Below are 72,089 nucleotides of genomic sequence, written 5' to 3'. Positions count from 1 at the left end.
ATGACATAGATGTGCACCAAAGCACAAAGATCCAATAAAAAGAGACAAGGATAATAGTTTTAAGAAGCTAAATCTAAATCGTAAGTCTACTACAAGACAATGAAAGCACACATGTAGAGATTCATGAAGATCTTTCATATAGATGTTTAATACATAATTATCTTTAATCATGAACTCACATATGTCATACAAATTTTTTTGCAACAAGTATAAAATTACGATATAAAATATCAAAGAAAGAAACTACTAAGAGTTGCAAGAGAACACAAGTACCCAAGTCAATAAATCATCAATGGGCAAAAGACATAAGCAAAAACACATAAAGTCACTAAAGACTCAACAATAAAAATCTTTCAAAAATAAGTTTTAATATGAAAGGAAACAAGGTTTCTCGAAGAAGTTCACAAAATAAAATAAAGGTGGATACTCATAGTTCCACCAAAGCACCAAAAGAATATACCCAAGCCACAAAATGGGCTCAAACACCAAATCCACCCAAGGCGGTTAACACAACAATAGAAGAATAATATTTTATTGATGATACAATAATGCAAGAAACATATGATGCAGATATAAGTATTTGCATTATAAGGTATATTACAAAATATTCCCTGCTTTATGCAAATTTGCAAAAACCAACCTTGTCTTTTCTACCCTCCGTGCAGATTGGTCCTTCCATTAGAAGGGCGCTAGACTAACCATGGTCATATGACTACACTAATAGACTAGTATTCCCCGTCCTTTAAATACCTAACACTAAGCATTTGAACAGTCATTTTGATATATTTTCAAGTTATTTTTGCAAAATAAGCCCTGCCTTATTTATCATTTTGCATGTTCTTAATAGTAAACGGACAAACTGTTGATCTCGAACTCTTTGGAAAATTGTTAACAAAAAACCAACGGGGGCTCCGCTTGTCTGGCAGGAGCAGTTAGTGCTCGTCACCTTGTGCTGCATGGGGACGTTGCAAGTAGGGGTGGCAATTTCTGACACGACCCGCCAACCCAACCCGCCTCTTAGGCGGGTTCGGGTTGGGCTTAAGCCAACCCGTTTAATAAATGGGTTGACCCGCGTAATCCGTTTATTAAACAGGTCGGGTTCGGGTTGGGGGTATGCCAACCCGCCAACCCGGCTGACCCGTTTAATAAACGGGTTAGGCGGGTGGGTCAACCCGCCAACCCGACCCATCAACCCGTCAACCTGACCCGCCAACCTGCCTACCTGCCAACCCGATCCGTCAACCCGCCAACCCGACCCGCCAACCTGAAAACCCGTTTACCCGACCCAACCCATTTATTAAATGGGTTGGCGGGTCGTGTCGGGTTACCCGTTTATTAAACGGGTCGGGTTCGGGTTGAGGTATGCTGACACGCCAACCCGCCAACCCGACCCGCCAACCCTACCCGATTGCCACCCCTAGTTGCAAGTTTGAATCCCGATGGTATGGTTGTATAACTGGTAGGGATCTGCCTTATAACTTCAGCTTTCTCTGTCCAAAAAAATAAATTTGTTAACAAAAAGATGGCAGAAGATTTGACAAAAACGTTCAAGGCAAGGACTATTTTGCAATATGCCCATAAATCAGGGAATAATTTGCAAAACACACAAAAAGATATCCATTGATAGCAATGCAGATTCATCACATAGCCTTTCGTGTGGAGTCGTCTCTTATTTGTACTCAAGTGTGATATCAAAAAGGAAAAAAGAGAAGAAGAGAAGAGGAGAGGGTTGGGGTTTCAAAATCATGAGGGATGCCAAGATGCAGAGGGAAATGCCCAGGCAGCCTAACCCTAATGTTGATGTCTGCCCGCTCATGGGGACCCCTTTTCGCTTTCCAAAGGACCCCATGGGACAAGAAAATAGTGATATTTGGAAAGGGTTTGTAGGGATTTTTATTGTTGGAATTCATTTGGTCCCCTTCCCTACAAGTGATCCTCTACCCTGATCTGATTCTCATCCGATATCCTGACAGCCCATCCATTCATTCATCAATATGGCAGGCACATACACATAACACATTCAAGACTCGCCAAACCTGACCAAAATGCCGATCATCGTGACAAATATCGGCGATATTTTGAAAATATCACTAAAAAATGCGACATATTATCTCACCATTTTAAAACATCAAAATACCTCGATAATTTCAAAATATCATGATATTTTCGTTAAAATCTAAATATCACACTTTTATCTCGATATTTACGTTTTGGTAATTGCAAGATTAATAAAACAGAGATAGTTAACTGCTTCAAATTTAATTCTCTTGGGGAGAAAGACTGCGTTAAATTTAATTAAAATGCACTAACAACGTTATCATTCGGTGAATAAAATCGCATTAAACTGTTCCTTAATGCATCTCTCTCTCTCTCATTTTCAGTACTATTAAACCGTCTTCTCATCTGCCAAGAACACCAAACTAGTTTTCAAAAATGCATCTTTAGAAAGTGTTGAGAATATAGGAACAGTTTCTTAAAATTCATCTTGGAAATTAATGGCCTTAAATGTTCTTAAAATCCAACATGAAAATTAAAAGTTTTGAATTATATTACCTAAAAGTTTGAATTTTCAACAAGACCTTAAATCTGTATTATTTTTTAAAATTTTGAATTTACCTCATATTTTTTAAAACTTAATTTATTTATTTTATCCAATATTTTGGCATAAAAATACAAAATAAATACAAATTTTCAAAATCTCACGAGAAAAATCATGGCGATAAATTGTCGTTTTAAACTTTTATCACTATGATGCCGACCAGTCTTAGTCATGGTTGCACACAATATAGAGTATAGTTTGCAGGCCACCCAAATAATGGTGCTCTTTAGCTTTCTCCATTGCATGAACTCGAATGTTCACTTTAGAGTAAAAGAGCTAAGAGAGCTCAAGAAAGAAAAACGCAGAAAAAGAAGACACACACCAAACACATTGATTTAACGTGGTTCGGTGAGATCTAACTACGTCCACGAATAAGCCTCACACACTCTACATTCAACGTGTAGAGGCACCTTCATTTATAATCAATGTACAAGGTTTGGGAGATGTCCCCTCATATGCAAAAGATAAGCCTTATCAACAGGCTGTTTACACGGTTGAGCTTGTACAGAACAAGGACTCTGTGTGAAAAACTTTCTGAGTCTTGTGATAATAAGGCTTTTTAGGAGGACACTGAATCGGATTAGGAAAGTGATTCTTGGGGGGCATCACCTTCTCAAGCGAGACATTCTGTGGACCCTTCCTTTTCTTGATCATGTTGTAGACCACCAAGATTGGAACTCTTCTCAACACTTGGATCATGTTGAACTTGATTCCAGATCCGTATCTCTAACATAGAGTACAACCACCTGACTAACGTAGCCAATCTAGGCTCTACTAGTACTCCACATCTTAGTTGATCTGCATTGACTTCTCTTGCTAAATGTGAGTTTTGCGAACATAAAAATGGTGCATAACAGCGGTGCTCCTTCGTTTTTGTCCACTGTTACTTCCTTTCCTATATATATATACTGCACTTGATCTCTCCAATTTATTTAGTAAAAGCTACATACTAGATTAGAGAGAACTTTTTCTATTCATACATATAAAAAAAATCTAGAAAACAACGGTTCATATTCCATCTAAGTTCTAAATAAAAGATTCAAGTTTTGTAATTGAAATAGTTGATCTAAAACATGTTTTCTAGTGACAAACAATGGCAAACGAGTCTGCTGGATTAAGATCAAGTAGCAAAATGATGTCAGTGAGAAAAAAATGTCGATTGTGAATGGGATGTCTTAACCACTGGTACATTCGGCTGGTGATGTAAAGGGGGCAGGATCAGGCCCCGGATCCCCTCTCGTGCCCATGTTCTTCACAAGTGCAGGAAAATGATGTTTGGACCAAGGGGGTCGGAACTCGGAAGTGATTAATGAGTGGAGTTGGTGTTGGTTGCCGCCTGTAGGGTGCACTACAAGAAAAAAGGATTTTGCTGGCGCACAAATAGCACCAGAAAGAATGTGAAAGGCATCACGGTTAATGGATTTTCTGGCACAACTTTACACTGCCAGGAAAAAAATGGTGTTTGCTGGGGGGGGGGGTTTTAAAAGCCCAGTCCTAGCCCATCCCTGATTCCATATGAAATAGATTTTTATCCATTTTTGTAGCCCAGCCCTGATTGCAGCAAATAGTTTGATTTGTCCATATGAAATAGATTTTTATTAATAATTGTAGCAATTTTTTATTTTATCTCAATTTTTTTTTCGGGGGGCGCTGCCCCCGAACCCCCTACTATCACACAAAATATATATTTTTTGCTACACCCCTGTTTGCCCCCCCCCCGCCCTCACATGAATCCTAGCTACGCCACTGCTGGTGCAGTTCTGCGACGACAAAGATCTTTCGCAAAGTGTGGGTCATCTTTACTGGCGAGTTCCACGCCAGTAAAACATGTTTACTGGCGCAAGTAAGGATCTTATCCCAAAAAGGAAGGATCTTTACTGGTGCAAAATTGTGCCAGCAAAAAATCTTCATTGGCAAATTGTGCCAGCAAAAGTATATTTTTTTATTGGGTCATAGCGCAATTTTTGCGCCAGTAAAAACATTATTTTTTTTTACAGTAAGCTGGGTCGAAGAAATCATTTCTTCATGAAAGTAGCTCTAGGAGTGCTACCACGAAGACCAAGAAATTTAACCTACAGTAAGCAGGAACTAAGATGGAGCAGTACTTCGAATGCAGTACTTTGAAAAGAGTATTTCTTATCGAAAAGAGAGAGGAAAAAACAGTTCTGAATATTCCTTTTGTCGGTATCATGGATTCATTTAACCATGAAGCAACAAGGTCAAAATCTTGCAAATCTACTAAAACATGTAAGAAGAAGAGGATCACAAGCAACAAGAAGTTCAAAAGTTGTGATTCTAGTAAAACATGTAAGAAGAAGATATCTTGTAAAGTGCACATATAGATCAAACAATATTTTTTAACTGAAAAAAGCAACACTCACCGTAACTGTCTGGCAGTTCACCCTCCTCAATTTCGTCATTATCATTTTCCTGAGTATCGTTACTCTCCATGTTGACATTATCTGGATCTTTATCTGGTGCAACTCCTTCAGACAGCTGGCACTGCAGGAGGGCCACAACATCCTTTAGGTATGATTCTTGAAATTTGACATCAAGTTGGTAATTAGCCCGTTCATCACTTTGCAAGACTGTTAAGAATGATTGTGCCACCTAAAAAGACACACCAGTAGCTCAGTCATAGATCAACATTGAAACCATGTATGATCAAGAATAAGTCAATGCACTGTAAACCACCTTATATTTACACCATTGCCCAAGTTCACCAAGGGCATAATTGATTGCCCTTAACTTTTGAATCAGATTAGCAGCTCCATCACTTTCCGTTCTTTCAGAGACACCATAAACAAGCCGCAATTCTTCATTGGATCCAGCATCTCTTGCTGCCATAAATTGCCACATGCTCATCTTTCAGCTTGCAAGGATAGCTTTCTCCACAACTTTCATTTGTTTTATTTTCTCATGGAGAGACCACAAAACAGCTGCCTTGTCATACTTCACAACAACTTCGAAGGGCATTGGGACGTGCTTTTCTAGTTCCCTTCGGTCTTTTATGGTATATACAATTGAATCCAGTTTTCTTTCAAGACTGAATATTTATAGCACAATCCTCCTGGCTGAAAACTCCCGTAAGAGAACAAAACAATTCGACCAATTGAGATCATGCTTGATAAAAACACTAGAGCATTCAAAAAATAACAGATCCAACATAAAAATGAAAACTTGCAGAAGAATTGCCTTCAGGTTGACAGGGGAAGCTATCATTCTAAAAACAGGTCTCTTCTCCTTGGGTGTTGTATGATAAAACTCTGACATCACCAATGAATATGGAGTTTCTTCACAGCATGATGGCATTCATCCAATATTAGGAGATGGATGTCTTCCATTCTTATTATGTTGTGCTTGAGAATGTTCAGCAGAATTTGAGCTGTCATTACTAGTACCTGCTGTTGGAATAAGTAGTCATAGCAAAGGCAGAACGATCACACTAAAATATATAGTGAAGCAAAGAAAATGGAAAAGAATCATATCAAGAATGAAATGCCTATTTTGTTCTGAGCTTACATTCTATCCTAAGTCACAGGGACTCGGCAAAACAGGTGCCGCACCCGCGTCGACGCGACGCGGGTGCGCGTGCGGCACCGGGTGCGGTCAACGCACCCAGGGTCATTTTTGTCCACTATTTTGGCGTTAATTTTTTTTCCCCGATGAAAAGGAGGATTAGGGATTTTTTTTTTGCCTTAATCTCTCCTCTCCTCTCCCCCCGAGCTCGAGCTCTCTCCTATCGACGCCCCAACAAAATATTATTGATTCGGATTAAAATTCAAATGCTCCAAACCTGATCCAGTTACAGATTTGGATCTTTTCTTAACAGCTGCATTTAACAATAATATATGTTGGATTCGGATCCAAGATTCAACCAAATCCGATCTGTTTCCAACCCATAATTTTTTTATGAAAATGGGAAGGGAAAAAAGATGCAAAAGGGAAAGGGTTAAAGTGGGACAAAACCGGGGCGGTCTCTAGTTTGACCTTTGACTGTTCCGGCCATTGGGCACCATAGTAATTACACGCCACGCATATAAAAAGTCTTAAGCACCCTTTTCTATTTTGAATATGCCTCTCATATTCCACCCCCTTTCCGTGGAATGATCCACCCCCATTGACCTGTACAACTAGGAGGACGGAAATGCATATCCTGGAAAACCATTTATAAAACGGACACCAAGTTTTAGAAACGTGTGGGAAACACGTTTTCCACCCCAAATGAAATAGGTTTCCCATGCGTTTCTCTATCATTTTCCTTTTACACGATACATGTTTTTCATGTTTGATAAATTTTTTCTTCTTGTTGGGCTCCTCTTGTTTGGCAAGAGCAGTTAGTGCATGTCACCTTGTGTTGAGCCGTTGCAAGTTCGAATCCCAATGGTACAGTTGTGTAACTGATAGGGTATTAAAAAAGTTTTACAGTAAATAGTTTTCTTGATTATCGATATTGTAGAGATAAATGTGAGATAACGATAGACAAATATGAGATAACAACAACGTCTGTATAATCGTCTTTTTCTTTCTTTTTTGAGCAGTGTAGCATCTATATATACATGTTGTAACCGTTATACAAGTCATTCATTATAAGCTCAATAATTCAATAATATTTTTGTATTTTTTCTACTTCATTTTTCTTCATGGTATCAGAGCCAGCAGGTGACACATCGACATGATGGACACCAGAATTGAAAGCACATCAAGTTAGAACTCTGAAGAGATGGAGAGCCCATTTTTTTTTCCATCATTCAGACAATCCCGTCATGGAGCTTGTATCACAGCCATTGATCGGCAATAATTATACCATATGGTGTTGTGCCATGACTATGGTACTATCTGCGAAGAATAAATTTGGATTCGTAGATGGATCCATTGAAAAACCGACTTCTCCTCCAAAATCCATTGTCGCCTAGAAATGATGCAATAACACGGTGTTATCATGGCTACTCAACTCATTACATCATGATTTATCCTCAAGCGTCATCTACACTGAAACTACGCTAGAAGTATGAACCGAACTCTGTGAGTGATTCTCCCAATCAAATGCCCCACACATATACTAGATTCAACAAGAAATCATTAATTCCAAACAGATGCAAACTCCTGTGGCATCCTACTAAAATAAGATGAAAGGTCTATAGGATGAGATGTCCACATACATGACCATTCTGCCATGTACATGCGAAACGGCAAAGGCCATCCACGAACAACAAGATCAGGAAAGACTTATGCAATTTTTAATGGGTTTAAATGAGAGTTACAATGCCATAAGGAGCCAACTAATCTTGATGACATTGTTACCAAATATGTCTAAGGCTTTTGCACTACTCGTGCAAGAAGAAAGACAATGTGAACTCAGAATCACGTCTAATCAAGAACCTGTGACGATGATCATAAAAGGTTCTAATGCTCAAATCAATGTAGATCATATTAAAAATCAACATAATCTCATTCACCCAAAGTGTGATCAGTGCAGAAAACTCGGCCATGTAAAGGCCAAATGCTTTCACCTCCACGGTTTTTCAAATAGATCTGATGCCCCTGCTAATGTTCATCAATGGAGTCAGACTAGCGCCAGTTATGTAACTTCTGAAGTCATCAAGTCTGCCCAAAGCTCTCAACAATTTACCCAGGAACAACTTGATCAAATATTAGCTGAGATAAATCTAGATAATCTCAAACTAGCACATGCGGTCAACCTAACAGGTAATCTCGATGTTTCTTTTGTTTGCTTCATAGCGCCCAAAAACTAGATCATAGATACGGGCATGACAAACCATATTACTAATTCTTTGTCAAATTTAATGTTCCCAAAGTCCACCATTTTCTCTCTTATTGGATTGCCAAATGGATCTTCTGCGCATGCGACTCACATATGTATCTTCTGATTGACACTAAATTTTCTTCTCTCCAATGTCTTCTTTGTTTCATAATACAAATTTAATCTTATTTCTGTGAGTAAATTGATCTAAGATCTCAAATGTGACATTTTTTTTATTATGATCATTGTGTTTTTGAGGACTATCTCTCAAAGAAGAAGATTGGAGTGGGTAAGCGACGTGATGGACTTACATTTTTTAGATTGGTGATAAAATTTCCTTGAATAGTTCTTTTGATTCCAACATCTGACACTTAAGACTATCTTTCAAATAGTAGATTAAAAATTCTTATAAACAATAATAAATTGTGTGGTTGTGTTCCCCACGATCATTGCGATATATGTCACATGACCAAGCAAACTCGTCTTTCCTTCCCCAGCGAATCTATTTCCTCGTCAAAGAGTTTTCAACTAATTTATTGTGACATTTGAGGAGGATACCAAACCACCTCATTATTCGAAGCATAATATTTTTTGACCATAGTGGATGATTATTCTAGAACCACATGGGTTAACATTATGCGGCACAAATCAGAAACCATAGTTCAGATCAAAAACTTCTTTTTAATTGTTGAAAATCAATTCAACAGTAAAATTCTGAGTCTCAGATCCGACAATGAAATTGAGTTTTTTTCAAATGACATGCAAACTTTTTTAAGAAAAAAGGGTGTTGAGCACCAACATAGTTGTGTTATGACTCCCCAACAAAATGGCATGGTCTAGCGTAAGCACAAAGATCTGCTCAATGTTTCAAGAGCCTTGAGATTTCAAGTCTCTTTACCCATTAAGTTTTGGGGAGAATATGTTTTAACGGTTGCCTTCCAAACCATTAATGAGCAAAACACCTTACGAGTTACTTTATGGGAAGAACTCAACTTATGACCATTTTTGCATTTTCGGATCTTTGTGCTATGCTTATAACATATATTACTCTCATAAGTTTGATAATCGTGCACGCAAAAGAGTGTTCATAGAATACCCATATGGTGAAGTGGGATATCGTGTATATGATCTTGAAACAAAAAAGATTTTTGTAAGTCGGGATGTAAAGTTTTATGAGAACATTTTTTTTCTTTCACGATCACAACACTCTAGATGAAGGGGAGGGGAGTATCCTACCCATTTTCATATTTGAGCCTCAGTCTTATGAAATTCAAGAACTCAGTGAAAGTCTAGTCAATGAGATCCCTGACCCCATTCACCTCGATCCAAATCCTAAAACCGTTGAGCCCACTCAAGTTCATCTTCAAACATCTGAAAGAAACCGTCAACCATCACTGCATCTCAAAGACTACAGTTGCTACATGATTGCTCTGATACTCCAATCAACCGACACAAAAGAGAAGGTTCATAGCACGAATCATGAGTTGTCCAAAGTTATAAGGTATGATCGTTTTTTCAAGGGACACCATGCTTTCTTAAGTGCTATTTTTCAACATTTAGAACCCAAAACCTTTTCTCATGCCATGAAGTTTCAATATTGCCGTGATGTCATGACTGCAGAGATTAGGGCATTGGAAGATAATCACACCTGGTTGATTGTGGATTTACCCATGGGAAAACATTCAATTAGATGCAAATGGGTATACAAAATTAAATATCATTCTGATGACTCTGTTGAAAAACATAAAGCACGACTAGTGGCCAAAGGCTACACTCAAATTGAATGATTGGATTATAATGAGACTTTTGTCCCCGTCACCAAGTTGATAACTACGATGCTTGATAGTTGTTGCAACAATAAAGAATTATCATCTATATCAAATAGACGTCAATAATATTTTTTTGCACGGGGACCTTAATGAAGAGGTATATATGGACTTGCCATTAGGTTTTTCGATTCAGGGAGAGCGTAAGGTTTGCAAGTTACACAAATCATTGTACGGCCTTAAACAACCCTTTAGAAACTGGTTTGCCAAGCTTTCGCATTATCTACTTCAAGAAGGTTTTGCTCAATCTAAAGCTGATTATTATCTTTTTTCAAAGGCTACTAATGGGGCACACATTTTTGTTCTGGTCTATGTAGATGATATCATCATTGCAAGTGATGACATCGCATACATCGAGCAACTTAAATTTTATATTAATTAACAATTTCGGTTGAAGGACCTTAGACGTTTAAAATATTTTCTCGACATTGAAGTCGCAAAATCCAAAAATGATATTTTCTTATCTTAGCATAAATATGCTCTTAATATTCTCTAGGACATGGGCTTCCTTGGAGCCAAGCCAAGCCAATTTCCCATGGAATCGTACATCAAACTCAGTAATGAAGATGGCATTTTATTGGAAGACCTAGGGTCGTACAGACGTCTGGTGGGTCGGTTGTTATATCTTACTATCGCGGTCAATATTCTAAGCCAGTTCAATAGTTAGCTGCGACAACTTCATATAGACGTCGCAATCCGGATCCTTCGATACATCAAAAGTTGCCCAGAACAAGAAATTCTAATGTCTTTCACAAGCACGATCCAAGTGGTTGGTTATTGTGACTGTGACTGGGCTTCCTGCCCGATAACTCACAGGTCCATGTCTGGTTGTTGTGTCATGATTGGGGACAACCCGATTTCTTAAAAGACTAAAAAGCAATCCACCGTGTCACAATCATCGGCTGAAGCTGAGTACTTATCCATGGCCTTAGCATATTACGAACTCATATGGATCAAGTACCTGCTGATGGACTTTGGCATTAATCACTCTCAACCCATGACACTTTATTGCGATAACCAAGCAGCACTTCATGTTGCCGCAAATTCGGTTTATCACGAGCACACTAAACATATCGAGATTGATTGTCACCTCATGCGGAAGAAAATTCAGAGTGGCCTAATTTAAACACTTTTTGTTCCCACACACTCCTAGTATGCAGATCTTTTCACCAAGGCGCTCGGCACCGATCACTTCTCTCATCTTAAAACCAAGTTGGGCATCCTCAATCCGCACGCTCCAATTTGAGGGAGAGTAAAAGAGTTTTACGGTATCGTCATCTAAAGAGTTTTACATGACAATGGTATTGTCATCTGAAGATAAAGCTTATCTCAGCTATCTTGTGAAGATAACTTTCTTATCTCGATAATCAGGTTGATCGGTCCAATGTAAAGATAGACATCAATAATCAAGGAAACAATTTCATTTATTATCGATATTCTAGAGACAACTGTGAGATAACGATAGACAAATATGAGATAACAACAACGTCTGGATAATCATCTTTTTCTTCCTTTCCTAAGCAGTTTGTAGCATCTATATATATATACTTGTTGTAACCATTATATGAGTCATTCATTATAAGCTCAATAATTCAATAATATTTTTATATTTTTTCTACTTTATTTTCTTTCAGGTATGCCTAACCCGTCAAAAAAAAAGAAATTTTCTTCTCATTAAGGGTGCATTTGTTTGTCACGAAAAGTGAGCTATTTTTCATGAAAACACATCGACAAGCGTGCATTTTCTCAGAGTCTATAGTGACAACACAAACAACAGAATCCATCATTTCTGTAGAAAACCCTCGACGAGTGTGCTAAAATACACGTTGAATGCGAGTTTAGTGCGAAAATGATTCTCATGAGGGGTTCAATTCCATTTCCGGGGCAGACGTTTTCAGGGAAAGGAGTGCCCCCCTTAATTTTTTTATTAGTTTTTCAGTTTTTTCCCAATTCCTTTTTCTCTTTTCCCCTTCACATGTACCTAAAAAACCTCACTTCTACCGTTTTCCAACTTTGAAGTGCAAATGAATCGGGTTTGATTGGATATCCTACCTGATTCAACCAAACACTTTATTTTTGGAGAGATCCTAAACCTATGATTTGGATGTACATTCTATTTTGGATTTAGTTAATTGGAGCATTTTCAGATTGGATTTCTATGGGTATTTTTATATTATATCTGTGTTTGGATTCGGATTAAAACCCACATATTTGCATTCTTTTACATGTAAAAACTTCTTTCTATTATTTTTTTGAATTTTAGCATTATGACATAGATTTGGGATCCAAATTCAACCTTACCTCATCATATATCATTTGGATCCAAATCACAAGCAACACGCCAGCGCCATCAGCATAAACTCAAACCCCTAATGACACCAAAAAAATATTTCGCACCTTTGAGATTAACGCAAAATTAAGTACATCAAAAGTTTGGTGGTGGCGTGTAAAGTTCCAGATCCTTGTTCGAGAAGTATTGCCTAGTTTACTCTGGATTATCCAACATGCCCTTCATTTCACACAACTGGCACCACGTGCATGACGAGCCTTGATCTTTAAGTGTTTCATTGCACTAATTGCTTCTTATCAAGGCGGGATGACCGTTCTATCTCTGCATTTCCGACATTCCATATCACTGGAGTGGCATAATCGTCCATTCCTCCCTATAAAAAACTGAACCACACCACCCTGAGAGAGAAGTTTGGTGGAGGTGGTGGGAGAGGATCACCTAAAGAAGAGAGAGAGAGAGAGAGAGGAGTTGACCAAAGAAAGACGTGGTGGTGGTGGTGGAATTAGTGTGAATGGGACAGGCGGCATCGAGCGCCGGAATATCCTGGCCGGATTCGGCCAACCGGCGGTCTATCAGAAAGCCAGAAGATCCAACTTCGGCGAAGGGGGGAACGGACGCCGGGCACTCCGGCGAGGAAGGGCCCCGGGACTACACCTCCGACCTGCCGGACGAGTGCCTGGCGTGCGTCTTCCACACGCTTTCGTCCGGTGACCGGAAGCGGTGCTCGCTCGTCTGCCATCGGTGGCTCCGGGTCGAGGGCCAGAGCCGCCAGCGCCTCTCCCTCGACGCCCGCTCCGAGCTCCGCCCCTTCGTACCCGCCCTCTTCTCTCGCTTTGACTTCGTCTCCAAGCTCTCCCTCAAGTGCGACCGCCGGGGCGTCAGCATCGACGACGAAGCCCTCGTCCTCATCGCCGTTCGCTGCCGGAATCTCACCCGCCTGAAGCTCCGGGCCTGCCGGGAGCTAACGGACTCCGGCATGGAGTCCTTCTCCAGGAATTGCCCCACCCTGAAGAAGGTATCCTGCGGGTCCTGCACTTTCGGCGCCAAGGGGATGAAGGCCCTCGTCGACCACTGCCCCGCCCTCGAGGAGCTCTCCGTGAAGCGCCTCCGCGGCCTCACGGACGGTGGTGCCGATGACGCGATCGGCCCTGGATCGGCCGCCTCCGGCCTGCGCCACGTCTGCCTCAAGGAACTCTACAACGGGCAGTGCTTCGTCCCCCTGATCGCCGGATCGAAGAAGCTGCGGACGCTCAAGCTCTTCAGGAACTCGGGCGATTGGGATCCCGCCCTCGAGTCTATCGTCGCCGGAGCGACGGGGTTGACGGAGATCCACCTCGAGCGGCTGCAGGTGAGCGACCGCGGGCTGAAGGCGGTGGCCAAATTGGAGGAGCTCGAGGTCCTGCACCTGGTGAAGACGCCGGAGTGCACTAATGCCAGCCTAATTGTGGTCGCCGACCACTGCAAGCTCCTTCGGAAGCTCCACATTGATGGGTGGAAGACGAATCGAATCGGGGACGAAGGGCTGATTGCTGTCGCCAAGAAATGCCAGAATTTGCAGGAACTTGTGCTCATAGGGGTGAATCCGACGGCTAAGAGTTTGGGGGTGTTGGGGAGCAATTGCTTGAATCTGGAGAGATTGGCTCTGTGCGGGAGCGATACCTTCGGCGATCCGGAACTCCGCTGCATCGCAGTGAAGTGCGTGTCGTTGAAGAAGCTGTGCATCAAGGGCTGCCCTGTTTCAGACCAGGGGATGGAGGCACTCGCTGGTGGGTTCCCCAATTTGGTGAAGGTGAAGGTGAAGAAATGCAGGATGGTTACTGCTGAGGGTGGGGAGTGGTTGAGGGCTAGCAGGGGGACGGTTTCAGTGATTCTGGATGTGGATGGCGGCGAAGAGATTCAGGAAGCGAGCACAAGCGATGGCGGCGGAGGTGCGGCACAGGAGAACGGTGAGCAACCGGCGCCGGTTGTGCCCAAAATGACCCCTGGAAGCAACCACAGAGGAGGAGGGCCGAAATCAAGGTTGGGGTTCTCCGTTGGCCGGAGTTTCGTAGCTTTCACATTAAGAAGATGGTCTAGTCCTCATAGCAACACGTCGTAGCGGAAGAAAAATGAGAAGAGAATCTGATTTTAGTGATTAAGGCTACCAGGTATGTTTGTAAACCATCTGTTTGTTGATGTTTGAAAGTGTGGTGCTTGCTTGTTTTTCCTCTAGGCATAGATTGGAATGGGAAATCGGCAATGGCCTTGTACTTCATTTATTCTTATCGCATTCTCATATAAACAAGTGTAATTTTTCTTTTTTGTTTACTGGAAGTGAATGAATACCGATAGGCTTCTCCTTTTGTGAGTGTTGCATCAGATTGCTTGTTGATGGTGAGAGTTGTAGAATGGAATGGGATGGTGCTTGTTGATTCTCGGTATGTTGTACCTAGAATACGCTTGTATGTTGGTTGTGACCTTGTGGTTTTATCAATCAAGCTTAAATCATAACGTCTACATTTCAGTTGAGAAACGAAGAAGGTTGAAGCAATTTATAGTAGGTGCCCAACATCCCTCATTCTAACCACCTAGTCTGTTCACAAGCAGCTATTTTAGATTTGGTAAATTCATATTCATAGATGCTCTCATGTTTCTGTTGGTGGCATGGGATTTTATGCCTTTGGTTTTGCTTTTAGTATTCCTCTTTTCCAACACACTGATTGGTCTGAGTTTAATCTTCTATAGTTTTATGGTATCTTGGTCTTGGGATTAGGTATCAGAGGATCAAATGGATGGAAAGGGGGTCACTAGGCATTGGACTATTCAAACTACAAGATATATTTGTGCCAAATTTGGGTGTTCTCATTCACTTGCTACTATTTTCTTTGCATCTCCTAGGCGCTTGTAGGAAACACTTCTAAAAACTTCTTGGATGTATTGCAGAGATGACGCATGGGCACTTGTAAATTATGTATCTAAGCTGGAATTTGCTTAATCACTACCAAGTCATGAAGAAATGGATCAAATGTTAATCAATTCAAGGGAACGACTAATATGGTATGACATTTGATGCGAAAGCATTAGCTGTTGAATGAATCTGGCCTACCACAGTTATGCCTTTAAGTGGTGCAGCTGGATTGCATAAAGTAACAAGCATGTATCTTCTTCTCTTATGCAGCCCCTTTTCTTTTTTCCATTAGCTGGCTTATATCTGCAGCAGTATATGGGAAATGTTTTGCTTTTGTGTCAACTGTTTCTGCCTACTATGTTTAGTTATCTAATCAAGCTGGTACTTACCTGGAACACCATGACATCTAATGATATAATTGGTTTGTAAACATTTCTAATGTCCTTCCTGGAGCTCAAATTCACATCAAGCATACCTGGATTTGAATTTGGTTGCCTGGTTCAGTGAGTTTTTCACAACTTACTTTATCAGTTTCTTAAGAGCAAAGTTCATCTTGATCCAATCATATGCAAAACCAGCCACCTTTTTTAAACTAAATGAGTCTTGTTTTGGATTATAGTCAGACAGGCTGGCAGCTGTTTGATGAATGGATGAATGCCCACAAGTCAGTTCCTATCAAATACCAGTGACAAAAGGAAGCAGATCAGGTCATGCTGAACATGAGCGTTTTTGCTCATGCCGACATCGTGGCCGTCTATTTGCATTTTGGATGAATGCCACGTGGTTTTGTTGACTTTTTAGATTTTTAAAATGCAAATCGGATGGCCACGATGTCGGCATGAGCAAAAACGCTCATGTTCAGCATTACCTGATCTGCATCATGCTCGTTTGAAATTATAACAAAATATATGCTATACGTCATCATGGATGGGAACCGCTGGTGCCAAGATTATCATATAAATAACAATTGACTTTTTTAGAATTTTTAGAACCGTTTGATCCTATGGATTTGATCTTGGTATAAAGCACTTGTGTTGTGGTGTCACCCCCAAAAATTGAGCCAATTTTATTTTTAATAGAGTACACAGCAAAAAAATCAAACAGTAATTCTTTTAAAAAAATATTTTAGAATCTTTTGCAAATAATTTCTAACACAATGGAAGGAATTATAAGATTGCTGGATCTAACATTAAAAGTCTAAAACCATGATTTTTAAGTGTCTTTGGACAAATTTCATTGTATGAATGTGATCTCCATGATCAAAATCCTAAGAACCAACTCTTATAGCAAAATTTTTTATGTATAAATAAGATTTTTAGGATCTATTAAACTTTAAAATTTTCATACTCTTGCTTTTTGGCACATTTTAAAATCTTATTTTCACATCCAAAAAAATTTGCTACAAGAGCTGGTTCTTAGGTTTTTTTTACCATGAGCATAGCATTGGTAGTCAGATTTGTCAAAAAAAAACTTCTAAAAGTAATTTTTGACAGTGGTATGAAAGGTTTGTACCTTCTTCTGGTTAGATTCTAGCATGCACGCAAGCATATTGCCCATCATCTAGGATACCTTGAAAACCGTAACATTTTTAGGCTTTACAAAGTCCTATGGGATTTGTGTGCAGTTAAGAAGCTGACGACCCAGCCATCATGGCACAATCTTTTTTATGCCATGCATCCATATATATTGTATAACTATAAACGTAGGTATATCATACTTAAAAATTAAACAAGATTATTGGAGCCTTATTGAGCCTCAGTTGAGAGCTCGGGCTCAGTTCGTTCAAATATGCCTCTCAAGGTTTGATTCTATGATGATGACAGTTTGGTTGGTCAATAGACAAAAGCACGTCAAACAAGGCAACGTTCAACGTGGCATTTGGGTCGGCCCGTCCAAACCAAAGCAGTTGCTTCTTCTGATATCAAACTAATATCTACGAAGTATGCCAAAGTCTTGCCCGAGGATTTTGACATGTTCAGATCGACTCGGTCTCCAATTGACTTGTGCCAAACGTTTTTGAGTCGTGCAGGATGGGAGGGAAGACTTGTATATTTGGGTCCATCTGATCCGGTTGTGCTTCTCTGAACTTTCCAGCATTACTACATGAAGGGGTATCCGGAAACTTTGAACAGTTCAACAAGTAGAGGTCCAAGCAAATGGAAATGGTTATACCCGTATAATATATGCCAGATCTTGAAATAGGTACAACCATAGTAACAAAATATTTATTTATCTTTATTAACACAAAGAAACCACTGTCAGGATCGTAGACTTAGCCACGCTGGCTTTGCCTGCCGTGCTTACTGTCATTGTCCTGGCAGTGTAAAACTACGTAGGCTTGACCCTTGCTCTCAGAGAATCTCCAAGCTTCGGCTTGCACAAGGGGTGATGCTCATGGGATTTGAACCTAAACCACCTGCTGTCCTAGGTCTCATCGCACTACACCAAACCCCTTTGGGGCTAGTGACAAAACATTTCAAACGGGAAAAACAATGGAAGTGAAATTCTCGTGAGAAATTGAAAATTTTCATATTTCTTGCATTTTTATCAGAAGAATATTAAAAACAAAAAAGTAAAAAGTGGAATGCATAATAGTTGGAATAAAAAGGTCAAAAAAACAGTGAAAGCAGAAACTTTTTTTTTTATGACGAGTGAAAGCAGAAACTTAAATCTGTGTATTTGACCAATTGCAGGAAGGAGCGGGACATCCAACTCTGATTTTGGTCATTCCCATTTGCTTAGAGGATAAGAAAAAAAAATGGGAAAATTCCGTTTAGGCTACATGCCAACCTTTGGTGTATAATTTGAAAAGAGTCAAATAAGGACCTTACGTCAATTATCTATTAATTATTATCTTGGAGAACGTGATTCTTTTTTGGTTTCTTGTGTTGTCCTTTTGAAACTTGAAAAGCACTCATTCATCCTCATTGAAAAAAAAAGTGAAAAGATTGAACTCCTATCGACGAAAGTCACTGTTGTAATTTGGCTTGTAATTTAATTTGAGTTAAAGGACATTTATAAATACAGACCCTTATTTAAAAGTTTTCAGGAAAACAAAGGCCCACATTTGGAATTAAGGGGAAAAAGTTATCCCTATATGAAATTTTTCCAAAAACAATATGCTGGCTTCCGATGACTTGGCCTCAGAAGTCAGACCGGTTCAGGTCAGGTGCGTCAGGGCAAACGTAAACAAAATGTCGACGATATTTGAGTCGTGTATGCTTTTATCACAGTCCCTATGAACATGTGAAAAGTCGGAACCAAAATAACTTGTCTACAACGCACCTACTGTCAAGGTCACCTTTAAGACAGAACACTAATGGAAGAATTTTACACGCGGCAGCAAAGAAAAGTTTCACTTTGTCACCGACATGACTCCACTGCCATGCAACCATCCCTTTTGCTTACTTTTTTACTTTCTCTATTTTTAGAACAAGGTTTTCCCTCTATAGCTATAACATATGCCACTGAAATATGAGAACTAGAGTGAACAAAAATTTTAGTGATTTTTTTTGTTTTTGTTTTTTTTAACTGACCTAATGGATGCGAGCCACATGGTTTTAAATGGGCAACTCTTGAATCATCCGAGTGCGATGCATAAACAGGTTTTTAAATTTAATTTTTAATAATTTAAAATTTGATGGCTCAGAATGTTTGTAAATATTCAAGCATCCAAAAAATCATAGTTTTTTGTCAAAAAAACATGATCCAACCATCGATTCTGAGCAAATTAACCTTGCTGAACACTTCTTCAGGGTCAGATTTATAAAAAAAGGTTGAAACTGCCTACTTTTCACTGTATTTCCTATATTTTTAGATTTCATATTCTAGTGGCCCTATGTGCGTGTGTGCACTGGCAGGCGTGTGTGCACTGGCAGGCATGTGTGCGTTAGCAAATCCTTGAGGTCCCTCCACCCATCAGGAGTACACCCAACTTTGACCTTGCTGCAAAGGACACCCCCTATGAGTTTTGAATTCATGACTTCCAGTCAACTTGGTGACTTTTACAAGTCACTCCCACCAAATGAGCAGAGCTCTTGGGATCTTGGTCAATCGGTTTTGTAACAAAACCATACACTTACACGTTTGGAAGCAATAAAAAGTCTCATAGAAAAAAAAAATTGACTGAGAATTTTTTCTAAATAAAAATTGTTCACTTGTTTGTGTAGCATGAGAAAAATAAAATAGAAAATGTTAGAAAAATGAGAGAGGAGGAGGGGGATTGGTGCCGGTCCAGAAAAGCCAACATTATATTGGTCCAAAATCTGACCGCCTCTCAATACAGGTCCCTTGCCTCAATCTGATCACATTGGTCCAAAATCTTGAAATAGTTCTCAAAGACGAGAGGTATCACAAGCTCTATTTTCAACATCCTCTCACCAAAGTACCCACCACCCAATTTCCCATTTACACCAATGTTCTTGTTGTCACCGGTTTTGTGCCTACTACCTTCACCATTTTCAATCCCATCGTTCTTTTCCACACCTTTCTTCATTATGTAGAAGGTTTCTTCTCTCACGATGAGATTGTAGAGGGCACCCATCCAAGAGATGGAGTTCATCCAGCCAAAATCTTCATTGGATCATTAAGAGTGTGTTAAATGAAAATTTTCCTTTTGTAGGAGGATACATTCCTCCACTCCCCACCCCCCCCCCCCCCCACCCACCCACCCCCACACCACACACACACACATCAGGTGGAGTAATGTTTCCTATAAAAAATGTACTTTTTAGAAAAACCCTCTCAGAGAAAAAATCACTCATTTGGAACGGCTGGAAAATTGTACATTTTTCCTTCCTACCTTCACTTTTCCTACATCTTTCTCACTTCCAAATGTGTCCTTAAGAACTCCACCAAACTTTATTCCTGAAGGACGAGTTCCTCTTGGCATTTACGGATGGGAACTCCACCAAGGTGATCACTTTAAGTTTTTTGAATCTCCATATTGCAATAAACTGAAGAGTTTTACGCATTCAAAGCAAGAAAGAGAAAGCATACAGTTCCATATTCATCAAATGCATTGAGTAAACTTTGATCCATACAAACTAGAGATTGCATAATGATGTAATTCTGATAAAGATGGTTAGTCACCTTTTCTTTCTGAAAAGGATTTCATGATACTGAAAGAATCCGATCAACTGGATGGTGGCATACCTCAAGGATGCTTGGTGGCAACTGAGGATCTCCAACACTAGATCTTGCAAGGGTGCAATGAACAATGATAGACAGAAAAATGATCATCTCTGCTTAAATTAAACTGCGCCAAGTATTACTGCATGTCAATGTCTAGAAGAATACACCTCCACGGCTTCACATGTCTTTCTTCTCCTTTTTAACAGCTGGCTTTCCGTACACAAGTATCTGACTCACTAATGTTCCGTTCATCACGATACTAATCACTGATCCCATGATCACTTGATCGGGTTAAGGACATAACTGTTCGCCTCTTAATATGGCAATAAAATGCCAAACAGATGCTATATTGAACATATTAATATGGGATGCAGATTCAACAGACCATTTTTCAGATTGGCATTTCCGGTATATAGTATTAGCCCAATTATTAAACAATATACATTGAACCAGATTAGCATGGAAGGATTTCCTCTTAAAGTATGACATGAAACTGAGCAAGGCAAACCTGTCTAATAAAAGAAATGCCAACCAGTAAAAATGATATCGGCAGCAGAATTGGCATGGTTAGTCAGGAAGAAAATGGAGTAATGGACCTAACAGGATCAAAAGAAAGCCCTTAACTATGCTAAGTGAAGGGTAATGCAGCAAACAACATGAAAACCGATGAAATTGCTCCCCAACACATACATCCATGGACACATAAAGGGATCCTAGTAAAAGAAGCAATACCAAAGGGATCCTGGTAAAAGAGACAACAGATGCACAACTAAGATAAACCAAGAAAGTCCCTACGGGATCACCCACATACATGCCCTCAGGCTCGTGGATAGGGAGGTCTCCCCTACCCCAAGTTTCAGTCTATGTTTGGGTGCCCCCTTCAGCAAGCTCTGTGTTAAGATTAATGTAATATAAGTATATATATATATATTGTTTAATATATATATTATGTATATATTGTAATAATATATATAATATATATGAAAGTCAAGTCAAAGCTAGTTTGACTTGCTCTAGCTGTTGGGAGCTCTCTCTCATTCTTTAATGAGAGAGGACTTCCCCTCTCCATTTCACTTCTTCTCTTCTCTCTACTTTTCTCTATAAATATGGGTGGGTGGGTGCCTTTGTAAGGTGAGAGAGTGATAGGTAGTTTTAGATATTTTTTAGTATTCTTGAGTACATTTTGTAGTGAGGTTTTTATGTATTTATGTATTTTATTGTTCATTATGAATGAAATCATTTATTTACCAAACTTGTATTAGTTTGTATCGTGTTAGTATTCAAATGTATTTTGATTCGACGTTTGGATTATGATTTGGAATGTCTTGGGTTCCACACCATTTCATGACATGGTATCAGAGCAAAGTATCTTGATCTTGGTATCATGTTCGTGTTTGTGCTTCGAAAGAAAGGTATTTTGTTTGTCTTTTGATATATGTTTTTGTGTAAGCATGTTTACATGAAATATATGTTTTGATTATGAATATGTATATGTTTTGAAAAATGTCGTCATGAAAATTATATTTTACAAGAGTGGTTTTCTTTAAAATCTTAAATACTATGTTTATATGTTTCTCATGTTGCTTGCAAAATACTATTTTTTTGTTGTATTTATTTTGTTTTATCGTAATGATCATCGGTGCCCTTAAGCATGTGTCAAAGCATGATTATTAAGTATATTATGTGAATTTTATGTTAAAAATGTGTTTTTTGAGAAATTTAGATTCTTGTATAATGTATATCTTGAGTCATCATAATTTTAATTCTTTGGTAATACCATGAATATCTTGTATGCTCTCATATCGACATGCTTATGTCCTATATTTTTATGTGGCTTCAATGATTGACTTTAAGACATTGCTCTCATTGTGCTAAATTAATTCTTTGACAAACATCCTCGACTGATTATGCTTGAGAATGATCTTGGATATTTTTATATAACTTGTGTTCATTTCTCTTTGTCATTCGTATTACAAATGACTTTTGCATTGGATGCTTAGTTCACATATACTTGAATGCATTTTGTATGTCATAATATTAACTTGTTTTCTCCTTAGGGATTGTATGTTGCCCCTTAGAAGGATTATATTTGATGTATTGTGAGTGATATTTAGTAATTAGTATTAAAATTCATAGCTTCTGTATAGCCTACGTGGCTATAAGTTATTAGATTATCTTATTGCTTTGAGTATTCATGATTAGTGATAATTATGTACGTTTTTGGGTTATAAATAGTTCTTCGGAAAACTCTATTAATGTTACATGTCATTATTGTCTTATAGTAGACTTATGATTTAAATCTAAAAGGCATCTTTTTAGATCATATATATTGTTCTTGTCTTCTCTTTGAGAGTTATTGGATCATTTGCATGTGATGTATCTTAGTGCACTTATTCCTTGATTGGTGGATTAATGAATTCACTTTTGAAGAATTGCTTATATTAAGCATGATTCTTTTTTGCTTATTAAAGATTGTAAAAATTGTTATGGGATATATTGTTGGGCATATGATTGCACTATATTCATTCTAAGATTTCATCTTCTTTATTGGATTTTTTATTTGAAACTTTGTCTTTTCAAATAGGTTCCTTTTATGAACTCACCCATTTGGAAAATGATTTATGTGAGTATTTATTGTCTTCTTATGGCATTTGTTGTGTCCATCACAGAATTTTATATGATGCATGATTTTTCTTGGCCTTGTTATTTTTTATTCTGAGATATTGTTGGGGTGAGTTGTGGGTATCTTGTTTCATGTCAGTTTAGATTGTCAACTTATGGTTTGGTTCTAACTTACACTTGTTTGATCCCTAGATCTGAGTATGTTGTATTTCTCATTTGTTATTTGGTCATTGTTATTATGGATGATTGTAACTCTGTTTATTTGTGATGGCTATCTATTTTTTAAACTATGGTGTTTCGAAATATGGTTAAAATTGATAATTTTATTGATAACATTAATGTGTTTTCATTACAGGTTCTCTTACATTTTGTGTTTCCTCCTATTGTGCCTCTTATCTAAGTATCATTATATATAGACAAGAGATGTTTATTCACACATTCGTGTGTGATTTTAGCTCATTGTTGGCATTATACTCTTGATCTAGTCGTTGATACAGTTGTTTTTAAGTGTCATTATATGTAGACAAGAGACATTTATCAGTGTGATGAGGTATGTGCGCCCATTGAAATTGATGTTGCTTATAAGAGATTTTGAATTATCAGTGTGATGAGGTATGTGCACCTGTTGAAACTGATGTTGTTTACAGTTTTACAATCATGTGTAAGGTGAATTATGTAAGCCTTTTGTGGATTGTAGTTGTTTTGTATTGTCAGAGGGCCCTGTATTGCCTGTGCATGGTCACAAAGATGATTGTTGCTGACATTTGTGATTGATCTTTTAATTTGTATCGTCAAGGAGCCCTGTATTGCCTGTGCATGATCACAAAGATGATTGTTGTTGACATTTGTAATTGTGTTCTTGTTCTAGTAGTTGATACGCTTAAACTTTGAGGTTTGAAGGTTTAGTGAGGTGATTGTTTGTGACGGTCAAACTAGTGTTTTAATTTGCAACATTCATTATGATGTATGAGATTTTTAATCTCTTCGTAATTTTTCTAAACTCATTTACTCCTGTATAAGAAATGGTTGTTGAAATATTTTTATGCATTGTATATGTCTTAGTTGCATGAGTTATTCCATGATTAATTATTTTGCATAATTTGCATAAATTTAATTAATGGGTTTCTAAGCATTTCATTAGTAAAATATTTTGTGTTGTATTGTGTACACCCATAGTGGCTATTGTAAGCATCTGGTTGTTCTTGAGATTAATCTCACTTTGTATTACTTTTTGGTAAAACTGGTGCTTGGGCATTCCTATTGTATTTGTGTGGATTTTCATTGGGATCCCTTTTTTTGCTTATTTCCAAGCATGTATTCTTGAAAGATTGTTTATTGTTATTGGTCCATATGTGACTTCTTCATTGGTTTTAAATTATTGCATGGTTCATTCATATATGCATTAGTTGTTGGTTTAAATATTGTTTCTAATTGATCTATGCTTATTTATATCTATTTCTTTATAGTATTAATAATGAAGAAAATTTATGATTGTTATACATTAATGTCTTTTGTGATAGATATATATGTGCATAATTTTCATAAAATAACTTTATCATTGTTTGCATCTCTCTTAATATTATTCTATTATGGTCGAGTTTGTTAATAACTATCATATTTGTAATTAAAGACTGTTTAAAATCAATTCTTTCAATAATTTTGAAAATTGTTAAATTGACTTACTTTGTACGTATCTTATATTTGTGTGCTTGGCCACCTTCTCTCCATATATATATATATATATATATATATATATATATATATATATAAGTATAGTTATTTTTTATTAGATTGCTCTTGTTTTGCTCTCTTTACAGGTTTTTCAAATATTGGTGTTATGGATAATTCTAAAGACATTTTGAAAATATCAAGAATTGATGATATTGAAGATCATTTATGTAATGGAGCATATGATTGAGTACCCCTTGAAGAGGCACCAAATGGAAGAACTTGACGAAGACTATTAAGACATTTTGTGTAATGGGTTTCTTCTTTTGTAATTTTAAATTTACAGTGAGACACTATAAGTTTGAGGGAGGGTGTTAAGATTAATGCAATATAAGTATATATATATATGTATATGTATATGTATATGTATATGTATATGTATATGTATATGTATACATATATATATATATATATATATTGTTTAATATATATATTATGTATATATTATAATAATATATATGGGAGTCAAGTCAAAGCTAGTTTAACTTGCTCCCAACAGCTAGAACTCTAGCCTTTGGGAGCTCTCTCTCGTTCTTTAATGAGAGAGGACTTCACCTCTCCATTCAACTTCACTTCTCTCATCTACTTTTCTCTATAAATATGGGTGGGTGTGTGCCTTTGTAAGGTGAGAGAGTGATGGGTAGTTCTAGATATTTTTTAGTATTCTTGAGTGCATTTTGTAGTGAGGTTTTTATGTATTTTATTATTCATTATGAATGAAATCATTTATTTACAAAACTTGCATTAGCTTGTATCTTGTTAGTATTCAAATGTATTTTGATTCGGCATTTGGAATGTCTTGGGTTTTGTGCCATTTCGTGATACCTTCGGGGTCAAGGAGGGCACCACAAAGTTTTACGCCACTGGGATGGTGACCATAGGTAAGGCATGCTAAGACCAACACAACCAAGTCTCCAATCCTGGGTGCAGTTTATTTGTCTAATTAAAATAAATAAATAAATAAATAAACCAAGAAAAACAACTATACTAACATGATTTACTCTCTCTATATATATAGGAAAACCCGTATCTTTGAACGGGTTTTCCTTCAAACTTGTTCAAACGTGCGGTGTAACGTCGGGTGTTCTTTTTTTCAAAAAAAGATGATTTAGCCATGATTTTGTACTGCTGCTAAATCTCTGTTTTCCACCCAGAGATTTGGTGACAGTAAAGACCGCCGTTAAATCTCCTGAGCACAAAAAAAAATGACACAGCGTCGCCGTTTGATCGCGTGTGATCAATGGCGACGGTTTGTCCAAACTATCTTTAAACACAAAGTGTTTGAAGATACGAGTTACTATATATATACACACACAATGAGAAATGGCATGAGGCGAGCAAGAGTTAGGTAATTCTCCTTATGATGTAGAATTCTACACCATCGGAGGCATTGTTAAAATTGTAATATCATAGCTAATCTCATATGTAATATACCACTATCATATGTAATCTTATATGTTTAGTTTACTTTATCTTTTTAGTTTAGTTAGCTTTTCTTTTTAGTTTAGTTAACTTTTTTTCTTTTCAGTTTTGGACATGTAATAGGCTTTATGCCTTTTTGATTAAGTCAAAAAGCATAAAGCATCATTTCTTACTTTTTGGACATAAAATAGGCTTTATGCCTTTTTGACTTAGTAAAAAAGCATAAAGCAATAAGAGAGTCGTTGGACTCCCAACAGCTCTAAATAGAGCCGTTGGGAGCCCAACAACTCTCTCTCCCTCTTTTTTATTACTTGTATAAATGTGGGGTCTCACCCCATTATAAAGGTATCTTTTTGTTTGGGTTATATCCCACTTGAATGAAATTATATTTGCATTTTTTCTTGGGTGGTGTTTTGAGTGAGCTTTGCTTATGAACCTTTATGGTTCTTGTGGGAGATCTTTTGTGAGAATCATTTGAGGATTCGGATTATGGGTTGCATCTTCTTACATGGTATCAAAGCCGTTGGTTGAAGAGATCAAGCTAAGTTCTTTTGGTGTATCGGGAAGCATGCCATTCAAGATTTTGAAAGGAAGTAAAGTTCCTTTGAAGTTGTGATCGTGTGAAAGTTTGGAGGAATACTTGTACTCACCGTTTGTGGTAGAGTATCCTCATCTTTATTTCCTTTTTCTTGCATTTGATCTCTTTTTTCTCCTCTTTATTTCTTTCTTTCCAAAAATTGTAAAATGGATGACAATGATAATGTCACCATTAAGCCCATCAAACTCAACGATTCCAATTATGTCACATGGGCTTCAATCATGAAGCATCTTATATGGGGAAAAAGATTTTGGGGATTAGTAGATGGAATCGACGTGGAACCTACGCTAATCCTTACAAAAGATGAAGGAGAAAAAGAAATATCTCTCACGGAGGTAGAAAGAATTAAAGCCATCTCCACTTACGAAAAAAATTGGAAGAAATGGAGAATGGGACATGCCAAGATCATGTCTTGGCTCATAACAAGTGTCGACATAAAGAAATGCTCAAGCCTTGCAAAGTTTGAACATGCAAATGATGCATGGGATTACCTTAAGAGAATGTATTCTCTTAAAGATATTGCACATGTGTGCAATCTACAAATCAAAGTTAGAAATATGGTTCAAGGAGACAAGAGTCTTAGAAAATACTACAATGGCTTGTCGGAATTATGTGAAGAGTTAGCTCTTCTTGAACCAAAGTGGCATTGCCCACAAGATATAGAACTCCGCCAAAATCAAATAAATGCGAAACATTTTTTTCAATTTATTAGTGGATTAAGATCGGAGTTTAAATCCACCAAGTCTATTCTTCTCCACCGTAGAAATGTGCCTTCAATAGAAGACGCAATAGAAGAACTAAGTATGGAAGAAAATAGACTCAAAAGTAGAATTACCAAGTGTGATGATGACTCTGTTTTAGCCGTGTCAAAACCAGGAAATTATGTTAGAACTTACAAACCCCCTAACTATGGAAGGAGAAATGATGAAAGACAAGGGAATGACTTTGAGAAAAGAAAAATCATTTGTTATTATTGTCGGGAACCAGGACATGTGAAAATTCACTGTCCAAAATTAAAGAGACCTTATGAGAAAAAGGTTGCCTCAGTCGGACCTCCACAAGAGTCAAATGAATCTTCTATTGGAAGTATGTCCTTAGCACAATTGGTGAAAGCGCTTCAACCTCTACTCAAGGGAGCATCTTCATCTACTGGAGCCGCAGTCTCTTCAGTTAACACTTTCGATCCAGGTAAATCTCTAATGGCTTCTTGACTCAGGTGCTTCTTTTTACATGACTCCAAATATTAATATGTTATCTGAATGTCAACTCAAAAGGGTCAAATGTTTTTACTGCTGATGGAACATCATTAGAAATCAAAGGGATAAGAAATTTTGAAAATATTTCTCAAAACTCAAAAAAGTTTTTTATTCCACAAATTAGGTATATTCCCAAATTAAACCTCAATCTCTTGTCTGTTTCCCAATTATCTGACCATGGATATAACGTTTCTTTATCCTCTCGTGGTTGTCGAGTGCATGATCACCAGTCAGGGAAGCTGATTGAGGAAGATCATAGAGAAGGAGGCCTATACTACATGGATTTTTTGAAAATTCTCAAGAATACTTTATGTTGTAATGTTCAAAAAATAGACTTGGATCAATGGCATAGGAGACTTGGTCATCCTAGCATATCCAAGATTCATTTTCTTCCAAATATGGATTTTTTTTGTAATTATGAGACATTTAAGTGTGAAAAATGTATTCTTGGAAAAATGAAGAGATTACCCTTTCAAGAAAGAAATTTTGTCTCTACTCGACCTCTTGAGTTAGTACATTCGGATGTGTGGGGTCCTGCACCTGTCATATCAGAAGGAGGTTCTTCGTACTATGTTTTTTTCATAGATAACTTTACAAGGCATACTTGGATTTATTTTCTCAAATATAAATCCGAAGTATTTTTTCATTTTCAAATATTTCATAATCTGGTCAAGAACCAATTTAAAAATGATATTTCAATTTTTCGCACTGATTCAGGGGGAGGATATATCAAAAGAATTTTACGATTATTTAAATTTACATGGCATTACACATCAAACATCATGCCCATATACTCCACAGCAAAATGGTTTAGCAGAAAGAAAACATAGACATATTATAAAAACAACAAGAACTCTACTCATTACTCATCAAGTACCAAAAAACTTTTGGGCCGAAGCTACTCTAACTGCAGTATATCTCATTAATAAAATGCCATCATCTTTGCTAAACAAAATATCACTTGTGGAAAAACTTTTCAAACAAATTCCAGATTATTCAAGATTAAGGGTATTTGGTTGCAAATGTTTTGTTTTTTCTAACAAGAATGACAAACTTTCCCCTCGTGCTATTCTATGTGTGTTTCTTAGTTATGAAAACCATAAAAAAGGTTATAGATGCCTTGATCTCAAAACTAAAAAGTTATACGTATCACGAAATGTATCGTTCTTACAAAATGAGAGTTCTTTTGAAATTAAAATTTTTAGAGAAGTAGATGAATACTCTTTCTTATTGGACTTAGTTCCAAAGATTAATGAAGGTGAAGTTGATCAAGAAGATCAAAATGATATTGTAAGCACCAAACCATCTCATAATAACCCAGACTGCATTCAATATTTCAGACGAGGTAATCTAGAGCAACTTTGTGCTCTAGAAAAATATTCTAAAGCAAAGGATCAAATAGAAACAAGAAAATCTTCTAGGGTGTCAAAAGTGCCCGAAAATTTTGTATCCTATGAGTCTTTTCCCCCAAAACATCAAGCATATATTGACTTATTATATTCCTACATAGAACCTTCTAATCATGATTCAACAAAAGAACAATCAGAATGGGTCGAAGCCATGACAGCCGAGTTAAATGCCTTAGAAAAGGCAAATACGTTGACTGTTTAAGATATTTCACTAGGAAAAAAGCTCATAGGATGTCGATTGGTATACAAAGTTAAAACCAAGAGTGATGACACTCTTTAAAGGTTTAAAGCCCGACTAGTTGCCAAAGGCTATTCTCAAGAGTATGGAATAGATTACGAAGAGACTTTTGCACCAGTCGCTAGAATGACCACCGTAAGAACCTTAATAGCTCTTGCCTCGATAAAGAAATGGCATATTTTTCAGATGGATGTCAAAAATGCATTTCTCAATGGGAGCCTAGCTGAAGAAGTGTATATGGAACCACCACCTGGTATTAAGATTCCTCAAGGAAAAGCCCTTCGTTTACATAAAGCTTTATATGGTCTTAAGCAAGCCCCAAAGGCTTGGTATGATAAATTCAGTCAGGTTATGCTTGATTTTGGTTTTCAATTTTATCTTACTGACACAACTTTGTTTATTAAGAAATCTAATGCAGGTATTATTCTTCTTCTTTTCTATGTGGACGACATGATCATCACTGTAAGTGATAAACATGGAGTTCACAATATCAAAAAATTTCTCAAAGACAACTTTGAAATGAGTGATTTAGGATTTTTAAAATTTTTTCTTGGTATCGAAGTAGCTTATTCTCCTAGAGGTTATTTACTAACTCAATCCAAATTTGCTCTTGATATTACTGACAGGCCAGAAATCACAGATGAAAAACATGTTGACACGCCTGAAGTTGTGAATATTAAAATGAAAATTGACGATGGAGAACCGCTTGAGAACCCAACACCTTACAGACAACTTGTTGTGGCATTATCTTGTAATGAAATGGTGGTCTTCAACAAATGCACAAATAACTCACAAACAAGTGTCTATTGGAGACACTACAAGCATGACCCTTGAAAGGGTATAAAAGGAAGAACACTTGAAAAATAAATAATACTTTATTCATGAACAAAATGCTTAAGAAGCATGGTGATTTACATTGAAGGGGTTCACTGTAATGAAGTACCAAATGAAAAGAGCAACGTCTCCAAGCGAAAGCACGGAAGCACGCACATACACAAGATGCCACTAAAGGGCAAAATAAACCACAAAAGTGGTTAAGCACAAAAAGAAGATAAAAAATATATCTCACTTCATAGAATGCTTCAAGAGAAGCTTAGCAAATACATGGGGTTGAGCCCCTTATTTATACACAGCAAGGGACCCAAGGAGGGGCTCCCATAGAGTCGTTGGAGCCCCTCCAACGGTCATATTTATGACTGTTGGAGGGGTCCAACGACTCTATGTGGACCCCTCTCAAGTGAATAAAAACAAAAAAGAAAAAAAAGGAAAAAGAATAAAGGAAAAAGAATAAAGGAAAAAGAAAAGGAGAAAAGCATATCAAAGATATGCGTGTATAGGGTGAAATTACAGAAATACCCCTATCGGGTTCTACAAAATAAATATATATATTTATATATATAGATAGACACATAGACATATATATATTATATATATGTGTATGTGTCGTAATCTATGTATATATATATATAGATAGATATATAGATATACATCATATTTTAACACCCCCCCTCAAACACATGGTGAGATCACCGAGAGTTTGCTAAGGAGGAAGTAGAAGCGAGGCGAAGGCAAAGCTTTGGTGAAGAAGTCTGCCAACTGATATTCAGTAGGAACATATGGAAGTTGAATGGTGCCTCGTAAAAACTTGTCTCGAACATAATGACAGTCCATCTCAATATGCTTCGTTCGTTCGTGAAAAGTGTGATTGCTAGCGATATAAATGGAGCTCTTGTTGTCACAGCATAGCTTTGAGGGAGTTGAGAATGAGACACCCATATCTTTAAGTAAGCTTCTTAACCATATAATCTCAGTTGTGGTAGTGGCCATCGCCCGATATTCGGCTTCAGTAGATGAGAGAGAAATTTTACGCTGCTTTTTACACCTCCAGGAGATAAGTGACTCCCCAAGAAACACACAATAACCTGTGGTCGAAATACGATCATCGGGGTTACCCCCCCAATCAGAGTCAGTATACGCAAGTAAAGTAAGAGGTGAAGAAGAAGATAAGAATACTCCCTTAGTTATGGAATCTTTTAGATATCTGATAATCCTCATTACTGCTGCCATGTGAGTGGTGGTAGGAGCAGTCTGAAATTGGCTTGCACTATGAACAACATGGGAAATGTCAGGCCTGGTAATAGATAAATATGTTAAGGATCCAATCAATTGACGATAAGGCGTGGGATCTGCTAAAGGAGTGCCATCATTGGCTCTCATCTTGGCATTGATCACTTCTGGAGTCTCCACCCTTTTGTCATCTGTTAGCCCAAACCTAGCAATAATATCAGAGGCAAGCTTCATCTGAGATAGGACATACCCCTTGGGGGAGTATGCAACTTCAATTCCTAAGAAATACCTCAAAAAACCCAGATCAGACATATCAAAATTTTTCTTAAGAATATTTTTAATAAGATCAATACCTTTCTTATCATTACCTGTGATAATCATATCATCAACATATAATAACAAAATGGTTATGTATTCATTAGAGGATTTAACAAACAAAGCAGTATCAGTGTAACATGAGGAGAAACCATTATCAAGAACTACTTTGCTAAAAAGATCATACCAAGCTTTTGGCGCTTGTTTTAACCCATAAAGAGCTTTGTTTAATTTTAGAATATTGTCTTTCCCAATTTCAAGACCCGGCGGAGGATCCATAAGAACTTCTTCACATAAAGTTCCATTTAAGAAAGCATTTTTAACATTAAGTTGGTATATAGGCCATTGTTTGATGGATGCTAAGGCAATTAAGGTTCGTACACTAGTCATTCTGGCCACGAGAGCAAAGGTTTCTTCATAATCAATCTCATATTCTTGGGCATAGCCTTTTTCTACCAAACGAGCTTTGTATCTTTCAAGAGACCCATCACATTTAGTTTTGACTTTATATACCCATCTACACCCAATTGCCTTCTTCCCTAAAGGTTGAGGAATAATGCTCCAGGTTTGGGCCTTGTTAAGAGCCTCTAATTCGATTTTCATAGCTTCAATCCAATGTGGGTGATCTTTAGCTTCCTTAAAAGAGGAAGGTTCGTGATATGAATGTATTAACATAAGACAAGTCCTATAATTCGGAGAAAAAGATTCATAGGACACAAACTTTTGTGGTGGCCTACAGGTACGAGAAGATCTCCTAGGTAGATTGTTGTCAGTAGATTCTTCTAAAGAAAAGTCTTGAGAGTATCTGTCAATAGCAGGTTGATGTTCATTTCCTATCCGCCGGGTATAGACATTTATATCATTAAGGTTTTCATTTTGGGAGGTATTATCATGTTGTTGTATATCATTATAATGTGAAATCCCATCACAACTAGTATCACAAGAAATAGCCTCAGGAGACTCAATTCTAGGAGCTAAGTCAAATAGAAAAGAATAATCGATGTCTTCCTTAGATGTGTGGATATCGAAACCATTTTGTTCTTCAATAAAGTTTACATTTCTCGACACATATAATTTATTGTTTCGAATATCATAACATCTATAGCCTTTTTTATTCTCACCATAGCCAATGAACACACATTCAATAGCTTTAGGTGACAACTTATCTTGTCCTAGACTAAGTACAAAACATTTGCATCCAAAGATTCTTAGTCTATTAAAATCGGGAGTAATTTTAAATAATTTTTCAAAGGGCGAAACATTTTTCAAAGAGGAAGAGGGCATACGATTCACAAGATATGTTGCGGTAAGAAGAGCTTCGGCCCAAAAGTTTTTAGGAACACATTTAGACACAAGAAGAGTTCTTGTGGTTTCAATTAAATGCCTATGTTTCCTTTCCGCAAGACCATTTTGTTGCGGAGTTTTAGGACAAGATCGTTGGTGCAAAATTCCATTTGTTTTAAAATAATTTTGGAAGTCTTTAGACATGTATTCTCCTCCGGAGTCGGATCTAAAAATGGCTATATTGTGTTGGAATTGGTTTTGAACAAGAGCGTGAAACTCTTTAAAAATGGTGAAGACATCGGATTTATTCTTGATAATATAAACCCATGTGTATCTAGTAAAATCATCAATAAAAGAAACATAGTAAGAGAAGCCTCCTTTGGACATAACGGGTGCCGGTCCCCATACATCGGAATGCACAAGTTCAAAAGGCCTTTTTGACACAAAATTGCTATGAGAATATGGAAGAGAGTGAATTTTCCCAAGAATACAATCATTGCATGTAAAAGTATTTGTATTACAAATTTTTTTCAAAAATGGAAAAAGGTACAATTTAGAAATAATAGGGTGCCCAAGTCTCCTATGCCAAGTCTCAATATCTTTGGATTGAACATGATTACAAAATGATTTGGATGGCAAAGACAAAAAATCCATATAGTAAAGGTCCCCTCTTCTATGGCCTTGCCCAATCCGCTTCCCGGACCGGAGATCCTGCACATAGCTATGGGTTGGTGAAAAGGAGACATTATATTCAAAATCGGTAATTTGAGAGACGGAGAAAAGATTTAGATTAAGTTTTGGGATGATTCGGATTTTGGGAACAAAAAATTCTTTGTTTTGGTCATAAATTTTCTCAAGGTTTCCAATACCCTCAATATTTAAAGAAGTTCCATCGGCGGTGGATACATATGATTTAAATTTATTGAGACTTGGTTTTGACAAAAGTGATGCATTTGGAGTCATATGGAAAGAGGCACCCGAATCAAGAATCCAAGAAGACATACCTGGGAATGAAGAAATGGCGGCACCGGAAGTGGAAGGTGAGGATGATGATGTAGAGGCGTTCATCTTCATAAATTGTTGAAGAGTTTCGGTTAGATGAGCGATGGAATCCTTTATGTCACCATCCTTCTTTGAATCTTCATTGATGATTGGAGGAGTTTCTCCCACGGAAGCTACCTTCTTCTTGAATTTAGGGCAATCGGGACGAATATGGCCCGGTTCATTACAATTATGACAAATGATTTTCCTTCCTCCACCATTATTCTTCCAAAAATGTGGTGGTTTATATGATCTTACATTGTTGCCGGGTCTAGACACGGCATGTACTTCATCAACATCCATTTTCAAGGTCAAACGGGTTTCTTCTTGACATAAATCGGCCAAAATATCGCTTAGAGGAGTAGAGGCTCTATGAAGTAGAGATCCTCTAAGTTGTTCAAATTCGGGACGAAGCCCATGAATAAATTGAAAGAACCTCTCTTTTTCCATTTGCTCTTGTCTCATAGCAATAGCACTTCCTTCCCATTGCGGTTCGAGAAGGACAAGTTCATCCCATAAAGAGGATAGGGCACTATAATAGTCCCTAATGCTCATATCACCTTGCTTGGTAGCTCTTACCTTTTCTTGAAGAAAAAAGTGCCTAGCAAGGTCTCTTTGAGTGTACATACCTTTCATGAAAAACCATGCTTCATTAGCCTTCTTGAATTTTGCAAGATTTGCACAAATCTTCAATTCGACGTTATTCATGAACCATGCCAAGATTTTAGCATGTTCACTTTCCCAATCTTCCATTTTAGAAGAGTAATCAAGAATAGCCTTTTCTTTTTCTTCTTCATTCAAGGCTTTTTCTTCACCTCCTTCAAATTTAGTTAACGTTAGTTGTGGTTCCGGAATGGTTCCACATACATAACCCCAAAGCCTTTTACCCTTGAGATTATTCTCCATAGCGGCCGCCCACATGCGATAATTGGTCCCATCCAATTTGAATGAGAGATCGATTTTTGCATCTTTGTTGGCCATTAGAAGAAAAATTTATAAGACAAGAGAGTGGAGAGGTATTACTTGTCAATGGAGGATCCAATGAAGTCTTCTTAGCCAAGGCTCTGATACCATGTAATGAAGTGCCAAATGAAAAGAGCAACGTCTCCAAGCGAAAGCACGGAAGCACGCACATACACAAGATGCCACTAAAGGGCAAAATAAACCACAAAAGTGGTTAAGCACAAAAAGAAGATAAAAAAATATATCTCACTTCATAGAATGCTTCAAGAGAAGCTTAGCAAATACATGGGGCTGAGCCCCTTATTTATACACAGCAAGGGACCCAAGGAGGGGCTCCCATAGAGTCGTTGGAGCCCCTCCAACGGTCATATTTATGACCGTTGGAGGGGTCCAACGACTCTATGTGGACCCCTCTCAAGTGAATAAAAACAAAAAAGAAAAAAAGCAAAAAAAAGGAAAAAGAATAAAGGAAAAAGAAAAGGAGAAAAGCATATCAAAGATATGCGTGTACAGGGTGAAATTACAGAAATACCCCTATCGGGTTTTACAAAATAAATATATATATATTTATATATATAGATAGACACATAGACATATATATATTATATATATGTGTATGTGTCGTAATCTATGCATATAGATATATATATATATATAGATATACATCATATTTTAACATTCACCCCTATATATACAAAAAAGTGGAAGAGAGAGGAGAGCTCATTTTGAGCTCTCCAAAAGAGACGTTGGATTCCAACGTCTCTTAATATAGTTGTTGGGCTACAGTCCAACAACATTTATTATTATAGCTGTTGGACTATAGTCCAACAACATTTATTATAGTTGTTGGACTACAGTCCAACAACTATTTGCACAGTCAAGTTCCTGTTGGAACTTGACTGGATCAAATAGCTAGTTTCTATTGAACTAGATGCTAAAAAAGAAAATAAATAAAAAGAAAAAAAGAAAATAATAAAAGAAAATATAATAATATTAAATAATATATATATATTATAGTTTACATTTTAACACTCCCCCTCAAACTTACGGTACAATGAGCGAAAGTTTGTCTAAGAGGAAGTGAAATCTGGGAGCAGCGAGAGGCTTGGTGAAGAAGTCTGCTAATTGATATTCTGATGTAACATATGGCAGATCAATGGTTCCATGTAAGTATTCCTCTCTGACATAGTGACAGTTCATCTCAATGTGTTTAATGCGCTCATGGAATGTCCGGTTGCTTGCAATATAGATCGCACTTTTGTTGTCACAGCACATCTTTGAAGCTTGCGTTGCTTTAGCTCTCATATCCGCTAGCAATCGTCTGAGCCAAACAACCGCCATAGTGATGGTTGTCATGGCTCTGTATTTAGCTTCGGTGGAGGAAAGAGAGACTTTCTGCTGCTTCTTGCACCTCCACGAAATTAAGGTTTCACCTAGGAACACACAAAAACCAGTAGTTGAGTGTCTATTATTGGGATCATCTCCCTAGTCAGCATCAGTATATGCAATTAAATTTAATGAAGATGAAGCAGACAAGAAGAGTCCTCGTGAAAGAGAGGATTTTAAGTATCTAATAATACGCAAAATCGCTCTCATGTGCACGGAGGTGGGAGCATGCTGAAACTGACTGACTGTATGAACCGCATGAGTTATATCTGGCCTAGTAATTGAAAGATAAGAAAGAGCTCCTACAAGCTGTCTATAAGGAGTAGGATCATCAAGAAGTTCTCCATCATCAATTTTCATTTTAACATTGACAACTTCTGGAGTGTCTACTTTTTTATCATCTGTAATTCCAGACCTGGAAACGATATCAAGAGCAAATTTAGATTGAGATATCAAATACCCCCGAGGGGAATAAGCAACTTCAATGCCTAAAAAATATCTTAATAAACCTAAGTCAGTCATTTCAAAGTGAGTTTTAAGAAGAGATTTGATATTTGCAACTCCCTGTTTGTCGCCTCCGGTGATGATCATATCGTCCACATAGAGAAGAAGAATAATGATGCCTGCATCAGATTTCTTAACAAACAAAGCAGTGTCAGTTAAACAAGGTTGAAAACCAATATCAAGCATAACATGACTAAATCAGTCATACCAGGCTTTTGGAGCCTGTTTAAGACCATAAAGAACTTTTTCTAGACGAAGAGCTTTACCCTTAGGGATACTAATACCAGGTGGGGCTTCCGTGTATACTTCTTTAACGAGATTCTCATTCAGAAAAGCATTTTTGACATCTAATTGAAAGATAGGCCATGTTCTAATGGAGGCCAAGGCTATTAAAGTTCTAACAGTGGTCATACGGGCCACAGGAGCAAATGTTTCTTCATAATCGATGTCATACTCTTGGGCATATCCTTTGCTACTAAACGGGCCTTATATCTTTCCAGGGTCCCATCACTTTTGGTTTTGACTTTGTATACCCACCTACAACCTATAGGTTTCTTACCCGGAGGGATATCTTGTATCGTCCAAGTATTGGCCTTTTCTAGTGCATCCAATTCTATTTTCATGGCTTCTATTCATTCTATATGATTTTTTGCTTGAGAATAAGATAATGGTTCAACATATGATTGTATTAACGTAATGGCGGACCTATACGTGGGTGAAAAAGATTCATAAGACACAAATTTTTTTGGAGGTTTAGAGATTCTAGACGTTCTTCTAGGTGAGACTTCAGAGTATTTTTGTAATGCACATGGAAGATTTTGCTCTCTACGTCTTGAATATTGTAGACTTACATCCCTATGGATTTGCTCTTCATTATCATCATTTTCAACAACAATAGGACTTTGATCATTGTCAAGGTCACATCCAACATCACATTCATTGGATTTTGAAGTTGGATCAATTAAAAACGAGTATTCAGTGACATCCTTGGATTTTTCAAATTCAAAGAAGCTTTCTTTTTCCAAAAAAGATACATTTCTTGACACATATAATTTGTCATTTTGAAAATCAAAACACCTGTAGCCTTTTTGATTATCAGCATATCCTAAAAAGGCACATGGGATTGCACGAGGAGAGAGTTTGTCATTTCTGTTGGTGAAAACAAAACATTTGCATCCAAAGACTCTTAATCTAGAATAATCTGGAGTTAAATTAACAAGCTTTTCTATTGGAGTTGTATTCTTTAATGAGGAATATGGCATCCTATTAATGAGGTAGGTGGCAGTTAGGACCGCTTCAGCCCAAAAACTTTTTGGAACTTGATTTGCAATTAGCAATGTCCTAGTAGTTTTCATAATGTGCCGATGTTTGCGTTCGGCTAGGCCATTCTGTTGTGGAGTGTGTGGACATGATCTTTGATGTGTAATACCATGTAAATTGAGATAGTCTTTGAATTCGTTGGACATAAATTCTCCCCCTGAATCAGTGCGAAAAACAGAAATATCATTTTGAAACTTATTTTTAACCATTTTATGAAATATTTGGAAGTTAGCAAAGACATCATATTTATGTTTAAAAAAATAAATCCAAGTATGTCTAGAAAAGTCATCAACAAAAATGACATAATATGTATAACCACCTTTGGAAATAACTGGTACGGGGCCCCAAACATCCGAATGTATTAACTCAAGTGGTTGTGAGGAAACAAAAGTTCTACTAAGAAATGGTAACCTTTTCATTTTGCCAAGAATGCAGTCTTTACAAGAAAAATTTTCAGAATTACAAAAAATTTCTAAACTTGGAAAATATTGAATTTTAGACATATGAGGATGGCCAAGCCTTTTGTGCCATAAATCCAATTCTAATTTCTGAATATTATAACAAAATGCATTCTTGGGTAATTCCAAAAAGTCCATATAATAAAGTCCTTCTCTATGGCCTTCCCCAATCAGCTTCCCTGACTGGCGATCCTGTACCCAACAACCATGAGAAGAGAAGGAGATATTACATCCATAATCAGATATTTGTGAGACAGATAAGAGATTCAAATTAAGTTTAGGGATATATCTAACTTCTGGGATAAAAAATCTTTTGGATTTTTGAAGATTTTCAAAACATCCTATTCCTTTTACTTCAAGAGATGTGCCATCGACTGTAAAAACCTTTGACACACTTGAGTTATTTTTAAGACATTCGGATAGACTATTAACATTTGGGGTCATATGAAAAGAAGCACCAGAATCTAAAAGCCAAGGAAAGTTACCTGAACCGGAGAAAGATGCAACTGCCGCTCCAGTTGAGGCTTCGGTTGAGGAGGATACCCCTTTGAGAAGAGGTTGAAGGATTTCCATCAGTTGAGCCATAGACACAGGTGCATCTTGATCTTTTGACTCAGATTCAACAGATGCAACTCTTTTTTCTTCTCTTCTTTTTAACTTTGGACATTGAGGCCTATAGTGCCCCGGTTCATGACAATGATGACAAATAACTTTTCTTTTATCAAAGTCGCCGTTTTGCCTTCCAAAATGAGGCGGCTTGTAAGTACGAGTATGATTCCCCGGTCTAGATACAGCTAAAACGGAGTCATCATCAACTTTTGGAGTACTTTTTCTAAGTCTATTTTCCTCCATAGTGAGCTCTTCTAGAGTATCAACAATAGAAGGAATTTTTCCACGATGTAAAAGGGCCGATTTGGTGGATTCAAACTCCGGCCTTAGACCATTCACAAATTGATAGAAATGTTCCATATCGAGTTGCTTTTGGCGAAGCTCGATGTCTTCGGCACAATGCCATTTGGGCTCAAGAAGAGCCAACTCTTCCCAAAGTTCGGACAACTCATTATAATATTCTCGAATAGTTTTATCTTTTTGAGTCATTGTCCGAACTTTATCTTGTAAATTGCATACATGTGCAATATCTTTAAGGGAATACATGTTTTTGAGGTATTCCCAAGCCTTATCGGCATGCTCAAACTTAGCTAGACTAGAGCATTTTTTAATGTCTATGCTATTGATGAGCCATGACATAATTTTTGCATGCCCTATCCTCCATTCTTTCCATTTCTTTTCATAAGTGGCTAACGCCTTACTCTTCTCTTCTTCCGTTAGAGGAACCTCTTTATCACCCTCTTTCTTGGTAAGAGATAGTTTAGGTTCCAAATCGGAACCATCCACTATACCCCATAAACCTTTTCCCCAAATGTGGTGCTTCATAATCGAAGCCCACATTACATAGTTAGTATCATTTAGCTTCATAGGAATGATGGTGATCTTATCATTGTCATCCATCTTTTACAAGGGTAAGAGAGGAATAAATAGGAGGAGAGAGAGAGAGAAAAATAAAAAGAAAAGAAAAAGAGTAGACAAAGGAATAAGAGAGGATACAAAACCAAAATTTTTTGTAGCACAAGTTCGTCTTTCTTCAAACAAATCTTCTTGAGCTAAGAACAAGGTGATGAAACACCTTTTGAAAATGTGGCACGGAAATCGAGGCGAAAGCACTTCAAGATCTAAGGATGTCGTAGCTCTGATACCATGTAATGAAATGGTGGTCTTCAACAAATGCACAAATAACTCACAAACAAGTGTCTATTGGAGACACTACAAGCATGACCCTTGAAAGGGTATAAAAGGAAGAACACTTGAAAAATAAATAATACTTTATTCATGAACAAAATGCTTAAGAAGCATGGTGATTTACATTGAAGGGGTTCACCCCTATATATACAAAAAAGTGGAAGAGAGAGGAGAGCTCATTTTGAGCTCTCCAAAAGAGACGTTGCATTCCAACGTCTCTTAATATAGCTGTTGGACTACAGTCCAACAACATTTATTATTATAGTTGTTGGACTATAGTCCAACAACATTTATTATAGTTGTTGGACTACAGTCCAACAGCCATTTGCACAGTCAAGATCAAATATCTAGTTTCTATTGAACTAGATGCTAAAAAAGAAAATAAATAAAAATAGAAAAAAAAATAATAAAAGAAAATATAATAATATTAAATAATATATATATATTACAGTTTACATTTTAACATATCTTACCTCTCCATCACAAGACCTGATATTGCGCATGGTGTCCACACAACAAGTCAATTCCAGCATGCTCCTACCACTGTCCATATGGGAGTTGTGTTACACATTATTAGATATCTTAAAACTTTCATCTTTCGAGGACTTTTCTTGTCTGCTTCTTCCTCATTAGAATTAACTGCTTATACTGATGCAGATTGGAGATGTGACCCTAAAGATCGACACTCAACTACTGGACTTTGTGTGTTTTTAGGAGAATTATTGAATTCTTGGAGGTGCAAGAAGCAACAAAAGGTCTCACTTTCGTCAACTGAAGCCGAGTACAGAGTCATGGCTACAACCACCATGAAAGTAGTCTGGTTAAGGCGATTGCTTCAAGATATGGGTATTATGAGTACGGGAGCATCACAACTATGCTGCGACAATAAAAGTTCTATTTACATTGCTAGCAACCAAATATTCCATGAAAGGACTAAGCATATCGAGATGTATTGTCACTACGTACGAGAAGAATTTCTACACAGCACCATTGATCTTCCATATGTCTCATCAGAATATCAGCTGCCAGACTTCTTTACTAAACCTCTCACTGCTCCCCGATTTCATTTTCTCTTAGACAAACTTTCGGTTGTTCAACCGTAAGTTTGAGGGAGAGTATTAAAATTATAATCTCATAACTAATCTCATATGTAATATACCACTATCATATGTAATCTTATTTGTTTAGTTTAGTTTATCTGTTTAGTTTAGTTAGCTTTTCTTTTTAGTTTAGTTAGCTTTTTTTCTTTTCGTTTTTGGACATGTAATAGGCTTTATGCCTTTTTGACTAAGTCAAAAAGCATAAAGCATCATTTCTTACTTTTTGGACATATAATAGGCTTTATGCCTTTTTGACTTAGTCAAAAAGCATAAAGCAATAAGAGAGTCCTTGGACTCCCAACAGCTCTAAATAGAGTTGTTGGGAGCCCAACGACTCTCTCTCCCTCATTTTTATTACCTGTATAAATGTGGGGTCTCACCCCATTGTAAAGGTATCTTTTTGTATGGGTTATATCCCACTTGAATGAAATTATATTTGCATTCTTTCTTGGGTGGTGTTTTTATGAATCTTATTGATTCTTGTGAGTGAGTGAGCTTATGAACCTTTATGGTTCTTGTGGGAGATCTTTTGTGAGAATCATTTGAGGATTCAGATTGTGGGTTGCATCTTCTTACCGGCATTACCTCAGCCAAGATGGAGTTTCTTTGATTTTCGCAGTTCTTGAATGCGGCTGGCATGCAAAGTGGGTGTCGTTTTTGCAGGAATACACCTTCCTACTTAAGCATAAGTTCAGAACACAGAATCGGGTGGCTAACGCCCTCTGTCGGGCCTTTAACACTCTATACCGCTTCAACCATGATATATATAATATTATATATATATAGAGAGAGAGAGAGAGAGAGCAAAAATATATGCACACGTAATATAAACCAAGAAAAAGAACTATATTAGAGAATGATTTACTATATAGGTATATAGGTATATATGTATACATATATATGGAATAATACCATATAAAATACGCATATATGCAAGATGTGTAAGAAAAGGTTTGCACATTGTCCAGAATGCTTACAAGAATAATGCCTAATGAATAGATGAAGAGCCCCTTATTCTTATCCATAAGAATTCAGAATACATTCAAAATTCATCAGAAGTTATATTACAAGGCTAGCAAGAGAATGATTGAACACCACACCAAGAGTTTAACAATAACAAGAACCAGCCAGAATTTGTCAGGAAGGCCATTCCTATTAACACAACTTATAGAACACATCAAAAGAATAAAAAATCTACACAATTTTTATGGACTGTTATAAGACTTACAATAGACTCTTGAGGTGATTCATCTAAGATTGATAACAATGAAGGGCATTCCAAACAGATGTACTGAGTCCATCCTAAAAGCATACTCACAACATTAAAAAGTGTAAAATCATGTATGTGGAAACAATTTAACTAATTAGAATTGTATCAAAGTTTTGCCATGGGCTTAACCAAGCCTTATAGGTGATATTGTGATTAGTTATTTACACCAGAGAAATACAAATATTTAAAATTGAATCAGTGACAGATTCCCCAAAAATCAGCTCAAAAATATGCAAAACAAGAACAAGACAGTACAAGCAAACATATATGATATCAAGGTTGAAGTAGATCTTGTGCTGTTGAAATGAAATAAACAATGTAACAACAGAAAAATTAGGATAGGATTAATGTAGTAAGACAAGTTTTTAGAATGGTCTACCCATGACTAGCATATGCATTTATGACACAATAGGTGTTTTTAAAACAATGCTAAGGCACAAAGAATTGTGCCATACTAGATTATTGGAAAACAAAATCCATAAAGAAGATAAACTCAGTATCTCTAGGATGTGTTTCAAATGGATGCCTAAAAGAATTATATACTATATGAAGCTCAGGGGTAGCCATACACAATAGCACAATTCTTTTGGGTAATACTCTCACGCCCAAAATCTAGTTTTGTAATCAGAATCAGATTCATAAACACAACTGGATGGGAGCATGCTTCCATGAATTATACACTTGCAAGCAACTAAAAAGTACTTTTTATCTGATTTCTTAGGTCTAAACATAAAAATCTCAATAAAGCTCAAGATCAGACTTGTTTTAAGAAAAAAGAGTTATATGTAGCAACTCAAATGAAAGGTGTAAGCACTATAATCCTATAATTTTATATAGAATCTAAAATAAACATATGAAATTTACACATGAATAAAACATATTTATAAGGACAAGATAATAGATGGATAGATATGTAGACATAATGATTTAATATATAATTATTTTCAAAGTCATTAATTTCAAACACAAACACAAGTTCATGAACGTGATGCTCAAAAATACAGGCATTACAAGCCCTCTGAAAACCAGAAAGCAATCAAGAAGGCCTAGTTTCAAGCACAAAGTAGAATAGACGCATTAAGATTTATATCCTACATCTTAAGCCATGCAGTACCTGTTCAAATGTATCTCTCTTTATGTAAATATTTACATATATATATATAAAGAGAGATACATATACATATATATATCACGTATATATGTATATGTATCTATCTATATATATATATGTAAATATATATGTTTCTTTTTTGTAAAACCCGCAAGGGTATTTTAGTCATTTCTCTTCATTTTGCGCATATTCATAATTATGAATATGTTGTAATTCTTTTTGCTTTTTTACTTTTCTTCTTTTCTTTTTTCTTTTCCCTTTTTCGTCTTTATTCTTTTTGTTGACTCAAAGTCAACCTTGGAGGGCTCAACACTAGCTGTTGAGCCTCTCCAACGGTTAGAATTCTAACCGTTGGAAGGGCTCCAACAGCTAGTGGAGCCCCTCCAAGGCTCCTTTTCCTCTTATAAATAGGGGAGTTCCCCCTTTGTAATCTTCACTTCTTGGAGCTTTTGTTCTCCATTCTTCTCAATAAAATTCTTTATATTAGGTATGCCTTTGTGCATTTGAGTTTCTTTATTGCACCTTTGTGTACATTTGTTCCAAGTGTTCTTGTGCATTTGTGCACATTGGTGTTGTGCTTATCGCACACTTTATCTCTTTTTTGAGATATTTTCACATGGTATCAGAGCTAGGCTTAAAGGAAAAGAAGATCGTGCTCTTTTCTCTCTTCATTGGAGTACCTCGAAAAGTGTGCCATTAAGTTGTGGTGGTTGGAGTGAAGACTCGGCTCTTCATTTTATATTTTAGAAGCTTCCTACATCAAGAAGGGACTCATTTCGCATTGTGGTATGCATTTATTTCTCTTTGTATCCTCTCTAATGGGCGAAAAGGATTCTCACTTCTCTCTTGGCTTCAAATTGAATGAAACGAATTATCATGTATGGGCCGGGAATATGGAGGCCCATATAAAAGGTAAGGGTCTTTGGGGATATGTTCAAGGAACTATTCCCGAACCCGAACCAAAAATTACTACCCTTGAGAGAGGGGAGATCAAGGTTCTTGAGGGAGAAGAAAGAGAAAAGGCTTTTGAAGATTACAATAAAAAGCATGAAGAGTGGGAAATGAAAAATTACAAAATACTCTCATGGTTCTTCTCTTCGGTTGAGACCAAAATTAATGCCAACATTCTAAAGTTCAAAAAGGCATATCAAGTATGAGAATATCTTGAAAGAATGTATACCTCAAGAGATTTATCCCATAAATACTATCTCCAAAAGAAGGCTTTAACCCTTCAACAAGGAGAAATGTCCGTTAGAGAGTATTTCGCCGAGTTATCCACTATTTGGGATAAGCTTGCCCTCCAAGAACCTAAATGGAGTGGTGAGGCTATTGAATTGAGGGCCAAACAATTAGAAGAGGATCATTTCTTTAACTTTTTAAATGAGCTTAGACCCGAGTTTGAACAAACTAGATCCTCTCTCTTGTCTTCTTTCTCTTCTCCTCCATTGGAAGATGTGCTTACCAAATTAAGTGGAGAAGAAACTAGATTGGGAATGAATAAAACCAATCTAAGTGTGTTGGCCGTTCCCTCTAAAGATGAGGATGAGGGTGCTTATGCCGTCTCAAGACCGGGGAATAATGTTAAAACCTATAAACCCCCTCATTTTAACAAAAATCAAGGAAGAAGAGAAAATGGTGGGCATTATGGAAGAAGAGATTATAGTAAGATCATATGCCATTTTTGCAAAGAACCGGGTCACATTAAACCGGTATGCCCTAAATGGAAGAAGATGGTGGCTATGTCTACTACTTTCCAATCAACCAAGGAGGAAGGTCGATCAACTTCCAACCATGCTACCTTGTCTCTCAATCAAATCATGAAAGCTCTTCAACCTCTCCTCAAGGGATCCGTTTTCGGAGCCGCCATGACCACCTTCTCTCCTCCCGGTAAGATTCTTTGGCTCTTAGACTCGGGTGCCTCCTTTCATATGACTCCAAATGTTTTTGCACTTTCTAAATATTCAAAAAATTTGTCACCCTCTTTTGTCTCTACCGCGGATGGGGCTTCTCTTGAAATAAAAGGAATTGGTGATTTTGAAAGACAAGGTTTTTCTATCCCTAAAATTAGATTTATACCAAAACTAAATTTAAATTTGCTTTCCGTCTCTCAACTATCGGATCATGGGTGTGATATCAAATTCTCATCAAATAAATGTTGGATACAGAATCGCCGGTCCGGGAAGTTGATTGGGGAAGGCTCTAGGAAGAGAGATCTTTATCTCATGGAATTTCTTCAAATTCCAAAAACCTTTTTTTGTAATGTTGCCCAACATAAAGATATAAATGTTTGGCATAAATGCCTTGGGCATCCAAATATTGTCAAGCTTTCTTATTTACATTTTGCTAAAACTTTATGTAAAGACAATTTCAATTGTAATGATTGTATTCTTGGTAAAATGAGAAGCTTACCTTTTGGACAAAGAACTATGTTTTCAACTAAGCCTTTTGAAATTGTGCATTCGGATGTTTGGGGACCGGCACCCGTTGTGTCTAAGGGAGGTTTTTCGTATTATGTTATTTATGTGGATGATTTCTCAAGGTATAGTTAGATATACTTCCTCAAACATAAACATGAGGTTTTTTCTACTTTTAAGGTTTTTCACATGTTAATACAAAATCAATTCAATAGTAAATTACAAATTCTTAGAACCGATTCCGGGGGAGAATATCTCTCAAATGATTTCAAAAGTTATATTGAAAATAATGGGATTGTTCATCAAAGGTCTTGTCCCAAAACTCCTCAACAAAATGGGTTGGCCGAACGAAAACATAGACACATAATTGAAACTACAAGAACTTTGCTAATTTCTCAAAAAATTCCAAAAAGATTTTGGGCCGAAGCGGCTCTTGCATCGGTTTATCTCATCAACCGACTTCCATCCAAAAACTTGAATCAAATATCTCCATATGAAATCTTGTATAAAAAAGAACCCGATTACAATAGGTTAAGAATTTTTGGTTGTAAATGTTTTGTTCTCACTGATAAGAATGATAAATTATCTCCCAAAGCTATTCCTTGTGCGTTTTTAGGATATTCGGAAACCCAAAAAGGTTTTAGGTGTTATGATATTAAGAATGATAAACTATATGTTTCAAGAAATGTAACCTTTTTAGAAAACATAAGTGGTTTTGAAGAACACAAAACTCATGAAGATAATGCCGATTATTCTTTTTTGTTTGAACTTTTATCTAGAAATGAAGATTTTTTTAGCGATGATGAATTAAATGAGAATGAGGATATAAGTGAAAGTATTCCTCAAACCATTCATGATGAAGAAGAAATGATAAATGAACCAATTACCTATACACATAGAGATAAAAGCACTTTTAGAAGTGCAATATAGAAATATAGTGACCTTAGTGAATCTTCCAACAACTCTCGAAGAACTGAAAGATCTAGGAAAAATCCTTCTAGATTTATATCCTATGAGTCTTTTTCTCCAAAGCATAGGGAATGTCTTAGTGTCATTCACTCATATCAAAAACCTAGAAATTTTAAAGAAGCTAAGGAAATGATAGAGTGGAGGGATGCCATGGACAACGAACTTAGAGCCCTCAACAAAGCCAAAACGTGGGTTTTTCAACGTCTCCCAGAAGGAAAGAAAACAATAGGATGTAGATGGGTTTTTAAAATCAAAACCAAGAGTGATGGCACTCTCGAAAGATATAAAGCCCATCTTGTCGCAAAAGGATATAGTCAAGAATACGGCATCGATTACGAAGAAACCTTTGCTCCTGTTGCACGAATGGTTACTGTAAGGTGTTTGATCACCATTGCATCTATTAAAAAATGGAATATTTACTAAATGGATGTTAAAAATGCATTTCTAAATGGGGACCTTAATGAAGAAGTCTACATGGATGCTCCTCCTGGTATGAACGTACCAAAGGGGAAAGTCCTTCGTTTGCAAAAAACGCTTTATGGTTTAAAACAAGCCCCTAAGGCTTGGTATGATCGATTTAATGATGTAATGGTTCAAAATGGTTTTTTCTCATGCTACACTGACACTGCTCTGTTCGTCAAAAGGTCTGATGCAGGAATTGTGATTTTACTATTGTATGTTGATGATATGTTGATAACAGGTAGTGACATAAAGGGCATCAGAAACATTAAAACCACTTTAAAAGAAAAGTTTGAAATGTCAGACCTGGGGTATCTGACTTACTTTCTTGGTATCGAGGTAGCCTACTCTCATAGAGGCTATTTTTTGTCTCAAACTAAACTTGCCTGTGAGATTCTTGACAGATCAGGTATTACTGATGATAAAACTATTCTTGTGGGATCTCTAATGTATCTTAGCATCACAAGGTCGGACATCTCTCATGTCGTGCATACTGCAAGCCAATTTCAGCATGCTCCTACATCCGTTCTTATGAGTGCCGTTCTCCGAGTTGTCAGATACATAAAGGAAACTTTAAACAAGGGAGTTTTCCTTTCCTCATCTTCTGAGTTAAATTTAATTGCATATACTGACTCTGATTGGGGAGGTGACCCAAATAATCGTCACTCCACTACAGGCTTTTGCATTTTTTTAGGTGAATCCCTGATCTCATGGAGATGTAAGAAACAACAAAAGGTGTCTCTATCATCCACCGAAGCAGAATATCGAGCCATGGCGTCTACAACTATGGAGATTGTCTGGATTCATCAGTTGTTGCAAGACATGGGGATTACAATTCAAGAATCCACAAAGTTATGTTGTGATAATAAGAGTGCAATCTATATTGCTAAGAATCACACATTTCATGAGAGGACAAAGCATATTGAGATGGACTGTCATTATGTCCGAGAGGCATATCTACAAAAAGTCATTGATCTTCCTTATGTAACGTCAGAATATCAGTTGGCAGATTTCTTCACCAAGGCGCTTTGCTCTCCAAGATTCAACTTTCTCCTTAGCAAACTTTCGGTCATTGTGCCCTAAGTTTGAGGGAGGGTGTTAAAATGTATCTCTCTTTATGTAAATATTTACATATATATATAAAGAGAGATACATATACATATATGCATCACATATATATGTATATGTATCTATCTATATATATATATGTTTCTTTTTTGTAAAACCCGCAAGGGTATTTTAGTCATTTCTCTTTATTTTGCGCATATTCATAATTATAAATATGTTGTAATTCTTTTTGCTTTTTTACTTTTCTTCTTTTCTTTTTTCTTTTCCCTTTTTTGTCTTTATTCTTTTTGTTGACTCAAAGTCAACCTTGGAGGGCTCAACACTAGCTGTTGAGCCTCTCCAACGGTTAGAATTCTAACCGTTGGAGGGGCTCCAACAGCTAGTGGAGCCCCTCCAAGGCTCCTTTTCCTCTTATAAATAGGGGAGTTCCCCCTTTGTAATCTTCACTTCTTGGAGCTTTTGTTCTCCATTCTTCTCAATAAAATTCTTTATATTTTGTATGCCTTTGTGCATTTGAGTTTCTTTATTGTACCTTTGTGTACATTTGTTCTAAGTGTTCTTGTGCATTTGTGCACATTGGTGGTGTTGTGCTTATCGCACACTTTATCTCTTTTTTGAGATATTTTCACAGTACCTTGATAGGCATCTTTTAGCAAGGGCGTGTAATAATGAGCCAAATGGGTGAGCTTTAAGTACAACCTGGCGTTAAGGGGGAGCTTTGAATGAAGGAATGGATAATCGGTGTCCATTTATCCACATTTTTTGGGGATAAATAGTCTTCAACGTACAAAAAAACACGAACAAGTTTTGCCATGTTTGATTGTAACGTGGGCAAGATGATGAAATCAAGATAAAGAGTCCCGGGTGATTATTTATCCCAATTATCAAACACCCCCTAAGACAAATAGTTTTCCAACACCTATCTCATAATGAGTCTTCCTTGAGAGCCCCAGTGAGAATATCTCTTGTAGTGATTTTTTCCAGCATAAAGTGCTGACTGTTAAATCCTACATATACATATTTATGTATATAGTATAGTATATACGTATATCTATATTTTTATATACATATTGTATGTATATATATTTATATTATAAATATATATTATATATAACATATATGGGACCAAGTCAAACTTGTTGACTTGTTCCCAATGGCTAGAAAACGGATAGAATTCTAGCCGTTGGAAGGTACCTCTCTTCCTTCTTGTGCTCTCTCTCTCTCCATCACTTTTAGCTCTCTCTTCTTCCTCTATTGTGTATAAATAGGGGTGTTTTCCCCTTTGTAATGTATGCCTTTTGCACACTTGATTCATTGAATAAAATATATTTTTTATATTGTGTGTCTTATTGTGTGTATCCCTTTTGTAGGATTTGTGAGTATGTTCCTTGAGAACACTTTTGTGGTTCCCTTCGTGGGATTTGTGAGTGTATTCCTTAGAGAACATTTTTTTTGGTTATCCACCCAAGTTGGAGTTGATGGTCTCTTGGTTCGTAATTGAAGACTCTTTGAATCTTTACATGGTATCAGAGCTTGGCTCTTTTTTAATTCTCATTCAAGTGTTATTGATTGAGACATTGGTGGAGTATTCGTGAGATCGTGATTGTACAAGTGCTTGTAGATTGTGATCGTGCATCATTAGAGGATTCAAGTGATTGCATGATATCGGTGGAGTACTTGTATTCTTTTATTTGTTTTCTCTTCCTTCTCTTTATTTCTCTTTCTACACTTTTCTTGTAAAATAGATGACAATGAAAATGTCACCATTAAACTCGTGAAACTCAATGATTTTAACTATATAACATGGGCTTCTATTATGAAGCACCTAGAAGCACCTTATTTGGGGAAAAGGGTTATGGGAACTAGTAGATGGGTCTTATCTGGAACCCAAGCTAGTTCTCACCAAGGTAAGAAAGAGGTTTCACTAACCGAAAGTGAAAAGACCAAAGTCATTACCAACTATGAGAAAAGTGAAAATAATGGATAATGCGTCATGTCAAGATTATGTCTTGGCTTATCAGTAGTGTGAATGTTAAAAAATGCTCTAGTCTAAACAAATTTGAACATGCAAACAAGGCTTGGAAGCATCTCAAGAGAATGAATCTCTTAAAGATATTGCACAAGTGTGTAATGTGTAAAATAGAGTTTGGACTATGACCCAAGGTGAAAAAAGTATTAGAGAATACCTTAATGACTTGTTCGAACTTTGGGAAGAATTGGCTCTTTTAAAGCCAAAATAGCATTGCCTCCGAAGATATTGAGCTCCGCCAAAAACAAATAGATGCAGAATACTTTTATCAATTTATCAACGGTTTAAGACCGAAATTTGAAGCAATTAAGTTTATTCTTCTTCATAGAGGAAAAGTTTCCTCTATTAAAGACATTGTGAAGGAGTTGAGTATGAAAGAAAATAGGTTGAAAAAGTGTGTCACAAGAAATGAAGATGACTCGGTCTTGGCCGTCTCTAGACCGAGAAATTATGTTCGTGTATATAAATCATCCCATTGTAGAAGACAAGGAAATGACTATAATAGAAAAAATTATTTGTTATTATTGCCAAGAACCGGGACACACTAAGCCCCAATATCCTAAGCTAAAAGGGACATTTGAAAAAAAAGTTGCTTTGGTTGGCTCTCTACAAGAGTCAATTGACATTTTCGCATCCCAAGAATCATCTATTGAATGCATGTCTCTAGCTCAACTAGTAGAAGCTCTTCAACCTCTTCTCAAGAAAGCATCTTCTTCAACTGGAATTGTTGTTTCATCTTTATCCAACCCTGGTAAATTTTACTGGCTTTCGATTTCGGTGCATCGTTCCACATAACCCCAAACCATGATATATTATCCGAATATTATAACAATTCACGTGTGTCATGTTTTTACGGCCGATGGTACATCTCTTTAAATTGAAAGAATAGAAAATTTTGAAAAGAATTTTTCAAAATAAAAAAGTTTTTTTATTCCAAAGATCTGACACATTCCTAAATTAAACCTAAATCTCTTATCCGTATTTCAAATATATGATTATGGTTGTAACATTTCTTTCTATTCAAATTAATGTTTGGTTCAAGATCGTCAGTCTGGGAAGTTGATTGGGCAAGGCCATAGAGAAATAGAGCTATACTATATGGATTTTTTAGAAATACTCAAAGATGTTTTTTATTGTAATGTCCAAAAATTAGATTTGAATGTATGGCATAAAAGATTAGGACATCCAAATGTATCAAAAATCTAATATTTTCTAAATTTGAAAAAAAAATAATCTTAAAAATTTCTCTTGTGAAGACTGTGTTCTTTGAAAAATAAAGAGATTATCATTCAATGATAGAAATATTATTTCATCTAGACCACTTGAGTTAGTTCATTCGGATGTTTGGGGTCTAGCATCCGTATTATCTAAAGGTGGATATGCATATTATGTCATATTTATGGATGACTTTACTAGACACTTGGATATACTTCTTTAAACATAAATCTGAAGATTTTTTTCATTTTCAAAATTTTCATAAGTTGGTTAAAAATCGGTTTGAAAACGAAATTTTTATACTTCATATTGATTCAGAGGGGCAATTATCTTAAACTTCATAGCATCACACATCAAAGATTTTGTCATCACACACCACAAAAAAATGGTTTAGTAGAACGAATACATAGGCACATCATTGAAACTTCAAGAATGTTGATTATTGCTAGTCATGTGCCTAAGATTTTTTGGGCAAAAGTTGTCTTAACAATTGTTTATCTTATAAACAAAATGTCATCATCCTCTTTACAAAATATTTCACCTATTGAAAAACTTCTTAAACTCTCTCCTGACTATGCTAGACTACAAATCTTTGGTTGTAAATGTTTTGTATTAACCAACAAAAATGACAAGTTTTCACCTAGAACTATTCCTAGTGCCTTTTTTGGGTATGCCGACAACCAAAAGGGATTTCGGTGTTATGATCCTAAAACTGAAAAATTATATATTTCTAAAAATATAACTTTTTTAGAAAAAAAATTTGTTAAAGACTCCCGAACTGGATATAAGTTATGTCCTTTTAGCAGCATGTCATCGCTACAGATCACGTCATGGTGGAAAGTGCGATATGATAACATAATATCCGAATTTGACATGCTGTTGAAGCTCCCTTATGTTTTTTTTAGACATACAGGCAGCTCTGATCCATAACTTAAATATGAATATATGTACTGTACAACAATGGCAATAGTGCACGCATGGATTAGAAGAGAAAGAAGCTGCTAAATTAAAGATATGTCATGCAATTAAAATCCCAGAAGACAACACTAATAGAAAAAGCTTATATATAGATAGTCACTAGAATATGAGAACTAGAAATATGGGCATTTCCATCACTTTTTTTGCAAATCCAACCATGTGGATGTGCTTGGCATGGTGAATTTGCTAGGAATCAACCATTGTATCGTGTATTTTCGATGAAAAAATGTGATTTTTGAATGCTTGAATATTTATGAAGATTATGACCCATTGATTTTAAAGCCTTAAAAAACCTCGTTTATGCATCAAAATCGGATGATTCAAGAGCGGGTTCTTATAAAACCAAGCATGTAGATCACATCCGTAAGGTAGGATTCAAGAGAAAATAACAAAAAACCATGAAAGTCACTGTTCACACATTAGTTCTCATATTCTAGTGACTATATATATATATATATATATAGAGAGAGAGAGAGAGAGGTGGTACAACAACAATTATTATATATTTCACTCAAAGATATAAAAGGAACCCAAAGGATACTGCTTGTCGGAGCATTCTCCTGGATGCTGGTAAACACTCTCACTGCAGAAGATCAGAGAAATCCATGAAATCTATAAGGATGACTTCCAAGCATGTAACCACATGCTGAAAACGACAGGAGTGTAAAATTTACCATTGAACACTTACCTGCAGACCCACCAAAATTCATGAAGTTTGTGGGGAGACTAAGCTCTCCGGTATTCTTGTTCTGTTTAAGAGAAATATATTAGAAAGCTATCTTTTTACATAAACTATGATAAATTTTTTAAAGAAAAGGGCCATGTTTTCCATTTATTTTTCTACATAGAGCTAATATGTCACATTACTCTAGAGAAAGAAGATATCAACAAATCCATGTCATATAGGTTTTTTAAGAGAGTTTTTCTAATAGAAAAATAAATCTCCGAAAAAATGTAGCAAACACATTCTTTTTTGCAATGATTTACTATTTCTAATATATTACAGAAATTTCATGCAGAAAAAGAAACCACAATTTTGACGCCAAGTTCTTTTCAAGAATATGAAATCAACCTTTGAGAAAAATCAAGAGTAAGGCGCAAAAAGGATAGCCATCATTCCTTCAACAAGAGGGTTGATGCATGCAGGTGATGACACAATACAAGGCATAAAAGTAGGAGGGCAAAATGAGTCAAGCTTCTTATGAGAGCTCAGGCTCGGCACCTTAAAACTCAGCCCCAGCTCCCTGGTTTACATAAGCAGGACAAGCCCAAGACTAGCTTTAGGATCGATTTATGTACAGCCCAGCCTATTCAAAGTATACAAGAATGACCATAATTACTTTTTTCAAGGGCCTTCAACTCACCTTATAGTTTTCCCATATTTGTGGGATACGAGCAAATAAAAAAATTGCATGCTGAGAGGCCTGTAAAAAAAATGAAAAACAGCATTAAAAGTTAATGCAAGTTGGTGCATGAATCTGGAAAAGCATTCCTTTAATATAAGAAAAATCCAAAGTATTAATTGTTAATAGCTTGTTAGGTATCAACAAACAACTGAACAAGATTATACTCACATAAAGGACTTCAAAGAGAGCTGGATGAATCTGCCCAGCTAATATGGTTGGTGCTATAGCACAATATCTGGAAGAAGACTAAGGAAACTTAACTGAAAGGATCATTAGCTGACACCAAATTAATGGATTAATGGTTACAAATAAAAATTTTGACACAACTCCTAAAGTAACATTTCTCCATGAGATTAGGATACAATGATGCCTTGATCCAAGTTTTAGCTCCCAATGGTTGTGAATAATGATATATTATAGTCACTAAAACAATAGCTGTGTCAGGAAAACAAACAGAGATTTGATCAGAATCTGAAAATCCAATGTCTTTCCTTTGAACCTATGAAGAAAATATCTTTCATTAGGGGAAAATAGCACATTAAAAATAACTTTTGGTGCTTTTTTTTTTAAGAACATACCTTGAAGCAAGAGAAAAACTAATTCCCCATAGGCAGAAAATGGAAGTCCTTTGTGCAGACAATATGCCAAAGCAACAGTAAATCCAACAACCTCAAGCTCAAAGGATACAACACTGAGGCCGCTCACACTTTTATGCTTCAAAATTACGTATATCTGCATTATAACATAATTACATGAACATCAAGTGAACTGAAACGAAATTAAAAGGTCATGAAACTGATCCTAACTTGGACAAAATCAATAAACTGAAATATTGAAACTAGTTAGTATAATATTAAGCCATCACTATTCTACATGCTAAAGTGACAAAAAAAATCGTCTTGCTCTGTAAGTTGTACAACATTCATGTGGAACCTCGGATGTGGCAACAGGGCACATGTTCTCCATTATCAGTATATCCATCAAAATTCTAATATGCACAGGTTATGACCACATTACTTAAGGTCACATGTAGAAATTGAAGACTGCATGTAATGGAAATGATTCCAAGGTTTTCAAGATTATCAGCAATGATACATATAAACATTGATACAGGGTTAAATAGTATGAGATAGCTTCTAGGAGTTTGCTCTTGCTTCATTGGAGTAGTGTATGCATTGTTTTGACTCGAACGAGATTGTTTCCATTTTTTGTTCAACAATGTATGCAATGGGCATGGATTATCCATCCAAGTGACCGATAGATCGTGACTTCTAATGATAGTATCGGTCCAATGCTTCCATATGAAAAAGGTCATGCTCGCAAATTCTCCAAAATAGATTGATGCAAAAATTAAGATTCGGGACGTTGCAACTCTATTCGAAACCACCAGGCGTCCTTCTAACGATTCAGTACTGATGGGCCTGGGAAACTCTGGCGTTTTCGCCTCTTCAAGCATGTCTAAATGTTTGTTCAGGTGCTCAGAAGAGCACCCGTTCATGTCCACGATCAATTCAAACGAAAAGCGTCGCTATTCTGCCGTGATAGAAGCATCAATTCACCCTCATTCCGGAATTGGGTAGAAATGAAATCCGGTTCAATCGATCTTTTCCCTCGTCTCAGATACAAAAATTTTGATGGAATCGGATTCCAATTCGTCAAATCTATAACACAGTGTACGGGAAGAGAAAAAGGAAAACAGGAAATAGTAAAAGAATCGATCGAAAGCGACCAAACTTCCGCGAAGATGCAACAAAAGAAAAGGAAAAGAACAAAGAAAAAAAAAGATCGAGGGAAAATAAATAGTTCAATCTCCACTTTCTTTAGAAATAAACTAATCGACGCGCAAAAACAATCCCCAATTCCGCCCCTAATTAACAGAACGGGTGCCCTAGGGGTGTTTGGATTCAGGGAATTCCGCGGAATTAGAATCCAATTCCACAAAATTCCCCTTCGTGGCTGAAAATGGCCAAAGGATTTGCTGAAGCTGGATTCCCAATTCCACTAAACTCCATGAATCTAAACAAAGAAAACGCTTCGCCATCGTCTGCACTCGACGAAGATCGGAATCGAGATGGAGTCCTGATCGGATCGTGAGACAAGATGAGAGCAATTTGAGAAGAATTCGGGAATGCGCGCGCGAGATCGAGGATGGGGAAGAGTAACCTGAGGCAGTTTGACGGTGGTGGAGGCGGCGACGATGCAGTAGCCGAGGATCTTGGCGATGAGAGGCATGAAGCAATCCTTCTCCGGGATCTCTCCTTCCCTAAGCGAGCTCAGTACGCAGGTGAAGTTCATTCCGAGGATTTCCAACTCCATCGTTTGCCGATCGCCGGGAAAAGCTTTTCCTACGCGGGAGACTGCGCGAGACGGCCATCGTCTCCGTCTTCCCTTTTTAACAGGCAGCGAATTCGAAGCGGAATCTGGATCCGAACTAGATTCGACGTGGTAAGGTTGACTGCGAATCCAAACTTTCGCTAAAAAAAATATATAAAAACAAAGGGTTGAAAACAAGGATTTGGAATATTAACAAATTTTCAAATGGATCAGATTAAAGTACCAATGAAGATCTGAATCCGAATAGTTGTGCAAGCATGAACTACATTCATCAATCAAGATCTGAATCTGAATTGCTTGTTTTAAGATCCATATCCAGGAATAATGTTTCAGAACTACATTTTAACCCATGTTCTCGTTCTCTTCAAACCATAGTTCACATATTAGGCATACCACTTCAAGATACTGGTATGAAACTCATTTTAGAAACCATAAAAAGAAGTATCAAGTGTTTAAGAAACTCATCCCATTTATTTGAGAAACAGGAGAAACCACCCCCAAGATCAGAAACCTAGCTGCGTTGGCTTTGCCTGTCGCACTTACAATCACTGTCTTGGCAACATAAAACTCTTTGGGCTTACCCCTTGCCTCAAGGGAGTCGACCCACACTTTGGCTTGCGTAAGGGGTGACGCCCATAGGATTTGAACATAGACTGCCTGCCTAGTGGCGTAGGCCCCATCCCACTATGCCAAACCCCTTTGGGTAATTCATTTCTATTAGCATTTTTGTATGCAAACAACAATTTTATTTTATAAAAAACATTATTCTTAATAAGATTTCTAATATTATAATTTATAAAAGATTTATTATAAAATAATTAATTGATTTACATATTATGTTTAACTATTTTAATTTGTAGGTATCATCATAAAAATATACCCTTCATATCAACTTTTTAGAAACCTCATACCCATTCTTTTAAAATTTGCATTAACATTTATTAGAAACTCATATGACTATTTTAGATATCGTATCAACATGTGTTTGAAATAAAAAAATGTACTCGCGACTTTTTAAGCTCTCATGTACATGTACCAGTAGCTCGTATCCATACTCGTTTATGGCAACTATGCTTCAAACACTTGAAAATTTTATCTCACAATCTATGAGTAATTCAGGTCTAGGCAAGATCCAAATAGCTAAATGAACAGATTTGGTTTGTGGAATATGTAAGGTGATGGATTTCGAAACGTGGTGTGCGCAGTGAGGGCGAGCTCTAAGTGATACTGGAGAAGGGAATTTGGTTGTGATTAATGACCATTTTAGGAGGGATTTCCTTGATGCAACTATCGAGCTCTCTCTCTTTAGCAGAGGCAAGGGTTGAGTCTACTTATGCTCTCCTAGGTAGCCGTTAGCCGGCCATAATTGTTCTATTGAATTCCTAAATATGTTGGGAATCCAATGTGTTGTAGGGCTCACCACTATCTCAATGGTTTTAACTCAATGACGCACTATGCAAGTGGGTTATTGGATTACTTGTCAACTACTCTGGATCATTGGATTTAATACCTAGATCCATAATTCAGATCCACTACCTAAATCTAATTCTGGATCCAACATATGAGTTTCATGTGTAAGACCCAGTAGCCACACTAGATCCATACTAGGATCCAACATCTCTCACTTGGCCATATGGGGCGAACTCCCACATTGTATCATAACTGGTGCATTATGTATCACACTCCTTTCACATAACTATATGGGTTTTGCCATGACATCATAAGGTTTTATATACAATACTTGAATTTATCTTTTATGTATATCTCTATCATGAGGTTATTCACAAACTAGGTTGTTTTCCATTATGTCATAATTTTTATCATAACTCTTAATGTGCAACAATTTATTTTAAGTATTCATATCCATGTAGTCTATAGTTTTAAAGAAAAGTGAATACATCATAATGTGGAGGTCTCACATAGTCATGGGTTCTTGTGGCTCCTTTATGACTATACCATAGGATATCATCATGTTCATATGTACACTAGTGAAGTACTATGGAATTTATTGATTCATGAATTCATGATTTGTCAAACATAGCAAATACTCTCACTTTTCAAATTTTAACCATAGTTTATACTCTCACTATCCATGTGCATTATCACATGTTGATCACTACATAATCATTTTAGAACAGTATATCCATATCCAAATAGTCATAAATATGATTGACTAACACCATGTTGCATTTCATGCATAATCTTCTAAATCTTCAAAATATCCCTTTATACATTCATACAAGCATACCATAGGGAGCATTATATATGATGATTATTTATCACTTTATACAAATAAATTGCTATATATGCATGTGCAAAAATTATAATTCAGCTCTTACTATTCCAATGCATTATATTTAAGCAATATTTGCATTAAGTCATGACATCATTAGGTTTTACATACATTAGTTAAATTTTTTCTTTATGATATATCATTATCATGAGAATATTCATACACTAGGTTGATTTTTCATCATAAAGTAAAGCATAAATCTTCATATCTAAATCCAATTTAGACATACACCAGATCCCTATTCAATGAAAGTTATCTCATTACCATTTGAATATGCCAAATATGCTAAGCCAATTTCAAAGCTTTAATCAAACCACAAGTTTGTGAAGATATCAGTTCAGATCCATTACCAAATCCACTCAAGATCTAAATCCAATCCATTAGATTTGTATAAGACCATATTCAAATCTGACTTTAGATGTTCTCATCAATTTCAACATGATCCATATTAGAATTCAAATGGATCTCATGCAAAATAAAATCATAGATCATAAAGAATTTGACCATAATCCAAATCCATATCTTTTTATTCTAAATTCAAATGGATCCAGACCACATACCCAGTATTATACTTATATGGATCTAGCCATGTTAAATCAGAACTCATAAGAAATATGTCATTATTAGGTCCAAAAATCTGACCTGATACTATCCAGATCCAACATAAAACCTGGATCAAATATAGATCCATACAATATATCTAACAATATATATATTTTTAGATTTGTTTCTAGATTAAATAAGCATTCATATCACATATCCAGGCATTATACTTATTTGGTTCCAATCATAAATCTTGGATCAAATCTAGATCCATATCCTATATACAATAATTATTCTTATCCAGATCCATCATAAACTGGATATCTCATATCCAAGAATTAAACTATCTGGATCCAATATTAGATATGTTCAATAAGCGACTATCCATACATCAAACAATAAATGGGTATATATCATACTATTAGCTTTGAGTCAAAACTTATTCCAAGTTGGATCTTCATGTTGAGTTATTTGCTCAACATCTAAATAACCTCAAAATACTCACAAAATGTCTCGTTCAAGTATGCCCAATGATGTTTTCTTGATCCATAACTTATTAACTGGATATATTTATATTCATTGAAGTTAAACAAGGTCCAATAGCATTGCCTAGATCTATACTCATTCAATTGGATCTATAGTCAATCAATTTGATCTTATTCTTATTTTGATTTATCCAGATCCATACAGATTCAACAAGAACCATAATATTTTACTGGATCAAACCAAGGTCTATGTCACCTTACTAGATCCAAATATTTGATCTAATACCGATCAGATCTAATCTTGACCCAAACATTAGATCTAATGGATCCTAGTCAAATTACACTTGATCCATATAAAACTGGATAAAAAAAAGACATACTGGATCGAAATCTAACATGATCCAAAACATGAAAAAAATATTAAAGCATATAAAAAATAATATGCAAACACAACATTTAAGGATCCAAGTCAGATGCATGTTAAAAACCAACATCTCTCATATCAAGGTAGAGATCTAAAGCAGATTATAACTTTAATATCATGTATTTTTATACTTAGTCATATTTAGAGGTTTCTGAAAACTTGTCTAAGTGTTGAATTAAAGTCAATAAATGCTCGATATTAGGAATATGATATTTGAGTCTGGGCTTGGCCCAAGTTTCATTAACAAGACCTAAACGAGTCAACCGAAATGTGATAAAAATTCTAAGCCCAACGATATTTTATTTTTCTAAATTCGAGCTAAGGTTGGCCCGAAAATCATATTTTTTTAAAAAAAGGCCCACCTTGATGGGCCAGGTCTGGATTGGGATCAAATCCAATCCATATGGTCCAAATTAATATGGTTCTAAACTCAGTCCAAGGCCCATATTAAGTAAAATCCGATCCTGCTTAAAATCCAAATAGATTTTGGATATGAATTGGATCTTGGATCTGGATCTAGATCCAATGAAATTAAAGTTTTAAAATCAGAATAAAGGTTTAATTTGAAGATATTTAATGTTAAAAAGACTCCCAAAGGGATAAGGCACCCTTTGAAAGGTTCTAGATATTTAATTATTAATAATTAATTCCAAATTTCAGAAGTTACCTTATGATGGGTCTCTAGAAGAGTCTACTATAACCATAAGATAAGGAGAGTAAAAAAAAAGTAAGAAAACTTTAAAAGAAGGTAAGTACTAAAAGAGGTTTGAAAAAGTAAAAAAAAAGAAGAGAAAAGTTGAAGAAAAGTAAGAAAAATGGGATTGGAGATAGAGTTCAAACTCTATCTCCAGCCCCCCATATGAGAAACCCTAGAGGGGCGTCACCCTCTAGGGGCTCTCTCTATTTAAACAAAAGAAAAATAATCTTGAATAAGAGAGAGAGAGAGAGATTGGAGTGGAGTGGAGAGGGAAGCTTCATCAACATCTTCTACGTTCTTTAAAGAGTAACCCACAACAATGAAAAAGGTATAAGTTCGTTTGTTCGATTCGAATAGAGAAAAAAGAGCCTAAATCTGATTTAAGCAATATTTTCTAAAGGAAATCATGAATATGGATCGGTTTTCCATATTCGAATTAGGGAAAACCAATATATTCTTGGTGGTTTAATTTTATTTCATATATATATCTAGACAGATCTGTCCCATAAGATAAACGGTCAGATCTGACCATTTCAACTCTGTCCCATCGTGTTGGTTGTCCAATCTGGATAGATCTGTCTATTGCAATGGTGGACAAATCTGGAAAAGGGTTGTGAAACACAAAAATGAATGAGTACTTATTTGATTTTTTTCGTTTCTGCATGTTATTACTTAGACTAATGTTGTGTTTTATTTTTTTTAGAACATTATCAATGTACATCATGTTGTGCTTCATTTTCTTTTAACACATATTATACCCTAAAGTATGCCCTGGGTCATTTCAAAGTTTTGTGTATTTTACTATGGTCGTTATTGTTTAAAAGAAAAATATTTTTTTGGGGGTCGGTATGAAGCCTGCCAAGCCCAACCGATTTGGGTTCGGTTGGGCAGGCATAGGGATCTGCCAGGCCCAGCTCATCTGGGTTCGGCTGGGTAGTCATGTGGCCTGCCATGCCCAGTCGACCTGGGTTCGGATGCGCAAGCATGTGTTCTACCAGGCCCAACCTACTTGGGTTTGGTTGAGCATAGTTCAAATAAATAAATAAATGTTATATATTTGTTATGTGTTCACAAAAAGATTGAAACTGAGTTATGTTTCTGACTGAGACCGAACCGGGCACCGTTCAGTTCCAGCTGACCCAGTCGGCCAGGCAGAATAGTGTATTGTTCAGTCCTCGCCGATTAGTTCGGCTGGGGGGCTGAACCTCAGATACAAAAAATAATAATAATATAAAATATTTTTGGGGCAGGACAGTGTTGTCCGATCCCAGCTAACACAGTCGATTGGGGTAGAACAACATGTTGTCTAGTTCCAACAGACTGTTTCGGCTGAGGCTAGGTATCTGTCAAAACAGCAAATAAAATATATATGTTAGCTACATATCCGAACGAAGAGAAAAAGAAGGTTCAAATAAAATATGAATATAGAAGCACCTGTCAAGAATACCAATGGACACATGTTGATTTCTCGCAGATTACATGTTCAAATTCCTCCTGGTTGCATATTTAAATATTTTTTACAGGTCAAATATTTGGATTGTGCATATCAAATGGTCAGATTTAGGCATGATTAAAATTATGTTTTGTTTGTACCGCTATCGAGTTTACATGTGTTACATATGCTAGAGTTTTGAATGTTCAAATGTATATATGCCTTGCATGCTAGTAGCCAAAGTGCTTAATATATTATATGTTCTGTCATGCTTGTTGACATATGACCAGAATACATGTATTATATAAGTTAGTCATGCATACTTTTGCTTGCATAATCATGTGTCACTATGTGCCATAATGGTTACAAGACTTACTGTCATACAAGACACCACATTTGTGCAGAATCATGATATAAATATGCATAAATTATGATGGTTGAACTTTTAGAAGTAGCTGATGAAACATTATTATAGGCATGTGCAAATTTGAATAAAATGCATAAGACAAATGTGTGAAAACAAGATGTGTATTTCTAAGCCTATATTCATATGACTATGAAATTGTTTAACATGTGCGTTCTTACTTTGTGTGAATGTATATGCATTTGTGAGCATGTTGAATGGTTGCATAAAATACATGTTCACCATGGCTTTTGCATTAGATGCATCGGTGGTCGAAAGTGAACCACTATGAGTTGTGTGGGCCACGAGCAGGTGTTGCTCCATGTTTAATTTTATGCATCGCAAAAATTATTTTGATATTATTTGAATTAAATTGTACTATTTCATATTATAACGGACTGAGGTTCCGTGATGAGTTTCACATATTGATCTGTGAAACAAACGTTATTGTGTTTTGCATGTTGATTTGCAAAACAAGTGTTGTGAATCAAATCATTCTTAAGATAAAAAGAGAAAACAATGTAATTAATGTGTTTTCTGGATATCCCTTCCTTAGTGTGGGAACCCTATATTGCAGTTTTAGAAAACTGTAAGGATACTAAAACTTCGTGGGAGTTTGTGCCCATGAACCCAACTAGGTGGTTCACCTCCCGGCCACAGATTTAGAAAGAATTCACCACTTTGCCTGGTGGTGGCGTGTAGATACAACTGTTGTTATTGGAATACCAAGAAAGTAGCATTAGCGGATGTTGATTTCTCTAATGTTCCAACATTATATGTTGATTTCTAATGTTCTGATGGATGATGTTGATTTCTGATATCGATCAAGGGCTAAATATGAAACCTAATAATAAAATACAAATTATATGTTAAGCTATAACTGGGAACCTAACTTAAACTTGAAAATTTATTGTGCCCATTTTTTAGTATCCATGGGTTTTAATGAAAGTACAATTAAAATTGTGTATATTTAATAGAAACATGTATACAAAAGAAAACTCTGATAATAACTTAATAAGTTATTCATGCATGTGCATTGATTTCATGCATATTTACTGCTTTACATTAGATCATGCATCTTTACTACTTCCTTGCATGTGATATATTGTGTTATATGATTATTGCTCATAAATGCATGAATGATTGTTTAAATTATGTGCTAGTGTTATATTTCCTCTAAAATATTGTTTGAATCTAATTTATATTCTTTTTACTTATTTGATTCATTAGAGGAATTGATATACAAAATCTATGATTCTGACACCCTATATTTTATATTTTTCATAGCCTTTGATGAGTGATGAGACAAACTACTACTGTGACCTACGGGGACTACAGGATTACTGGACATTCTACTTGGGACATAGCAGCTCTATATTTTGTTTCTTCTTGTCTTTATTTTGCTTATTGTCACTAAACTTTTTTGATTGATAAATAAAGTTGTTTTGAGTTTGGATAATGGTGGTGTAAGCTCCCTTGTGGTTGTGGTTGTGTTTATAACTGTAAGACTCTAGGGTCTCTAAGATTGTTTTCACAATTATTAAAAAAAAAATCACTTTTCAACGGGTATGAGTTAGAGTCGTTACAACTTTGGTATCAGAGCACACCATAAGATCTTACATTTGAACCATTTTCATGTATAAAATTCCCTTTTTGGTAGTTGAGTCTTGTCCAAGAATATCAGTAAGTCATGTCTTGTACTCCAGAGCGATCTTTATCACTAGTAAGGCTATTTGATACTTTTTTAGAATGTTTGAATTTCTTGTGATGGCATATAAAAATAGCTTAACTTGAATTCTTTTTTGGTGTACATTAGAAATTTTGATATGATTATATTACTATGATTGTGTTAAGATCAATCCTAAGAGGGTAGGATCGATCAGAGTATGACCTTGTAAAAATTTCATGTTTAGATGTATTACGATACACGAGCCTTGACTTCTGTTGCTCTTGTTAACTGATAGGAGCAAAGGGACTTCATGTTGAATGCTCTCAACACTTTGACAAAGACCATGACCATAGATGTCCAGGTGTAGGCGGGGCAGGCAGCGCAGGCACCCATGTGTGTCCATCCTGCCGAGGAAACTCCGACCTCCGGTGCTGTCACTTATGAGAAATTCCTAAAGTTGGATCCGCCAACTTTTTCTGGAAAGGCCGATGCAAAGACTGCTAAGAGTTGGGATGAGGAGACAGAAAGAGCTTTCCATGTCTTACTTGTGCCTGAGGACAGGAAGATAGACTTTGGCACGTACGCGTTGAAGGGCGACGCCAATAAGTGGTGAGACACCCTGCGACAAGTGAAGTATGGTAGAGTGGATGTCATTCCCTAGGAGGTTTTTAAGGAGGAGTTCGTGGATGCATATTTCTTCGCCTATGCACGGGAACACGTGTAGCAGCAGTTCCTTGTGTTAGCTCAGGGGAACATGAGTTTGGTGGACTACACCACCAAATTCAGGAGCTAAGAGCGTTATTGTCCAAACCTCTTTGTTGATGACAAGTCGAGGGCAACTAAGTATGTTCGTGGACTAAAAGATAGACTATAAGTTTGTGTGATGATGAGTTGTCTTACCACTTTTAGTGATGCTATCGAGTCTGCATCCATCCTGAATGAAGAGTGGAAGAGGTACAAGAGTGGATCACAAAAGAAGGGCAACAATAGAGACAACAATACTGACAGGACAAGAAAGAACTCACCTGCAGCAACAAGGCACATGGGGGGCAAGAGGCAGAGGACTCATCAAGGGCACCAGCAGGGTAGACCCAACAGAGACAACAGTAGAGGAAGACTCCTTTTATGTGCCGGTGATGCAACAAGTGTCATCCTCAGGGCTCTTGTCCATTATTCAAGGGGGTTTGCTATCAATGCCAGCAACCTGACCACATTGCTACTTACTGTCTGAACAAGCTGACGACTCAAGGAGGACAACAACAGTCACAACAACAACAACATGCATAACAGAGGACTAATGGGAGAGTGTATGCCATCACAACTTCCACACAGGGCGATCAAGCTTATCTGATCGAAGGTATTTTCTCAGTTGTTGATCATTATGCTTGTATGATGTTTGATTCAGGTGCTACCCATAGTTTTATTTCTGCTTCATTCACGAGCTTGCTTGATATTATGCCATCTAGCCTCGAGAAGGCTCTTGATGTGATGTCCCCGATGGGTACATCCTCTTCTTGCAAAAAATATTTTCCTTCAATTTTGGTGATTATCGAGGGGCATGAGTTGTCTATCGACCAAATCATCCTAGACATGACTTTTTATGATGTCATTCTGTGTATGGACTGGTTGTCTAGACACAATGCCACCCTCTAATGTCGGGGAAAGTAAGTCCTGTTGGAGCGCCCCGATTTATTCATTTTGGTGTTCCAGTTTACTAGACCAGTGAGTGAGGTGAAGATAATCTCAACACTTAAGATCTCTAAGTAGCACAAGCAGCGTTACATGGTATTCTTGGCCAGTGTGTCCATGAAGGACAGTCAGACGACACCTTTAGAACAGTTGGGCGTAGTTCAGGAGTTTTCAAATGTCTTTTCTGAGGACTTGTCGGGTTTGCTGCCTCACAGGGAGATCTAGTTCTCCATCGAGTTAGTGCCTGGCACGACACCAGTCACTCAAGCACCATACCACATGGCACCTTTAAAGCTAGTGAAGCTGAAGAAGCAGCTGCAGGAGCTTCTTGATAAGAGCTTTATCAAGTCGAGTGTATCCCCTTGGGGCGCATCAGTTCTCTTTGTTAAGAAGAATGATGAGTCCATGCGGCTATGTATTGATTACTGCATGTTGAACCAAGTGACGGTAAAGAACAAGTACCCCTTGCCTAGGATCGATGATATGTTCGATCAGCTGAAGAAGGTAAAGGTGTTCTCAATGATAGATCTTTGTTCTGGGTACCATCAACTGCGAATCAAGGCGGAGGATATTTCAAAGACTGCATTCAGGTCCAGATACAAGCATTATATATTTTTGGTAATGTCTTTTAGACTCACCAATGCCCCTGCAACATTCATGGACTTGATGAATTGGGTTTTCAGTATATGGCTGGACTCTTTTGTCATCGTATTCATCGATGTCATTCTTATCTACTTGAAGAGTGTGAAGGAGCACCGAGAGCATCTACGGATTGTACTGCAGATACTGCGAGAACATAAACTTTATGCTAAGTTCTCAAAGTATGAGTTTTGGCTAGATAGAGTGATGTTTCTCGGCCACGTTATCTATGTGAAGGGTGTTGAGGTTGATTCAACTAAGGTAGATGTAGTATTGTCATGGGAGCAACCAAAGTCAGTTATAAAGATAAGGAGTTTCTTGGGATTGGCAGGTTACTACCGTCGATTTATCTAGAACTTCTCACATATCGCTGCCTCGATGACTCAATTACTGCAGAAGAGGGTGAAGTTTGATTAATCGCCTCAGCGTAAGGAGAGCTTTCAGGAGCTGAAAAGGAGGTTGACCAAAACCCCAGTTTTGACTTTGCCTTCTAGGATGGATGGATTCGTGGTATACAGGGATGCTTCAGGGACCAGACTGGACTGTATTCTTATGCAGCATGGAAAGGTCATCATGTACGCTTCTCAGTAACTAAAGGTGCACAAGAAGAATTACCCCACACACGACTTGAAGCTAGTGGCGATTGTCTTTATGCTGAAGATCTGACATCACTACCTATATGGAGAGCAGTTTGAGGTCCTTTTCGATCACAAGAGCCTCAAGTACATATTCATATAACGTAATTTGAATTTGAGGCAGCGAAGGTGGTTAGAGTTTCTGAAGGACTATGACTTCTCCATCGTCTATCACCCCAGTAAGGTGAATCTAGTGGTAGATGCACTTAACAGAAAGGCGCCAGTCACAACAACCAGTTTGATAAGGCGCAACTGGGATTTGATTGAGGAGTTCACCAAATGGTAGTCATTTGCATAAGATTCCAGACGCATCCTTTGTGTTGAGATACAGGCACAACCAGAGATTATAGATTGCATCGAGGAGCTTCAGTAAGCCGATCCGAACTTTGAGAAGTTGTGTTTGAGTGCCTAGAAGTCTGATGTATAATTTTGCCATGAGGAGGACGAGACCATCATGTTCGGAGACAGATGATGGGTCCATAAGGCACTGCTGGAGGAGCTGATGAGTAAGGCCCATAGGTCAAGATATTTCGTTCACTCTATTTCTGCCAAGATATTCAAGGATCTCTAGAGGACTTATTGGTGGAATGGGATGAAGTAGGATATCGCAGAATACGTGTCTCGATGTCTCACCTGCCAACAGGTAAAGATCGAGCATCAGAGACCTGGTGGACTTCTTCAATCACTAGATATCCTAGAGTGAAAGTGTGACGATATTTTGATGGATTTCATTGTAGGGTTGTCGAGGACCCGTCGTCAGCACGACGCCATCTGGGTGATAATGGATAGGTTGACCAAGAGTACTCACTTTCTGCCGATCAGGATCAGTGAGAGTTTGGAGAGTTTAACAGACCTATATGTGGATGAGATATTCAAACTTCACGGGGTGTCACGTTCGATTGTGTCAAATCAAGACCCTCATTTTATGTCTCAATTATGGCACTAGTTGTAGAAGGCCCTTGGTACCACATTGAAGTTCAACACGGTCTTTCACCCACAAACGGATGGTCAGACAGAGTGCACGATACAGACACTCGAGGATATGCTGAGAGTGTGCACTTTGGATTGTGATAGGCATGTGAAGCTTGCAGAGTTTTCACACAACAATAGTTACCATTTCAGTATAAATATGGCCTCGTAGGAAGCTTTGTATGTCAAATCATGCATATCACTAGTGTGCTGAGATGAGGTCGAAGTGAGAGCAGTTGAATATTCAAAGGTCATCCAACACTACTCGAACTAGGTGTCGTTGATCCGACAGAGGTTGGTTGCGGTACAGAGCAGGCAAAAGAGCTATGTCGATCAGCGGCAGGAAGCTCAACTTTGACGTGGGCGATTACGTGTTCGTATGATCTCACCTATGAAGAGTGTCTTTCGGTTTGGGAAGAAGGGGAAGCTAAGTCCTCGGTATGCGTGACCCTTTGAGATCCTTGAGCTTGTTGGGGAGACCGCATACCGAGTAGCACTTCCTTCTCAGTTCTCACATATTCACATCTTTCACGTCTCGATGTTGAGAAAGTATGTGCCCGACCCCTCACATGTGATCCACTATAAGGCGGTTGAGGTATAGCCTAACTTGATGACAGATGAGAGACCGGTGGAGATTGTGGATCACCAAGAAAGGATACTACGCAGTAGAACAATCATGTTCGTGAAAGTGCGTTGGCAGCATCACGGACTGGATGAGTACACCTGAGAGCTCGAGGCGGATATGCATGAGCACTACCCACACTTTTTTGGTATGTTCTAATTTTGTGGACGAAATTCTTTTAAGGGCGTAGAGATGTAATATCGTACATTTTTATACTTAGTCAAATTTAGAGGTTTTTGAAAATTTGTCTAAGTATTAAAGAAAATTCGATAAATGCTCGATATTAGGAATATAATATTTGAGTCTGGGTTTGGCCCAGGTCACATTAACAAGACCTAAATGAGTCAACCAAAATGTGATAAAAAGTTTTATTTTTAATCTTTAAATTCAAGCAAAATTCAGGTTAAATTCAAATGAATTTCGAAGGCAAAATTCAAAGTATATACAGTTACGTGCGCCTTGGAATTCTAAGCCCAACAGTATTTTACTTTTTTGAATTTGGGCTACGATTGGCTCAAAAATCATAATTTTTCAAAAAAGGCCCTCCTTGACAGACCGAGTCCGGATTTGGATCGGACCGGATCCAATCCATATGGTCCAAATTAATATGAACCTGGACTCAGTTCAAGACCTATATTAAGTAAAATTCGATCGAGCTTAAAATCTAAATGGATTTTTGATATGGATTTGGATCTTGAATCTGGATCCAGATCCAATAAAATTAAAGTTTTAAAATCAGAATAAAGGTTTAATTTAAAGATATTTAGTGTTAAAAAGACTCATAGAGGGATAAGGCACCCTCTGGAAGGTTTTGAATATTTAATCAATAATAATTAATTAAATTAATATTAAATAGCAATTAATTCTAAATTTCAGAAGTTACCTAATGGTGAGTCTTTAGAAGAGTCTACTATAACCATAAGATAAGGAGAGTAAAAGAAAAAAGAAAACTTTAAAAGAAGGTAAGTAATAAAAGATGTTTTAAAAAGTTAACAAAAAAAATGAGAAAGTTGAGGAAAAGTGGGATTGAAGATAGAGTGGAAATTCTATCTCTAGCCCCCGATATGAGAAACCCTAGAAGGGTGTCACCCTCTAGGGGCTCTCTCTATTTAAACAAAAGAAAAAAAAATCATGAATTAGAGAAGAAAAGAGAGAGAGAGAGAGAGAGAGAGAGAGAGAGAGAGAGAGAGAGAGAGAGAGAGAGAGAGATTGGCGTGGAGAGGGGTGCTTCATCAAAGTCTTCTACGTTCTTCAAAAAGTAATCTACAACAATGAAAAAGGTACATGTTTGTTCTTTTGATTCAAATAGGGAAAAAGGAGTCTAAATCTAATTTATGCAATATTTTCTAAAGGAAATCATGAATCTGGATTGGTTTTCTATATTCAAATTAGGGAAAACTGATATATTCATGGTGGCTTAATTTTATTTCAGATTTAGGATCTGATTTCGAAATAACAACATGCTTTGATTTAGATTTATGCACATATATATATATATATATATATATATATATATATATATATATATATATATATATATATATATATATATATATATATATGTGTGTGTGTGTGTGTGTGTGTGTGTGTGCGACAAAGCATGTGGGTACATATATATGTGGGATATATACAAATATCTGGATAAATATGTCCCATAAGATAAACTGTCAGATATGGATAAATTTGATCATTTTAGCCCTGGACAGATTTGTCCTATCGCATTGGTTGTCCAATCTGGACAGATCTGTCCACTGCAATGGTGGACAAATCTAGAAAAGGGTTGTGAAATATGAAAATAAATATAAGTATTTATTTGATTTTTTTTTCGTTCCAGCATATTATTACTTAGATTAATGCTATGTTTTATTTTTTTTAGAACATTAACAATGTACATCATGTTGTGCTTCATTTTCTTTTAACATATATTATACTCTAAAGTATGCCCTGAGTTATTTCAAAGTTTTGAGTACTTTACTATGGTTGTTATTGTTTAAAAGAAAAATATTTTTTTGGGGTAGGTATGTAGCCTGCCAAGCCCAGTCGATCTGGGTTCAGATGGGCAGGTGTGCAACCTGTTAAGCTCAGCCAAACTCAGTTTGGCTGAGCATACTTGAAAAACAAATAAATGTTATATATTTGTTATGTGTTCACAAAAAGACTGAAACTAAGTTCTGTTTCTGACTGAGACCGAACTGGGCATTGTTCAGTCCAAGTTGACCTAGTCGGTCAGGCAGAACAGTGTACTATTCAATCCCAGTCGATTGGTTCAGTAGGGGGACTTAACCTCGGTTATAATAATAATAATAATAATAATAATAATAATAATAAT

General features: G+C 36.7%; 1 protein-coding gene and 1 pseudogene across 3 annotated transcripts; one reads left to right on the top strand and one right to left on the bottom strand.

Annotated features, from left to right (window-relative positions):
- Window positions 1–12,888: 12,888 nt before the first annotated feature.
- On the top strand, window positions 12,889–14,837 carry LOC149847763 (F-box protein At1g47056 pseudogene; annotated as a pseudogene). The gene has a single exon (XR_016430838.1). The product of XR_016430838.1 is annotated as an F-box protein At1g47056 pseudogene (transcript).
- A 5,524-nt stretch (window positions 14,838–20,361) lies between these two features.
- LOC149847762 (mannose-P-dolichol utilization defect 1 protein homolog 2-like) lies at window positions 20,362–57,372 on the bottom strand. Of its 2 annotated transcripts, none has more exons than XM_089999739.1 (8): window positions 57,090–57,372; window positions 55,505–55,658; window positions 55,289–55,361; window positions 55,095–55,161; window positions 54,885–54,944; window positions 54,209–54,269; window positions 54,062–54,103; window positions 20,362–20,780 (listed from the first exon to the last, which is right to left on the bottom strand). In XM_089999739.1, exons 1-8 carry the CDS (start codon window positions 57,240–57,242, stop codon window positions 20,677–20,679), a joined length of 714 nt encoding a protein of 237 aa, XP_089855865.1. In that variant the 5' UTR covers window positions 57,243–57,372; the 3' UTR covers window positions 20,362–20,676. The 2 variants fall into 2 exon arrangements, with proteins under 2 accessions (XP_089855865.1, XP_089855784.1); XM_089999658.1 differs by having other exon boundaries at window positions 20,534–20,765; window positions 57,090–57,315.
- Between the last annotated feature and the right edge of the window lie 14,717 nt (window positions 57,373–72,089).

Source organism: Nuphar pumila, chromosome 1 (assembly GCF_984573655.1).
Source record: "Nuphar pumila chromosome 1, dmNupPumi1.hap1.1, whole genome shotgun sequence".
NCBI lineage: Eukaryota > Viridiplantae > Streptophyta > Magnoliopsida > Nymphaeales > Nymphaeaceae > Nuphar > Nuphar pumila.
This window is presented reverse-complemented; position numbering and strand designations above follow the sequence as displayed.

Coding starts and splice junctions, on each gene's coding strand:
- LOC149847762 (XM_089999739.1), bottom strand. CDS start 57,242: ATGGAGTTGGAAATCCTCGGAATGAACTTCACCTGCGTACTGAGCTCG. Junction 54,945..55,094: donor CTCTCTTTGAAGTCCTTTAT/GTGAGTATAATC, acceptor TTTTTTTTACAG/GCCTCTCAGCATGCAATTTT. Junction 54,270..54,884: donor AAATATGGGAAAACTATAAG/GTGAGTTGAAGG, acceptor TCTCTTAAACAG/AACAAGAATACCGGAGAGCT.